The sequence below is a fragment of the Saccostrea echinata genome, unplaced genomic scaffold (genome assembly GCF_033153115.1).
Source record: "Saccostrea echinata isolate AGI-Se365-2 ecotype Australia unplaced genomic scaffold, CSIRO_AGI_Sech_v1 ptg000029l, whole genome shotgun sequence".
NCBI lineage: Eukaryota > Metazoa > Mollusca > Bivalvia > Ostreida > Ostreidae > Saccostrea > Saccostrea echinata.
In genome coordinates, this window is record NW_026889778.1 from 6,468,352 (window position 1) to 6,540,440 (window position 72,089).

Here is a 72,089-nt window from a genome sequence, read left to right on the forward strand (position 1 = left end):
TATACCCCAGTTTGTCAGTTGGAATAAAAAGATCTAAAGGACTATGTTTTAATTTTAATGATGAAAGAATGTTTAAAGAATATAAAAAGATCCATAAATTAACATTCTGATTTTTTGTAATGGTATTGAATTTCTTATTTCTTTAAATGAAATAAGAAGATAACGAACAGTAATCAAGCTCAAAAATTCATTAAGACAATACAAATTGTGAGCAGAGCAAACACGGACCTTAAAAAAATCAAAAGGTAGGATTAGGTGTCATGGAGAAGTAAGCATTCCCTTGAATGATCATGGCCATTCCATGACCACCGGTCACACCCGCCATGTGCTCTTTGTCGTTATCGGGTAAACGGATAAAAAACTGAAAAGAAATCATTTAACTATAGTGCAAGTGACACTGTGATGCACACATACTCTGGCCACTTTGGTATAGACATGAAATAGCCAAAATTGATTTCATTTTTGTTTAAATTTTGTATTAAAGACTTAATTGATAATTATGCCAAACCAAAAAATAAATAATGATTTTGTGCGTCATGTTATGCTTTAATTCACTTCATGCGTAAATAATATGAATCGTCAGTTCATCACTCTTGCCCAGGTACAATGAAAACTTCCATATAGTGGAATTACACTTCGACTGACAAAAACACAACTATACTTGTGAGAGCTTGTAGAATTTTTACTTATATAACGATTTAAAGAAATTCAGAATGGCATGATTTTGGGGCAGTCATCAAATATACATGCTGTACATGTTCTGACGGGATAAAGGATCGAGACACTAAATGCAAGATTGGGATTATACAGTTATCGTCATCTCAGCGATGGTCTAGACTCACAATTAATATATATTACAAGTCTTCACGACTTCATAATTTATATACATGTATATGCTCTAGAACATTAAATACTGTTATTCTTCTCTCTCCTCCATTAACATGCAATAGATAAAGGTCATGAGTTTATTTTCCTCTCTGAAAATTAACCGCACCCCCCCCCCCCCCAAATAAGAATCTTGAATACTAGTAATATAAAGCAGAACAAGGAATTGGTATATACACGGGCGTAAATTTTGAGATGTCGGCTTAAAAATGGTGCTTCCAGAAATTACTGAGAATTTTTTTATATGCATTTTGCCTGAAATGTTGGATTACTAACATACAAAATGACTTAATGTTACTCTTTTATTTAATGTTCATAGGGAAACATGGCTGGAATCAAATACGCCTATCGAGTCAGTATCATGACTAGATACCAACCGTCACAGTTCAAGTCCCGTACGAACCGAAAAGGGGGGAAGCTATTTACATCAAAGACAGAATCCCATTCAGATCTTGTGACGGATTAAACAATTACAATCTTGAGACTATATGGATCACTATTCAACCTCAGCGCCTCCCCTCACGACAGGTTTCGGTGATCTTTATTGAAGGATTCTACCATCCCTCTACCATCCCCCAGATGAAAAAGATGGACCCATGGTATCTCATATCCCAGCAACCTTGGAGAAGATCCTGCAGAAACATCTAGATGCAGGCATAATACTGACAGGTGATCTTAACCAGCTGACACATCATGCCCTCATTAGCAGTTTTAACCAGATAGTGAAAATATACCAAAAAGGAGAAGAAAGACACTTGATAAAATTTTAAACAACTTCAAAATGTACAATATAAGGACCCGATTTCGATTGGAGCTCTCGGAACATCGGACCATGAAACTGTTATTACCATTCTAAGTGAATTTGAAGCACAGAAACCAAATGTTGTGCACAGAACTTCAAGACATGCTACCGTGATCCCCCCGCTCCCCCCCCCCCCAAAAAAAAATGGAGGTCGCAAGAGCACTAGAGGGTGTTAAGTGGGAAGTCTTGTATTCCTTAACAACATGTGAGCAACAATTGGAATTCTCTAATTCAGTCATCAGTGAAATCATGGACATATATGTACTGGTCACTCAAAACCAAGATCATGAGGTCGAATGACAAACCATGGGTGACTCAAGAATTTAAGGTACTTGTATCTAAACGTCAAGCAGCCCAAAGCCAGTGGAAATTAATAACTACATAACCAGCTAAGGAACTCAACAGAAAATCCGAAGCCCTGAGGTCAGACTTCTATAGAAGATCTGTAGACGAGAAACAACAAACAGTAGTGGTGGAAAACAGTTAAATCATTCTTAGGACTTGAAAGTAAAAACGACACTTTTCAGAATCTAGCTAACAGCAGATTTGAAGGAAACACCGCGAAGCTTGCAGATGAAATAAACAACGCATACACATCAGAGCCTATAGCTTTGGAAATTTTGATGTTGGAAACTTAGAATTCAAAAATTGGAATCTAACCAACAATTTAAAAATTGCCCAAGCAGGAAGTTTTCTACTTTTGTTGAAAGGAGATTATGCCCAAAAGATTATGAGCAACAAAGGTGCATGGTCGAACAATAAGCAATGAGAAAGCAAAACGCCAGCGGATTGCCAAAAAAGTGTTCTATACAATATTCTCCAAAATATCATATAAACTTTTTTGAGTCGCTCTGTTTCAAATGAGTCATATATATTTATATAATGTCGCTTTCTTTTTACTGGATCTCCAAACAAGAATTAAAAGTAAATATTAAAGAACCCTACAAAATAAAAGCTCGAGGTAAATACTTCAAGATATGATCATTATTGCTGTGCTGAAAGTGTCAAGGGAGGAAACGGACAAAAAATCGAGGAACTTTGCTGTTTGAAAACGGAATTAATAAGAATAGGCATAAATTCTCTCATTACGATTTTTTGTGCATGGATTTGAACTACTGACCGATATATTATTATTCTTTATTCGTGGTATTTGCTAAACACACACATTTTATTATAATTTTCTAACATTTGTACACAGAAATATCAGTATGGTATGGTACTCTGTACAGGATAAACATAATACATAAACGTGTAGAAGAAATTTGTATGTTATAACGCTTCTATATACATGAGAAATTATAGCACATACATTGTAAACAAATTACATTGTACATGTAGATAAAAATAAATAAATGAACAGCACGAAGAATGGATCACTTTTTTTATTTCTTAAATTTACAAAAACCAAATGCAAATATTTTTTAAAATTACAAAGCTAAGGAAAGGTTGGGAGACGTAGTAATTGGGTGTGTTCCCATCTCGCCTTAACTGTGAAATATAGGTATGAAAATGTTAAAAAGTTTTAAAGCGAATTCGGAATTTGATTATCCCTTTGTAAAAACAACAACTGTAAATTAATTAAATGTTTATTTTACCGATAAGTGAATTACACAATTAAAAAAGAAATATTTTGAATGTAAAATGAAAACAATTACAGTAAAATATGTAAATATTATCATTGGTCTCTAGAGTCATTGTACAATTAAAAACTAAGAAATTTGCAAAAATTATTCATAAAAATGTGAATTATTTTATGGATGTAGTGTCTTAGAAAATAATAAGTATGGATTAAATGTTTCATGTAAATCTTAAAAGTAAACAACAGTTTGTACACAAAATTGAAGGAATGCAAAGTTTCTCTTAATGATATATTTGATGAATCCTTTTCCGATCCAATGGCATCTATTTCCAAATGTTCTTCCAAAAACTGTGAAAATGTGATGTTTTGATTACAAACTGTTCTTTTACTAGCAATTTGACAGGACATGACTTCTATACCAAAACTGGGGAAAATCTGAACTGCAAATCTGCAAATGTTGTCTACGGAATAGAATGTAACATTTGTGGGCTTATTTATGTTGGTGAAACCAAAGGTTCACTTCATAAAAGAATATCAGGTCACAGATTTCAAATAAAAAAGGGGGCCAGCAGCTTCTCTACAAGCACTTTAATTTACCTGATCATTCTATTTTATCAATGAAAGTTAGAATTCTAGAAAAGATTTACCATCATACTAATAGTCCATCAGTGAGTACACCTTTCCGTAGACAATGAGAAGAATACTGGATTAGGAAATTAGGCACAGCCTTTTCATATGGAAGCAATGACAATGTCGATAGTATTGGGAATCTTTCAAGTCCACAGTGTAGCAATGTGAATGTGATGGGACTTTTTAACAATACTCAGAGACGCAGAATTTATTCAAAAACTTCTACATGAGAAGAAGAAAACACTTGCTGTGGCTTTCAACTCGACATTTCGATATATTGACGACATATTATTAATGAACAATAGCTACTTTCATTTATACTCGACTCGATACTAGTATATCCCAGTGAGCTTGAAATAAAAGATATCACAGATTCTGACACATCTGTTTCATATTTAGATACTTTACTAGAAAAAGACGTTAATGGTAACCTAACAACAAGGATTTATGATAAATGTGATGTCTTCAACTTTTCAATCGTCAACTTCCCTTACTTATGTAGCAATATACCCTTATCACCTGCATATGGGGTTTATGTCTCTCAGTTGATTCGATACGCAAGAGCATGCTCTACGTATGATCAATTTCTAAAACGAGGCAAGCTATTGACAAACAAGTTGATGAAACAAGGATATCAATAGTGTCGTTTGATGTGATCATTTTGCAAGTTTTATGGTCGATCCAATGACCTTGTCAGTACATACAACCTATCACTGAGTCAAATGCTGACGGAGGTTGTCCATTCTAATTGTTAGGCCATTATATATACACAGAACTGTCGACGGATTTTTCCGTTTTTTCCCGATCATGACAAGGAGCACACGGCGGGTGTGACCAGTCGACAGGGGATGCTAGCTCTTCCATGGCACCTGATCTCACCTCTAAATTTTGAGGTTCGTGTTTGCTCTGCTCCAAATTTTATCGTTTCATTGGACTTTCGAGATTGAATACTGTTCTTTATCTTCATATTTCATGAACTAAATCTGTATTCCACTGTATTTTTATGCTTAGAGTCTATTGACTTCACTTTTTTCATCTATTTTGTTTTAGGTTCTGGATCATTTTTTGCATAATTTTCATAAAATCACTCATTTTCACTGTGAGCAAATAATTTGAAATCTCTGAAATCTTTGAAATTTTGCTATGCAATGCAAACAATACTTATATGCATAATTATATGTTTACACAAGTTCCCATTCCGCCTTAATAAATCCCAGAAGATACTAAGGCGAAATGGGGATAGCAAATTTTACAGTTAAGGCGAAATGGGAACAAACCAGTAATTGTACTATTTTTCTATTTAAATGGCATAAATGCGGATGTTTTTTTTTTTTTTTAAATAAAAACAATTGTTTTCATTGTTTAAAAAAATAAATAAAAATAGAAAATCCACAAAATGGTACTTGACTTGAACAAAAAGGGTACTGAGAAGGAAAAAAAAAACAACAAGAAAAACAGGACAAAAGAAAGGAGAAATAAAACAAAAATATTTCACGTGCATGACACACGTTTCTTTATCCACAATTGCCCTCGGAAAATGTGTCCTTTGGTTTGGTATATATATCACATTTTCTTACAAAGACTCAAAACCGACGAAGTTTTCTTAGATTTTTAAAAACATTATGATTTAGTCAAATGGAATTTCATCCTTGAAACCTTGAAACGTTTTCTTTGGGGAAAGTTTAATGAATGCATAAAGGACATAATTTTTAAAACTAAAAGGTAATGGGTGGTTTATTGAAAAGGGTCATAAGACAAAGATACTCTACATATGTATCTCTTCGATGACATTCCTCTTTGTTGTAGAAATCTTGCCAATTGAAACAATGTCTAATAATCACACTCTCTGATTTAATACTCCTAAGATGTCAACAGACAAGGTTGATACAACATGGTGATGGTGCTACTATCATGTATATATTTGACTCAGTGAATGATAATTTGAAGCACTGCACACATTTCAATATCTTTATCAATGCATGTATACATGTATTTGTGTCACGTGTGATGCAATAGGGACACATTGTATTAGATGGAGATTAGTCGGTGGTCCCAACCTCGTTAGCAGTCATTTTTCTCCTTAGTTTAGGAAATAATTTCTTTGTTATAAATTAGGACTGAGAATGAAATGTGAAGATTTTTCTCAAAAGTCCATTTAAACAATACAAATTATAGGCAGAGCAAACAAGGACCTTTGAAAACAGAGATGAGATAAAGTGCCATGGAGGTGTAAGCATCCCCTGCCGACCGGTCACATCCACTCTGTTCTCTTTGTCATGGTCAGATAAAAGGAAAATTCGTAGACAATTCAGTGTGTTAATAATGGCCTAACATTTTGCATAAAAACGCCAGTCAACATTACCTAACGGAAGATTGTATTTGCAAACAAGGTCATTGTATCGACCATAGAATTTGCGAAAACCTTAAACGAGACTATTGATATCCAAGTATCATGCTTTTGCGTATCGGACCAACTGGGAGGCATTAAATCCATATGCAGGTGATAATGGTATATCGCTACATTAATAAGGGAAGTTGACGAAAGAAAAGTTGAAGTTATCACATTTATCATGAAGTTTAGTTGTCATTTTGCCACCAGTGTCTTTGTCTAATAAAATAAGAAAATATGAAACAAATGTATCACACTCTGTGGTTTCTTTTATTTTGAGTTCAGTGGGATATATCGAATCAACGTAGGAAGGAAAATGTATACTGCTAATTGATTAAAAGTCATCGGTATATCAAAATGTCGAATGGAATTGTCGTTTTTTGTTGTTTATTTGCTTGACGTCCTTTCAAGAATTTTTCACTGACATTGAGACGCCACCACTTGCAAATTAAGACCTGTACTCAGCACTTACAACCTTTGAGCAGTGAGGGATCTTTTTCGTGCCAGTAACAACTGCGACACGACGGGACATTGGTTTAAACGGTCTCATCCAAAGGACTAGTCTCCGCGTCACACAGTGGATTCGAACCCACGAATTAAGGATCAACTCCTTACTCCGTAACTCTTGAGCAAACGCTCTAACCACTGCGCCACGCGGACGATTTGAAGACCACAACAAGAGACTTCTTCATTTCATGTTAGTGTTTGAGTAAATTCCTTGTCATATGAATTCAAAAACAGATCTGCTAATAACAGGACAAAATTAGTAACCATAGTAACTCCAACAGATTGTTGGAAGACCTGGTCTAAAAAAAACATGCACAAAGATATTCTCAATGAGAAATTCAAGCATTGTTTTAATATAAACCTCGGAGTACTTGTGTAGAATCAGAATTTTTTTTTTTTTTTTTTTTTACAAAATAAGTCTGATTACGATCAATGACAAAATATGCAAACTTTCGAGTTTCATTCCTATTGAAGAAGCAGTTCTCAATGATGTAAAAGAGTCTGGTCTTTAATTCCTCGCTATGATGTCAAAGAGTCTTGTCTTTAATTCATCGTGGAGAATGGTTGTATGAAGTGTTGAAGTCGTACGTTTTGATTTTATTGATTTTGGTAAGACTTTGTTCTTTCAAATTTTCTGAAAGTTCCTTGGAGTGTTTGAGTATCTACATCTGATTAACATCACTTCTCGAAAACGTTGTTGTACAATACTCTTGAAGTTTCTTATTCGGGTGAATTAAAAAAATGACATATTATTGTAAACCTGCTCTAAAATACAAACCATGTGAATAAATTTCTATAGCTCCGCATGTGTCTTTTTATACTATATATAGCTAATTTCCTATTAATTATCTCATTGATATCTTAAGACACAAAAAGTTCTGCCCACAAATGATGCTAAAATGTCAGGAATGCCACACCTTTTTGTGACATTTTGAAAATTTCATGTTTTTTGAGGATCATTTAAAGAAATGAAAATGATTTATATTAGAAATAAAGATTTTCCTAATAAAATGCAATATATTGAGCTTTAAATTTAGACTGTAGTTACTTTTGCTTGATCACGGCTGATGCTTAAATAATGTTACACCATGTCAGGAGTGCGACGGGGAAAAAAAAACGTGAAGATGTCAAAACATAGATTTTAGAAATGTGTATGACAAGTAATTGAAAAATTGTTAAAATGCAAAACAATAACTGGTATACCATTTGAACGTTTAAAATGTTATATGTATCACAAGCAGCATAAACGATTGATTGATTGTATGTTGTTTTACGTCCATTTCAAGAATTTTTCACTCATATAGAGACGTCACCATATACCGGTGAAGGGCTTCAAATTTAGACCTTTACTCGGCACTCAGGGTCATTGAGCAGCGAGGGTTCTTCATTGTGCCAACGCCTATTGTGACACGCGACCACGGTTTTTAAGGTCTTATCCGAAAGACCAGTGACTTTCACTTTTAATGCCGGGCGCTTGGCGAAGGAACAGTCACTTCCTATTTTTAAGTCTTTGGTTTGACGCGTTGCATAAATGAGAGTCACTATAAATCAAGTTCAAGTATCTGTGCATACCCATTTATGTCAGGAGTGCAACCTTTGATGTTTGCTCCACAACTTGGAAAAACACTTATCAATTTCCTTGCCTTTTTTGGAAAATAAAGACACGAGGAACATTTTAACAATATAAATCTATCATTTACAAGATCTATTTGTGTTTCTGATCCACATTTTTACAGACATGAGTGTAACACATTTTAAAAAAGATCCAAGTTGAATGATGCCATGACTTCTATTTATACTACTAAGCATTATTTGACAAATAAGCATCTATTTGAATAAGTTAGTACTAAATTAATAACATTTTATTATTGAAATTTGTCCCTTTTTAACTTTATCAATCAAGATGTGAATTTATCTTTTCTTCTAATATTTTTAAAGAAATTAATAAATAACCCAAACACAGAAAAATTGAAACGAAATTCAGACAATGCCACCGCGACTTTACTGAAACAATGGGAACATGTTCTGATATGAATTATGGTTCACAATTCTATGTGTAAGTCTCAAATTCTCTTCGTCAGGAGTGCATCAAAAATGCTAGAATTATCAATGATCAAATAAGTCTAAATATAAACAAAAATTGATGAGTAGAATGTTTCTGATTGACCTCAATTTCTAATAGTGCTTGTCCAATGAAGTAAAATGATCTATAGAATATACAATTTTTGTTTTTGCTATACTTTAAGCTTACTTTACGACTTTGCCAGAAAATAATTTGTGATATAAACCCAAGTTTAACAATTTTACGGTTTTTAACGATGAAGTATTGGACTCCATTGATAAATAATGCACGATTTCAGTACAACTTGATGTTGCCAGAACGCTATGAATTTTTGCGCTCTGTAGCTTTAATTTTAAATCTTACAGCGGTCAGGAGTGCCAAAAAAAAATTCTAGACGTAAAGATATTTTTAGGATAATTTTTTAATGATAACATCCGTAAACTATTAATTTTTATCGCTAATCACTTAGTATAATGACAATGTATAACTAAACCAGATTTGTTTTAAAAAATTCTCTGGCTAAAGAAGTACATGTTACTTTGCTTTAAATATTACATAGTCAAGGCACAAATCCCCTGACACCAGTCTCTCAATCTTGCACAATCTTGCTGGTAGTCACGACGAAAGGTTTATGGACGTTTTAATTAAAAATAAAAATATCTTCATTGATTATATATTATACATCCTTGTTCAAGAAAATTCTACAACGATTGATGAGACTCGGTTCAAGTAAAAACTGTCGTTTACATATTACATCAAATTAACTAGATATTTTATTCCACGTAGTTCAGTACAGTATAGTTGATTAATGTCCTTTTAATGTACACAGAAAGGCATTGTATGCACTTTGTGCATGAAGCAATTAAAGAGGAAATAAATCTGCTTCCTACATCCTTCCTTTAGAAGAGATTTACTTTCATACGGACAAATATTTCATGTTTGTATACCTCCAGGGGAAATTACAAACATATGTTTTTATTATGCACATTATACCGACCATCTTCCTCGGTGCTATTGTAATCTGCTCTGTTAATATAGGTACTTATTCAACCATAAATCATTAGGCTAATTGAGTTTTTATTATTGTGAATAGATCTAAGTGTAAAATCTTATGTTAGTTTTACTTTTTTATTGAATGTCTGACTTTTTTTAAATACATACCAAGATTCAGAAAGGGGAGGTAAACTTCAGTATCCTTATTCTCAATCAAGAATACTTTGCTTTATCATATTGGCTTTTAAATTTATTTATTTTATAAAATGAAAGGTAATCCTAAGCTCACTCTTTGAAAGTTGTCCCAAAATTCCGTAGACTGAGCTCATATCTTTTACAAAAATTATCATTTCTTTTGAAAATTCTGTTCCATGTGTATAAAGGTGTATTGTTGGTTGATGAAGTAAGAAGTTTTAAAATGATTATTTTAAAAGAAAGGGATGAATTAGAATAATTATTGTAGTATTACTGTTTCCTATCAGCAGGAGGAATATCAAAAACGATAAATGTCACCGGTTTGAATATTTGAGAAAATATACCAATTACCAGAATCAAACACTGTAATTAATCATAAAGATTTTAGATATAGTCAAATATCATACACTTATCATTAGAATATACGAACAAAGTATATTTACAAGTACACGAATCCAATAAAAACAATAATTCAATAGCCTATATTTCTAAGGGATTTTTTTTGTCTCCTTTCCCGAATGAGATTGGAGTTTCAATTTGACAATCTTAATGCGTTTTCTTTCTCATTTTGCTCTTCACAAAAAAATCGCACCATTCAATTTAATACTAAGGAACATTTCTATGTATACCTAACATGTGTGAGCATTTTAATTTTTCTTCGAGTTTCTGTAAGATTGAATAAAAGTTCGAAATATTTGATTGACATTCTAATGCGCCGCCGCCAGTTTTTCAACGTCAGATGTTTAAAACGGTGCATGAAAAACGTTTTCAAATTTATATTGATTGAAGCATTTGCGTACATATTTGAAGAAAGGTCGTTTACTATACCGTATTAGGAATCTTTACTTCTATTCTAGAAATTCTAAGTAAAAAAATCGTTTTCGTAAGATTTTAGATATTACATTTCTATTTTCAAATTACAAACTTTGAATGCTGCACTAAGTTTTTCACAATGAACTAAAATAAACTAATAGAAATCATCTACATGGAAAATGAATTCAAATATCAAACTGTAAGCTTAATGACCGTCTATACACTGCACACTAAGGAGTTTAGATTTTGCGGTATTTTTATTCAGTTGAAATCTACAGTATTTAACAGATTCCAGAATTTCCAACTTTGAACTCGATGTAAATACAACGCGGTTACAGTTTGTTAACTGGACATCAATACTCGTTGATTTATAAACCAATGATATATTGTTTTAATTCATATGTTTTAAAAATTTAATGGTTATAGTATCGATTTCAAATATCTAGGTACATGTATTTACGTCGAGTGAGCGTTGTTGTCCATGGACGTCTTCTTTGTTATTAATATTTTTATGTCTATATATATATATATATATATATATATATATATATATATATATATATATATATATATATATATAACCTCGGACTCGTAATGGGGCCTCACCAAGGCAACAAAACGATTTGAACAGATTTGAATCTGAACTACATGGAAATACTTGCATAATTATGCAAATGGCCAAATGTGGTCCTGCTTAAAGATTTATATACATAAATTTTACAATTTGACACCTTACTGTAAACCGTTTTCTAGCCCTGGTGACTATGATTTGAATAAAATTAAATTTACAATTCATGGGCATTTTGTTTTTATATTACTTTCTTTGGCTCTGATAAATGAAGCCACTCTATTTTTCAAACTTTTAAAAGAAATATTCCTTCAATCTTTATATATAATTAACCAAATATATTCCTAAACCAAGAATGCTTTGTAAAAGTTTGGTTGAAATAGTCCCGATGCTTCTGGAGAGGAAGAGAATGTGAAATACCTACCTAACTACTTACGTATTAAGCTCTGTCGGTAGAGCGCTCTCTCCGTAATCGGGAGGTCGTTAGTTCGAATCTCGGCCGCGACTGACCTAAATGGGTAGCAACTGTTCCTTCGCCATGCGCTCGGCACTTTGAAGTGAAAGCTGCGGGTCCTTCGGATGAGACCTTAAAAACCGAGGCCCCGTGTCACGGCAGGTATTTGCAAGATAAAGATCCCTCACTGCTCAATGACCCTGAGTGCCGAGTAAAGGTCAAAATTGGTATATGGTGACGTCTCTATATGAGTGAAAAATTCTAGAATGGGACGTAAAACTACATACAATCAATCAATCTTACGTATAACATACAGAGACAGGCAACGACTGAAACCATTCAGTATATATCAATTGGTGTACGACCGAAGGATTTAAAAAAAAATGCTAAAAGAGACTACGAGGGGTGATCAAAAAGTTCGCGAACTATCTCTATACATGTATTTACAAAACCACAATTCAGATCGCACACATATAGTCATACACATGTTCTATAAATAGCATATGTTAAATAATGTCTTGCTCCGTGTTTGTGACGTCACAATGTGAAAATGACGTCAATATGTAGGTCACTTGTGACAAAAAATGGTTGACTCGGTCGTACTCGAGCAACGAACGGCTGTAAAGTTTAACGTATATCTTGGAAATTCCTTTGCAGTAGAATATGATAATTTGTACAAGGTTTATGAAGACAAAAGACTTACCAGAAGTTCAATCATTAATTGGATTGATTGTTTAAGTAAAGACAGGGAGACGGTTAAAAATGATGGTTGTTCTGTTGCCCAGCGAAAGCAAGCCGGGGAAAAGATGTGTCCTTAGTTGAGTAATTTGTTATGAAACATCGTCAAGTAACAATTAGGAAAATAGTTGTACATGTATATCTTAACAATAATATAATTATTAAAGCTCTAAAATATCGTTTACTTTAGACTATAAACATATGAGATATGATGAAAAGAAGGCGCCCATCCTTTATCCACATTGGATAAACAACTCTCCCGAGACAGAGGACTCGGGTTTTGATGGGTCACCATACTAATTGTGGGAAGGGATATCCTTATCCATCCATCCTATCGCCGAGATTTGGCCATTTCTGACAGATGGACTGTTTTTGTTATAAAAAATAACTTGCATGGTAAGAAATATAAGACTCGGAAAAATCTTTTAGCTTCTCTGAACAGACTGCTTCAGAGCATGTCACGTGACTGCCTGGATCACGTGATTCGCGCATGGGAAGAACAATGGCAGATGTGCATTAAAAATTGGAGAGGACTACTTAAAAAAAATAATAAACACTGAAACGTTATTTTATTTTTTTTAAAGAAATAATTCAATTAGTTCGCGAACTTTTTGATCACCCCTCGTATTATAAAGGAACCTCCTAAAATAATAGGAATTAAACAAATTAATACATGCTATAGATATATTTTCTGATGGCTTCCTCTTTTGAGTATGTCAGTCCCACTAAACCAGATCTTTAAATCTTGTTTAAAAAAAAAAAAAACAGTTCGAATTTAATGTCATGGAAGAATGTGAAGCGTGTATTTTTTTTATTGACAGTTGAATAGAACAAAATATAACATTGCAAAGAATATTTACAATAATACTAGTAAGTTTTGACATGCATAAATACGTCAGATTAGTATAATGATTGGACTTATCAGAGGCTTATACAGTCATGTACATATAAATGATTTAACCTTTAAAATTAGCCTTCCAGGTTTTCTATAATAGTACTTGCCATTCATTGAAAAATCTTCCAGTTTTCGCTTACTACAATATGTAGAATTTTAGATATATAATAATTAGGTAGGGATGTCAATTTTGTCAATAATTCATATTCGCATATTCAATGAAAGTATTCGAATACATGTACATTCGAATATTCGATAAAATATAAATAAAATCTGGTTTATTTTAAATATGCATCATCCTACTCTCATGAAAGGTTTAGAGTAGGTATACTTATATTGGAAGTGTATGAAGACTTTTGTAGGTGTACGATAAGGAATTCCATCTGATATTTGTGAATGTTTGAAATAAATAATTGATTTAAATGTAGAAAAGTATTAATTTAACAAATGATACATGTGTATTTATAGTAGCTCCAACTGGGGAACCAATCGTCTTACCAAAGGCAAGATAGTCGTATACTGTTCAGATTTCAATACGTGTAATTAATTACAATTATCAGCCTAATAAGAGATATGATTATAATCTTTGATACAATGTTTTTTAAATTATAAACAAATATTTCCATAGACAATTTTCCTAGGTAATTAACTAGTTTTCCGATAATGAATATAAAATTCAGGATATGTACAACCCGAGATAATCAAGTAATTTACATATTTATTCTGAAACTGAGCCCTTTACAATATTAATTACAGACTAATTCTATCGGACATTCATTCGATGATCAATCAAATTTTGATAAGTATACTCTTCACGTCTTTTAAACATTCTAAGAAGGTTTTCATTTTGTTGTCCTGGATTCTAGATCCGATCATATTTATTTAATAAAAACTAGGAAAGTACGTTTAGTATTATACATAAAGCATTACTGAATAATTCTTAAACACCTCACTCAAAACAAAAGTAGAGGTACTGTGAGCACTGAGCTCACTAAATGATACCCCCCCCCCCCCCGCCTCCCATATGATTATAATGGCAAAGTCCATGTTTTGCCCTGAGAGACCCAAAATAAGTGTCAGATCAAAAAGTAAAATAGGAGGTGCACAATGGCACGATGTAACAAAGATTCTGTGAAAGTCTCATTAAATTTCATTCAGTGGTATAAGAGGAGTTGCGGATAAGAGATAGGTACCCCAAAGCGTAACAGACGGACGGACACCCCGATCACTATATACCCTCCCACTTTTCAAGCGGGGGGTACAATAATTTAGTAGATACGTAAGATAAGAAAGTAGTGAAAGAAATCAGGCGATCGAAATTGATCGCTAATAAATTAAACAGGGATAATTCCAGCACTGTTCTAATCAAAATTTATTAATCACAGTACTTCTTTTTATGAAATCTGAAAAAAACACCGAATATTCGAATCTTAAATTCATATTCGAATATCAACTCATCGAATGAATATTTGAATATTCGAATATTCGTTGACATCCCTTAAAATAATTATATACACATATTAGCTTGTGAGTTTTAAACAACTTTGACTATTGTGCTATTCACACCCCATTTGTTGTTTTTAGGTGAAACTTAGACCTTGACATCTTATGTAAATATAATACAAGCAAATAGACAATGGTTGAATGATAACCACAGAGCGATTTCAGTTGTGATTCATTTTTGATTTTCAAAACGTGCATATGTAATATAAAAACATTCAAAATGCAAAAGACAAAAATGTTTTAGAATAATCTTACAGTACAACTTTGTTTAAAAAATACAATTGACAATATTGCCCTCTTAATATTTAAGGATATAATCCCACACATATATACCTCCAAAAACGTGATTTCAATGCAGTCCAACACGGACAATTATGAAGAAAGCAACTGTTACCTAAAAAAAGTTCTCATTTGCATATTCAAATCACACACACACAAATGAATTAAAAGTACAAAATATGACGTACAGCCATAACGAATTGCACAGTTAAAAAATATCAGCAAAAATGACAGTAGCTAATTAAATAACAATTGAATCAAATATTCAAATAATTTAATAAAAAAAACAAGACAAACATTTTTGAAAATGATGTCATTCTGTTAAATGGTAAGCTAGAGGTTAATTAGATAAAACGTAACATATCTGAGATGGTGACCATCTTAAAGGGCATCGCTTTTAGTAAAGAATATTAAGATGTAAGCCTCTTTATCCAAGGACTCTCTTTGTTGATGTTTGAGCCTGACGGGGACAATGTGAGAAAAAGATTTTACACAGAGTTACAATGACCTTGACCACTGACCTAGAAACTTAACTCAAGGACACTGCACACACTCTACCAGTGGACACTCTTATGGGTGAAGTTTAAGTCAGACTGGGCCAAGGAATGTGAAAATATGCCAAGGATAAGGATTTAAATCAGAGGTTTTCCAACCCAGACCTTTCATCTATAAAGATTGATACAAGATCACTGCACACTCTCTACATATTGGCGCTCTATGGGTGAAGTATTAGTCCAACTAGGCCAAAGGGGAGAGAAAATATGCTGTGAACAAGGAATTTACACAGAGAGGTTTTTCAACCCTGACCTTTCATCTAGAAAACCGGTTCAAGGACACTGCACAACCTCTACTAACAGGCACTTTATAGGTGAAGTTTGAGCCTGATTGGGCCAATGGGAGAGAACATATGCTTTAGACAAGGATTTTACGCAGAGAGGTTACTAGTATTCAACTTTGAATTTTGATCGAGAAAATTAGTTCAAGATCACTTCACACCTTCTACCCATAGGGATACTATGGGTAAAGTTTAAGCCAAATAAGGCCAAGGGGAAAGAAAATATGCACCGGACAAGTTTACACAGAGGTTTTCTGACCTTCACCTTATACATGTATATGTAGAAAATTGGTTTATGGTCACGGCACGCCTTCTACCAATGAAAACTCTATGGTAAATTTGTAGCCGAGGAAAAATGCTCCGGAAAAGGATTTTACGCAGAGGAGTTTTTCGACCTTGTCCTTCGATTGGAAAATTGATTCAAGATCCCATGGCACCTGATCCCACCTCTAAATTTTGAGGTCCGTGTTTGCTTTGCTCCAAATTTGTATCGTTTCATTGGACGTTCGAGATTGAATACTGTTCGTTATCTTCATATTTCATCACTGCATTCCCTCTACCCACGGGTACTCTATGGACGAAGTTTGAGCCTGACTGCGACGGAAAGAGATGCATACTCTGGACAAGGATTTTTGATGCAAAAAGGATTTCTGACCTTGACCTTTCATCTAGAAAATTTGTTTAAGGTCACTGCACACCAACTACCCATGGGATTTTTTTCGGGTGAAGTTCGAGTCAGATGAGCTGGGGCGAAACAAAATATTCTCCGGAGAAGGATTTTACAAAAAGTGGTTGTCTGACCTTGACCACATGCTTAGGAAATTGGTTCAAGATCACTGCAACTTTCTAGCTATTAGAACTCTATGGTTAAGTTTGAGCCAGGCAAGACCAAAGGGAGAAGAAAATATACTCCACACAAGGATTTTACACAGAGAGGTTTTACCGATCTTGATCTTTGGTCGAGAAAATTGGTTCAAGGTCAGTGCACACCCTCTTCCTACGGGCAATCTATGGGTGAAGTTTGAGACTGAATGGGCCAAAGGGAGACATAATATTCTCCGGACAAATAAATTCGGAAGGACAGGCAGACTGATCACTATAGGGCACTCACAAAACAGAGTTCTAGTAATGCCTTACGATATTTTGCGAAACATTTTACACACGTGTCCTGAATATCAACAGAGATAGAAATTGGTTGGTTAGCGCTGGGGCAATTTTCGATTGGATAAAGGCATTAGTGTTTCAGATGTATATATTGTTAAACTTGATTTTCTGCGACCCGCTTATTGTCTAGACCAACCACAAGCGTGGATGCTGAGTCAGTGCGGTCCTGCATTATATCACTCACTTCCACATCCGGTTTGAGATTCTGGTCAGTGTCCATAATTTTCTGGTAGCTTTCAGAAGATCTTGCGCTGTCATGACTCTTTCGTTTATGAGATCGAAATGGCAACTTTGATCTGACATTTGAAAGAATAGGCTCTGAAAAAAATATGTTTTGTTGTTGTTAATCTTTTGGTATTTTCAAAACTGCATTTAGATTTAATCAATAAGTGTTATTCTTATGCAACACGAAGTGATATCAAATAAGGCTATCAAAAAAGCATATTCTTAATCATCCCACGGTAGTTCATGAGAATGTATACTTTTTTCTTATTTGCAAAGATTCTTAAGGAAAAATATTTGGAAATATAAATATATAATAGTAAATCTGTTCTATCTGGTCTCTAGCTCGACTTAACTGAGATGGTACTGAGGATGTTCTTTGCAGACTTATCTGTACATCCCCGATTGAACTACATATAGGATAAAAATTCTTGTAAATACTTTTACTTGAACTTTTGGGAACATCACTACGGGATGGTCCGTTTTCCTTCTGAGCTTTGTAGTAACAGTACAGAACAACCAGAGCCACCAGGAAAATAGAAGCGAGGCAAATACTGACAATAACGCCCTCTATATAGATCCACTTTTCTCTTACACTTTTCTTCTCATGATACGTGTACGCTTAATTAAACAAATAAAATGAATAGAACAATATATATGATAACTGGTTAGAGAAAATTGAATTAGTATCTCTAGATTACATGATTACAAGGAAAAAGGAGCATGCAGTACTTAGTGGTACTGTAAAAAGCAAATGGTGGACCGGTTATTGTGAACAGCAAATAGTTATCTCTGAATGAAGCGTCTCAAGGACGAGGATGATAAAAACATGAAGCAGAAACCTGTTCTTTGAGGATTTTGTAAGAGAAGATGTGTTGAAAATCGGAAACCAGATTTCATATTTGGATTGAAGTATTTTTATTTGTTACCAGTAACTTTCATGAAGCGGGAGAAATAGAGAAGATAGCAAGGAAGCTGATACACTTATGCATTACGATTTACAATATTATAATATCTTACAGATTTTGGCTTCTCTCTCTTTTGTTTTGTCTCTCTTGGTGACGCACTGTGGCGTGACGTCAATTTCAAACTTGTAATGGTTTTCTGTTGTCCGGGGATACCGATTGCTCTCCGTCAGGAGGACGTATAAAACGTCAGCCGATGGACACCAAGCGTCGGGGAAAGGCGATCGGCAATCGAAGCTCTGAAATTAACAGTAAGCACATTAGCCTTAATAATGAAGAAGGGGATTTTTTTTACATAATGTAATTAGTGAAAACTAAGTACGAATAAGTATGAGGCGGACATTTATTCAAAATAGCTAGGTAATAACATCACATATACAGTACATTTATACATGACTGTATTAGCTGAATATCGGTGAAACATATGGGTATATGTTGTGGACCCGTGGACTAAAATGTTGCCCATATTAAAGCTGAAGGCGATTGGCTAATTTTTGTCATTCAATAACCTTTTGTTATATCCTCCATTAACATATAGATGTAACCAACAGCTATTAAAACGCACAAATACATATATTCTATTTAATTCTGTTTAACAAAATCATTGGCAAAGGCATACATCTATTACATTAAATGTTAGGCTATTCTTTAACAATAATTTTCTTCTTCATTATCAAAAGCTGACAGATAAGAATCATTTTTAAATGGATTACTTTTGCGGACTAATTTGGGTACTTCCGTCACACCGGAAAAACGACATCTAACTAGATGCGACGCATTTGGGTCAATAACGATAGCTAATGTCATACCCAGTCCAATATCAAAATAACTGGACCATCTCTCTGAAAATCCTATTTATGGTTAAGTTCTCTGTAGTATTTCTTTATTGATGTAATAGTCATTCATATTGATTACTTTTAAGAATATATATTGAACCTAAAATAAACAAAAATATATTCTTCAGTCAATATATCTTTAAGAATAATTAATTTCTAGCAATATCCAACAGAGTAATCAAGTTGATGAAACAAGAATTTCAGCAGTCTCGTTTAAAGTCATCATTTCGTAAATTTTATCGTCGATACAATGACCTTGTCAGCAAATACAATCTTTCATTAAGGTCAAGATCTAGTAAATGAAAGGTGCCTACAGATTTCTCAAATTTGAGAAATATTCCTTTAATGATGCTTTATAACTTTAGCTTGGTCAAATAAGGTGTTTCGGGGCATAATTTGTAGATGAACAAGGTGAAAAATCATATTTTAAACTGTCATTTTCAATGAAAAAATTAAGAAAACCAGACATGAATACGGGAGTTTTTTCCATATCAGACAAAGGAAATGTATCCAGATTGCCTACAGTCTCTTAGAAAACGATAATTTGTATGTTCTTGGCCTCTTCTTTAAAATAATATTAAATTGAATATAGGTATCGGAATTACTTTTCACATGATTTCAAATTGAATTCCATGAAAATACTTTATTTTCTACATAATTCTATTAGAGCCGTAAAGTACGGGAAAAAGAAAGTAAAATTGATTATGACGTCATAATGGATCTAGCACCAAAAAGTTAGTTTAAAGTCATTTACTAGATCTTGACCTTAAGTCAAATGCTTACTGACTTTTTTCATACTAATTTTTAGGCCATTATTTACAAGCTGAATTTTCGACGGATTTTTCTGTTATTTCCCGATCATGACAAGGAGCACATGGCGGGTGTGACTGGTTGGCAGGGGATGCTCACTCCTCCATGGCACCTGCTCCGACCTCTGATGTCTTAGAGGTCCGTGTTTGCTTTGCTCCTATTTTGAATGTTTAATGGACTTTTAAGCTCGAATGCTGTTCGTTATCTCCACATATTACACAGTAAAAATGTTAACTATCTTATAATTTAAAAAAAATTATTTGCGTACCGAAGCTAACAACCACACTTTATTTAAGAAATGAATTTAATTTTTGAAGATTCATGAGGACATGAACTACGACGCTTCACGACGTCATATTTCATGAAGCGCGTTAGCGTTTCATGATAAATATGCCGGCGTGAAGCGTTGTAGTTCATGTACCTCATGAATTTTCAAAAATTAAATTCATTTCTTATATTTACATTATTTTTCTGATGAGTCACCATAAATGACGCTATTCAACTATCATTTTTTAAGCAAAACAGTTTGCACTATAGTTTTGACGTCGAGTGCGGTATTATGGCGTAACAATGGAGATATTCATGCTCATCCATGGTAGTTCATGAGAAAATGAACAGTCTTCTAATTTGCAAAGAATCTTAAGGGAAAATATTTGGAAATGTAAATATTTAAGAAATGAATATAATTTTTGAAGATTCATGAGGACATGAACTACGACGCTTCACGCCGGCATATTTCATGAAGCGCGTTAGCGCTTCATGATAAATATGCCGGCGTGAAGCGTTGTAGTTCATGTACCTCATGAATCTTCAAAAATTAAATTCATTTCTTATATTTACATTATTTTTTTGATGAGTTTCCACAAGTTACGCCATTCAACTGTCATTTTTGAAGCAAAACAGTTTGCACTATAGTTTTGACCTCAAGTACGATATTATGTCGTCACAATGGAGATATTCTTGCTCATCTCATGGTAGTTCATGAGAAAATGAACAATCATCTAATTTGCAAAGAATCTTAAGGAAAAATACTCGGAAATGTAAATATTAAAGTATAAACAACTCAATCGCCCGCACTCAGTGATGTTTTTTTTTTATCCTGACCACCATTATTGAAATGTTTCTTTTACCTGCTGGCCATCGAAAATAGAGAATGAGATTTGCGTACCGTGTGTCAAAATGAGTCACCTACGTTGGAATTTGATCATATAATTTTTAACATCACTGACCCAAAATATATTCTTACCTTAGGATTTTCGACTTTTGATTTGTCGAATACTACAGGTACGAACAGCATTTTCATGTCGCAAGTCTGAAGCTGAGAGATTGTCATCTTAATGCAAATTTTCCCGCACTTTAAACTGCTATGGTTATCAGTGCGAAAAGTCACTGCGCATGTGCCACCATGAAGTCTTCCGCTTGCCACTAAGCTGATCTCGTTTTCAGACGAGATGTTGTATATCCCTCCACAGTTTCTATCCTCTGAAGTATCTAGGTGTACTATTAGCATAGACACAAACTTAATTATTGAAGTGAAGAGAGGAAAGAAAAAAATTCAAACCTCTATGTGTATTTGCCTTTGAATTATAGCGTTTCTAAGAGATTCTTTATGTCATCACAATGCAAAGAAAAAATGGTTGAATTTGCATGATAATTGTATTCTGAAGGTGAAATATCAGAATGCTTGATTTTTATTTATTTTTACAATTGCTGTGAAATAAATTCAGACTCACTAATTGTTTTATTCAGGGTGACCACAGGTACAAATAGAAGACACAAAATCTTGACAGCAAAGTCAGCATTGTAGCGCGGATAAGTCATCGCCGTAATTTGTACAGTAGGTGCCAGAAATCTAGAAAAATAGAAGTTGCATGTTAACAAGACAGTGGAATCATCGTTGCTCGTAGGGAACCAATGTTCATGGATCTCGTGGGTCATTATTTACCACGAATTTAGAGTTCCCGAATCGTAACATTGTCAACATGGCGCTTCAGTAAATCTGATTATACGCGAATTATCTACGAAATTACGTCCCCATGAATTTTGATTGCCCATGAAAATGACCCCTCGAATGAAAATAATATCGCATTAGTATATGGTTTATAAATTTGTCTTAATATAATCCTGAAATTATTTTTACAGAGATGAATGTATATTTATGTATTATTGTTAATGGGTGTAAATTTCTTATAAAAGCGCTGAATTCATTTGCTTCATTTGATCAACCAGATTCTTCCAAAGTTTCAAAAATTTCATCAACATCTAATGTATTTTTGCTTGTGAATTCCATTTTACCTCAAAAGAGAACGTTGACATGAGAGTTTTCTAAACACATGGATAAGGCTATCAGAAATTTTTTTTTTCTTGACCTAATTATTCCAAGGATTAGATAAAAATTAATGAACAATAAATACAAGACCACGCCTGATTTCTGTCTTTTTTTCTGCTGAAGAAAACAGAATCTGAATTGGTTCTGGAGGAATGAGCGTTTAATTTTTTGTGCAAGATAGGAAAGGTTTATCAAACACTTCCCAACTTAATGTATTAATTGAAGGTACAGTAATTTATCAACAAAATATATCCCGCAACTATCTTTCACAAGCACAACTCACTTTGAACATGCATTTTTTAAAATGATTTTTAAGATACCAATTCTTAGTCTGTGAAAACATCCAAACTATATTTTATAGCTATTTTTCATGAAACAATACCATCATTATTGCCCTGGTTTTCAGTATGTGATACAAGTGATCAAAAATAGAGGCGAATACTTGATATTTCCGCATGCATCCATTTTCTTAATTTCCCTTCAGAATACTTACATCGGTACAAGATGATTTATAGTTAGTAAATAATTCATCTGATAACTCAGTTACGATTCAGCTGCTACGTGCAATATCTCTACATGTACTTGCATTTTATATGTTGTGATGCAACGATGAGAGGTTTCTATCAAAACATGTATTGATTTGATGTTTTAATGTACATGGACTACAAATACACTGTGTAATAGTGTTTTCTCTTACAAGGGAAGTGTGAAGATATAACATACACTGCAGATAGAGCTAAAGCATTATTGATTCCGTTATTCGTAAGAGCTACTTATTTAGATACAACTCAATGCATCGATTGTGCAGAGTTATGTAAAAGTCGTATCGGCATCTACTGCACCATTTCTGTGGAACATGTGACACAAACTACGTGTAACTCGTAATGTTAAAAATTCATTTTACGTCACTAACACTTAGATTTAGTTAGAAATTATGAACGGTAAAAAATAATTTAAATGGTTCTTAATATATTATTAAGAGCTTGACGACAATTCTGCTGTAAAGGATCATAATTCCCATCACGTCAAGGAACACTCTAGATGAAAGCTAGCTAGTGAAAAAGCATCGTACATTCTCATAATGTATTCAGTTGCTTGTGAAAACGCTCTACAACAGAAAACTGTAAAGACGTTTGAATTATATAGGTTATAGATGATACGCAAGCATTAAAATTTTAAAAATTTCATTGCAAAAATGAATTACAGATTTGAAATCAATATTCATTGAAGAAGTGTGCATGGATAAATAAAATAACATACCTTTTTTCCCAGGCTCTCTGTAACTGAGAGCACACAGAAACACAGCCTCTGAGTAAAACTCCTGGCCCCGATCTCCAGCCTGCAGGCCACGGATCAATAGACCTTGAGTCTCTGGGGAAGATTATTCCGAGTTCATGGCAATTGTATGATATAGTAAACGATACGGACCGCGAAACTAACACACACTCTTGAGAAAATACAGCCTAGTACATGCCTCCATTTAGGAACATTTTTCTTCTGTAAATAAACTGAATGTATCATTTTGTAACGCTGAGATATTGTAAATGTTTTAAGAAAGAGTATTTTTATAAAATCCAGTCAGTGGTATTTTAATAAAATGTTTATATCATTGCATTGCATACTAGTATTTGTGAGCATGAATTATTTACAATTGACATGGATGTCAGTATCTTTCAGTTTTATTTAACAGTTTACATTTACTGGTGGAATATATAAACTATATAGGTATTATAAGGCAGGTAAGCTGTCGAAACCTAAACCAAGGTTTTGGCCCACCTACTGCACAGGTAAGGAAATAATACTACCTAGATACTTATTTATACCTTATCAATGAAAAAGGTAAATATAACGAACAGTGATCGATCTCAAAAAGTTCAATCTCGATCTCAAGAGTTTCAGTGCAGCTAAAATTCTTTTAGAGTTCCTTCTTATAATTGATAAAATAAATAAAGTACAATTTCATTGCTTCATCATGATCTGAATTCAAAAGAAGTCTATGTAAATAAGCTTGTAATACTTGTATATTCAATTGAAAATATCAAATATTACTTATCTAATATACACTTTTTTATCATAGTCACGTATTTTGTTAAGATGAAAGGAATTGATATTTGATTTGTAGAGGATGTGTAGAAATATATAAATAATACATACCCTTTTCCGTATCACATCCTGTATCAGCCCGAGAAACCAATATCAGCCAGATGGCCGAGGACCCGAAGGCTGATATTGGTCGAACGCTGATACAGGATGTCTTGTGGATAATATACTGTATTACATACTTAGTAATAAAAAATACAGCACACCTCAACTTGAGAAAAATACAAATAAATAATCATGCACTGACTACTGATAATTAATATTGAGCTTATTGTATCAAAGACCAGTAATTTAAAATTAGGAGAATCTGAACAATAAAAAAAATATGTGCATTATCCCAAGTACTGCTTTAAAGGTTTAATTTACTAGGGGTGTAATATTAATCCGTATCAGCCCCACAGATACATATCAGCCCTAGGCCTTCAGGGCTGATACGGCGCATATCGCATGTGCAAAAAATCCTTTATTTGTTACTAAATATGTAATAAATGACCTTAATGTATGAAGATTGTGATAAGGGTACCACTCTGCTTTCGGATTTTTTTTTCAAATCATACATTAAATTTAGCTACAAGGATTGTGTCTTGGTAAGTCTCCTCTCCCACCTCGATCTAACTTCAAGTAAACCTCAAATCGCTGTGATGTGCCTTAAATAAAAAAGGCCACGACGGTCTTTTAAAATTAGAATCATATATATATCTTACACCTGTTTATAAAAAGCCTATTCTTAATACTTGAAGCATGTACATATACCACTGTGTGTACTAAATTAAATGCCCTAATTTGAATGCGCATTTCGTAAAACAAAGGGAGGCATTTTGACTTGGATCTTTTAAAACATGGCCGCCTGGTATATTCTGTGCAAGTTTGCCGTTTTGATCTACCTGACAGGTATCCAATAGTGTTCTCTTTGATTCCGATTATTATTCCATTAAAAAGTAATAACCATTCATTACCATTGCAATTTAATTTGCATCAATTCATACAAATGATTTCAAAAATGATCGCACAATATGAATTCAATTTTAATTACTTTGAATTGTAAATGGAATCTTCCCTATAAGTTCCATATAAAAATTATATTTGTAAATATATGTGTTACTTAGAATATTTTTTCTCATGTTTCTAGGAAATGTCGATGCAGCGTGTACTTATACACAATCGGGTTACGGATCACAAACCTACATCTGTAATGAGGGATATGTAACTACATACTATAGACTGTAAGAATTTTATCATTTTCTTCATTAACCTTTCTTTATAAGAATTATCTTTTTTTCATATCTTTGACCCCTCTCCCTCCTTCCCTGACGTACATTTCAAAATAACCTCATGCCAAAAACATGGCTTAACGATACTGTTCTTAGAATATTAAACGATACTGTTGGTTGATAACATCTGTTATATAAAATTATCAGACTACAGTGTGTTCTAGTCCATAATCACTTGCGTTTATTATTATTATCATCACAAAACCATAGCTAGTATGAGTATATTGATTAGTATTGTAAACAATGCTTTAAAAATCTTGGACTTGGACAACTAAAGTTTAGAAGCAAATTGAAAAAATTGTGATCTCCCTCTTTCAGTATCTTATTGGTGGGATGCTTGTAACTATTTTGTCCGTGTCCTGTCTTGCCCGTCCAACAATATTTAAATGAATAAACGTCATCGATTAATTTTGTTGATAAATATAAAGTATAGTATACATTCGTTATCCATAGTTAAGAGTTTTTCATCATAGTTTAACAAATCGTGAAAATATACATTCATCAAATAAACTATATTTTACATTCCTTAATGATAGATTTCGGCCATAATCCCTAATTGTTTGTCATTTATATTCCTAAACTGCTATAATTAACGACCATTAACGATAAGACATAAAGTATGATTCACAAGTGTTAATCATATTTAAGAATCTTAAATGGGGTATATGGGGATAACGAACAGTCTTCAAGCTCAAAGGTCCGTTAAACAATTTAATTAGCAGAGAAAACACGGACCTTCAAACATCGGAGGTGGGATCAGGTGCCATTCTCTGGCGTGTGCTCCATGTCATGATCGGAAAATAACGGAAAAATCCGTAGACAATTCAGTGTGTAAATAATGGCTTAACAATGAGTTTATCATAACGCTTAATTGTTAGATTACCATTAAGTCTTTTTCTTGTGAAATATCCAAATATGAAACAGATGTGTTAGACTCTGTGGTATCTTTTATTTCAAGCTCACTGTGATATATCGTATGATATGAATGTGATTTCCAAATGAATGGAAATAACTATTGTTAATAGATAATTCGTCGTCGGTATCTCAATGTCGAGTTGAAGGCCATAGCATTTGTGTTTTTTTTTTCTCATGTATAAGGTATTTTGAACAAAATCTGCTTCATGTGAATACAAAAAATATGTTTGCTAATAACGGGCCGCAATTGGTACCCATAGAAATTCCAACAGATTGTTGGAAGACCTGGTCTCCAAAAACACCTAGAAGTTGTCAATCAGAATCTTGAGCATCTTTTTAATATCATATTTAGTGTACTTGTGTGTACAATCAGAATGTTTTTCACAAAATAATTTTGCAAATGACCGATGACAACTTAAGTAGATTTCCGAGTTTCATTTTTATTGACAAAGCAGCTGTCAATGATGTCAAAAAGCCTGAACTTTAATTTATCGTGAAGAGCGGTAGTTTATGAAGTATAAACGTCGTGAGTGTTGATGTTATTTATTTTCGTAAAATTTTGTGATTTTAAGTTTTCCAAAAATTCCCCGATTTTTTTAGAATCCACATTTGATTTACACCACTTCTAAATTATATTATTGCACATTGTTGAAGCTTCTCTTTCACTGTTGTTAAAATTTTTCTTTCACTGCTGTTAATATTTTAAACTATAAGTCGCACTCGTAAACTATTGATAAAAGTTGATAAATATATATTCATGTGGTTTATGAATCTAAACATCTTTTAACTATAGTATTCAATTCGAAATCTCGTGGAACCAATCTCGAGAGGCAATACAAAATGTGGGTTGGCATAAGTTCTGTATAAAAAATTAAATGAAATACAAATCCTGCATCATATAAGCGGAATTCTCTGGATCATCTCAAATAAATCAAACTTTCAGCAACTTGTTTGATACATGAAATGTTCAGCCATTTTTGTCTGATCTACTGATCTACGATGCAATAGGCTGATAAGACGAATAAATGATAAGAAATTAATTTTAACCAATAATTGTCCTGTCATTTTTTCCATTTCCTATTAAATTTGCTTTAAAATATTTTATGTCATCAAGTAATATATTTTTAACAACCAATGAAAATAATCGTTGCAGCTGTATCTAGGCTTATCCCTATGTAGGAGTTACGAACAAAGATGTTGTTAACCGTAGTTTTGATCGTAAACTAGGGTTTAGAGTCGTGAAATATAGTTTCACAGAAAATTGTGCATCTCCGATACAAAATCAGAGATTCTGTCGTAAAACTGTGTTTCTCAAATGTAAAAACAACATAATATTTATCACAATACGGCAGCAGAAATATCTGTAAACTTTACCTAACAACCGTAAACTATACTTGACATTCGTTAACTATAGTTTAGAGTCTGTAAACTTTACCTAACAACCGTAAACTATACTTGACATTCGTTAACTATAGTTTAGAGTAGTAAACTATTGTTAACAAGTCGTGAAACCTTTTTTATTAGATAAGGTATGCTTTGCAATCACATATGAGTTTTTTTCTTCACTTTTTAGTATAGTTTACACTTGTGAAACATAGATTAAGGCAGTTATTATGATTTAGAAATGTGAAATTTAGATTAACGTCGTTAACTATAGTTTAAGGTCCATAAACAATAGATTACAGTCGATAATTCTAATTTTTCAATGAAATATGGAGATAGCAAACAGTAATCGAGCTCAAAAGTCCATTGAAACAATACAAATCGGGAGCAGAGCAAACACAAACCTCTAGAAACGTCAGAGGTGGGATCAGGTGCCATTGAAGAGTAAGCGTCCCCTTTCAATCGGTCACACTCACTATATGCTCAGTGACATGATCAGGCAAAGGGAAAAATCTGTAGATAATTCAGTGTTTAAATAATGGCCTAACAATTAGTATGAATTAGTACCAATTAGATTGTCAGCATTCGACTTAATGATAGATTGTATTTGCAGACAAGGTCATTGTATCGACTATACAACTTGCAACTGTGAAAATATGTTTAGTTCATTTTTTAATGTTATGAGAGTAATGCACTTGTAAAAAAAAATACGAAAGCCCTGTCTCTTCTGGTGTCAAAGTTACGGACTACATGTAAGTTAGAGTTTTGATAAGGAGGTAAAACTTCTAGGTCAAGGTCATGAAATCAAAAAAAGTTCTTTCTGAAAGGTGTTTTTACAGATAATATTAAAAAGAAAGCCCTATCTCCTCTCAAATTTCAAAATTTCAACTGAAATTAAAAGTTATTACCAATGTAAAAAAAAATGAAAAGTAGGTCAATCTGAAACAAACAGGACGCTGAAAACCTTGAAAAAGTGCAACTAGCTGCCACAAGAAGATCGTCATAGGTTTTTCTTTCTATTATCACTTTACTCTTAAACTGATTGGAAAACTTCAAAATCCAGTTAATCCGCTATATCGCAAACATAACGTAACGACTACGCTTAAAATTCAAAAAGTGGGCGTTTTTGAATATTTTTAAAAGTGATGTCCCAAACAAGCATGTAAATGTATCCAAAAAAAAAAAAAAAAAAAAAAAAAAAACAACAACAAAAAAACAGATTATTGTTCCAAGATGTAGAAAAACTTCAAAAAGTCTTTCGTACCAGATGCTATGAAGAAGTGGAATCTTATAAAAGCAGAAGTGAAAAAAGCCATCTCAAACAAATATTTAAGCTTAAAAGTCAGAAATCTACCAACGTATGTACTTTTCATTAAGTAAATTCTATATACAAACATAATCTATACTAAACTAAGACACTACTGTCTGACGACTTAAATATGATCTATATTAACGCAGTATTATCAACAGTTCATTTTGTTCATGTAAATACGAAGACTTTTATCATTTCTTTTTTGCTTGTATAGATTATTAAAATGCTAGAAAAAATCTTTGTAATTGTCTGTTTACATGTATGTTTGATGAATTGGTCACTAATATCACTAATAATACAAATCTGTCCTCATGGGGGTGATGTAAATGTGCCTTTACGGATTAAAAACAATATTATTGCTGCTGTCCATAAATTTATTGATGGAATTTGTAGATTTTTAATTCCTGAGTTATCTTATAGAAATCCACTTATATTACTTGTAAACCTCAATGACTTATTTTGAATGACATATTGGAACTAATACTTGCAAGAACTTTTTTCCAGTCCTTTTGATTTATTCAATAAAATGTGATAAATAACACTAGTTTTATTTTTAATTATTTTAAATAAATTTTATCTAATGATATTTCCAGGTCTGCGGGTGCCATAGCAGGCGCGGTGATTGGTTCTCTAACATGCTTCGCCCTCATCATTTACTGTATTGCATTCTGTTGTTGGAGATTCAGGAAAAGTTCCGAAGGGACAAAGACACCGGGTACCATCGTACAGAATCCATCCAATGTTAGCGTAGTGTCTGGTGGAGCAGGTATAGCAATTATTTATATAATAAGCACTTAGAAGTGCGATAGGGGGAACTTTTACTCATCACAGTATGACACAGACGTCCAGTGGATCATTATCTTATATATCTAAGCCATAGTAAACCCAATATCATACAGAACTCGTGTAACGCATTTTGGTAAGTAAGTAAGTAAATTATTTATTATAGTGACATGTGTATTATACAGTAATACAGTATATTTTACAACAATATACTTAGTTTTTTACACCCGGCCCAAAGGACCTATATGTCACTGTTAATTTTTTAACAATATACATATATACAGGCACATAAATGAAGATAAATTATATTAGAATGTTCTTTTTGAGAAGTTCTGACGGGTTTTAAAAGCATCGAATATAAAGTTTGCAGAATGTCTGGGAAATTTACATAAAATATCCGAAAAGAACGGTATAATAAGTCCAAATATAAATCAACAAAACGGAATGGTTGTCATCGGCAATTATAGTATGGAGTCTTACAAGCACTAAAAAATGATTGCCTTGCAACAATCAATTTCTGAACTGAGAGATGATTTAAGTTGCTCGTACATGTATCTGAACAACCCCTTCAAAACTACAATAGATTGAATATACCAACAGTGAACCTAAAGGAAAAATTGATGTATGAATATTCACTCAAAATTTCCCCCCTTTTTATACTCACACAGGTAAAACTGCATACAATTAACGTAAGAAGGTTATTAAATTGACAACGATATACATTCTATTTTCACAGAGGACCATTATTCTTATACTTGTTTACAGGGGATCATTGAAAATTTAAATGAAGATCAAAGGAAAAGTGATCCAAATGCTATTTTCCCAGGCTATAAAGACATGAAAATACAATATGACATTTCAATACAGTATTTCATTACAGTAGGAAAACGCTCTAACTAGCTTTCACTTTCGTCGAAAGATTCTGTGTTGGAACCACATAAGTTGTTTTCACTAATTAGTCATAAACATAACTGTAACAGTTGTAGTGTTCTATCTTTAAAAAATAGTCAATTTGGATTACAGACACTTGAGGCATGGATCTCTCCCCCCTTTCCATTTTTTTTTTGAATTTTTTAATCTAGGATCGACGGTCTTCTTTCTATTTAAATATTCCAAATATGCATTGCATGATATCGATAATGTAATCTTTTCGTTTCTATGAGCAATCTTTAAATATCTCTTCTTCGCCTTATCAATCGAAAACGAGATTTTTACAGAAAGTTCATAATTTAGCGTCTTTCCCAGATGCCTGGCTGTGACATCTTTTCTCTACATTTTAATTTTCTCTCCTTTTCAAGAACTGGAAAGAAAATGTCATTGAATGTGTTAGGGAGTTTGCAATAAATTTAACTGATATATGTTTTTAAACATTCTATTAAACATGACGTGATGCAATGCTGCACTGACTTTACTTTTACAGCGGCACATTCTAATCCTGTGATGCAGATTCCAAATCAACAGAGTTATCCAATGACAACCCATGACGGTTCCCATACACTGCGCATGCACACCGGATATGATCAGTGATTGGATATTAAGTTTGCTTGATGCAATGTTTGACGAAAAATTGCATGAAATTAGGTATTTTAATATATATTGCATTTTTAAAGATTGTGTTAAATTGGCTTCTGCATTTGAATCTTGTTTATATGAAATTCCTTCAATTTAAATATTTTAGAATGAATGCGTTATCCCGATGTGTGTTTTATCTTTGAATTTGCAAGAGAAATAAATTTTATATATTATGTATGTTGCTTTTATTCCTGCAATGATATTTTCCACTGTAAACTATGATAAGTTGATAGGGAACACACTATGTATTTTTTATGTATTTGAAACATAATATTGATGAGTTTATATAAATTGAATTCTCATTTTTAGATGTCGTTGGTTCTATAACAGCACTGGCCGTGTCGACAAATTGAACACCGTGCGTTAGCGCGGCATGATAATTTGTCGACACGGACAGGTGATGTTATAAGATCGACGATATCCAAAAATAAAAATTCAGTGCGTATATTTGCAATCTCTAATTTTCTCTCTTCATAAATTCTAATTTCATCAATCTTTATTATGAATTTAGCGCTTTTCAGATCTGGTGTAATTAATAGACGTAAGCGCCTTTTATGACGTAGAAAGTTAAATAACGCAAATGACTATTGCGATGGAAGAAAAGACAAATTGATTTTAAACTTACATTTGTTGTGTTATTACGATAATTCAATAGGGTAATATTTTTAAATTAAATTAAGTCAAAGTAATATACATTTTGGTGTTCCTAAAGTATTGAAAATGCATATAGTCCCTACTATGTATTCTACCGCGAGTGACAAGGTTGTGTTATAGGATATTGAATGCTGTAGATTTCCAAAGGATTTCATATTAAAAATTACACATAATGTAAATGTTTTGTGATGTGCAATTTTGTTTTGTTAATGACATAACTTTCAATTTTTGTTATCCATCTCTTGATCATTCCTTTTTTCAGAGGCTTTAAATTTTCCAAAAAAAAATGTCTTTATTTTGACACCTTCTCATAAAAGAATTCTCCGCTCCAAATCCCTCCAAATTGGTATTATTTTTGGAACAGGGGTGCTTGAAACGTTAGTGCTCAATCTACATGCAATACTGGAATTTTCTTTAGTACAGTACTTTAATACTGGATCGAATGAAACCCCTTCTATGTTGCATAGACTGGCGTTCCATACAGACTGTACAAACATAGAGTTTTGTTTCTCTGCTGAGATGTGTTTCCTCAGCGTTCATGGCATACGTTTTAAGTTGAAAATCAGCAGAGAAAAATAAAATTATCTCAACTGAAATTTGAGTGTTAAATATGACGTTCGAGGCCCCGGTGCCTGGAGCTAAGCAAACTTTAATCTTCACTGCGGTTGACATAGATATCTTAGTCTGATGAGCAGTAAGCCTTTTATTCTTGAGAATATCTGTTGATATAAGAAAAGATTGATTGTAACACATATAAGGGCGATGCTCTCGCAAGCTCCTAGGTTGTACGTGATATAGGACAGCGATTCTCTTTTTAATGAGAGTAGCATTTTTTATGCCCCCGTAATCGAAGATTCAAGGGCATATAGTTTTGCCCTGTCTGTCTTTTTGTCTGTTTGTCTGCAAGTACTTTAACAATGCCCATAACTTTGATTGGTTGGATCTATGGCTTTCATATTTCACATGTATATTCCTTGTGACAAGACCTCCATCATATTTGACATTGACCTTGGAGTTTGACCCAGTTTTGGAAAATTTTACCCAACATTAACCTTGGCCATTACTTTTGAACAGTTGGTGCTAGGGCTTTCTTACTTCACATATGTAATACTTGTGACAAGGCCTTCCTTTGGATACCAAGAACTTTGACTCTTTGACCTTGACCTCGGAGTATTACCTTCTTTTGGCAAACTTTAACCTTGGCCATAACTTTTGAATAGTTGAAGCTAGGGCTTTCATACTTCAAAAATGTAATACTTGTGACAAGTCCTTACTTTGTATACGAACAACTTTGACCTTTTGACCTTGGAGTTTAACCTTGGCCATGATTTTTAAATGTTGGTGCTAGGGCTTTCATATTTCACCTGTGTATTTCTTGTGAGAAGGCCTTTCCTTGGGCACCATTAATTTTTGACCATTTGATCATGACCTTGATGTTTGACTCATTTTGAAAAACTTTAACCTTTTCCATATCTTTTCAATGGCTGCTGCTAGGGTTTTCATATTTCACAGGTATATTTCTCGAGATAAGACCTTACTTTGGGTACTAACATATTTGATTTGCGTTTGAGAAAAGTCAAAGTTCCCTATAAGTTGACATACGGGGGCATCAGTGTCTCACAAACACATCTTGTTTCTGTTTAAAACATGAAATGCTCCTTTGAGCGAAATTTAACCATTATACGCTTATTCTTGAAAAGTAAGTTCTTTATTTTTCTTTTCTGACATGCTCCATTTTTAAAAGCATTGTCAGATCATAGATGACAAACAATATCATTTCTGTGAATGTGTAGCATAACAAGATCACACGCGGATGCAGGAATTTTCGTTGGAAGGATGAATTTTTTTCATTGAAATTACCATTTTGAAAAGGAACATTTAGTATAAATTGGATTAACAGACGCGGAATTGAAGACCAGTTTCTCTTGAATGCAGTTGTTCTGATGAACCTGATTGTATTTGCATTTTAAAATCCTATGTCTATTGGAAAGTAAAACAATTCAAATAACTAACTTTTTCTGTCTTTGTTTTATCTTTCAAAAAATCTATACAAAATTATGCCATTGAAACTTTATTAAAAAATTAAGCATTATCTACTGTAAAATAAGAAATTAAGGTACGTTCACACACTGCTTGAAAAAATAGCTTTACAAAACTTTACTTGCAAAGTAAATCTCATTAAAGGTGCTCCAAAAAGCAAGGTCATCTTTGTATTAACTTTACAAAAAGTAAAGGTGAAAAGTTAACCTTTACTTAAAAGAAAAGGTAATTAAATTTAACCTTTCACCTTTAATGCTGCATTAAAGTTGATATATATATATATATATATATATATATATATATATATATATATATATGAAACTTTCTTAAATCCTTATTTAAATACTGGCCTTTGCTTAATACACTCGTACTTAAGATTTCAACAAATGGTTTTTGACTTTTAAAATAAATAGGTATCTGATGTGTCTTTTGTGTTACCCACACCTCAATCTTACTAAAAATACACAAATTTTCAAGCGTTATATCAATTTCCAGTTTATTTAGTATTAGAGATTGTCATCTACAAAATATAAAAATTTATACTATTTTTGTATACTGTAGATGGACAATCAAAAATGTAAAAATGGTATCAGTTATCAGACTATAGATATAATAAACTTTAAAATTCCCTATGACTTAACCTTTAACTCATCTGATTTGCTGATATCTGATAGATGGAGAACTCTTTTTTTATTTGCTTCTTGTGTAGATGTATTGAAACCTTTTCTGTTATAATTTCTGCTTCATAAATATCTACCAAAAACAGTTACAAACATTACAAGATTACATCTTTTACTTGAACAGGCAATAAAATGACAGAGAATAAAATTAAAAAAGGTTAAAATACAATACAATATTATTTATCCTTTATGGTGCATGTACATGTGTTAAAACTTTGCAGTTTAAATGGAACTAAAAATGCCATACTCAGTTATTACTCAAGATCACTGACGAGAAACTACACAACATAAATCAGGCAAAGTACAAGTATTTCCAACTAAAACTATTAAAGGCTATCTAATGAGTATTTATGTACAGGTTAATAATGTTGACATCTTGTAAGCATAATGGTGCAATTTACATTATTTACACAAAATTGCTTAAACACCTATTAGAATATAGGTTCAGATGTAGTTTTGCAAGATGCATAAGTAAATGCATGTGTCCAGCGTCACGCAGTGAGCCTGTTTGAGCTTGACTTTATACTTTGGACTAAATTTTATGTGTATTGCGTCTGTGGTAGGAGATTATGTTTGCATATGTGTCCATCTTCACACGCTTTGGAAAATATGTAATTGGTTGTGGTACATGCTTGTGTGTTTGCATATGTGTCCAGCTTCACACATTTTCATGTATGTGCTCGACTTCACACGCCTTGGAAAATATGTAACTGGTGTTGTGGTAGATGCTTGTGTGTTTGCATATGTGTCCAGCTTCACACATTTTCATGTATGTGCTCGACTTCACACGCCTAGGAAAATATGTAATTGGTTGTGATAGATGCTTGTGTGTTTGCATATGTGTCCAGCTTAACACATTTTCATGTATGTGCTCGACTTCACACGCCTTGGAAAATATGTAACTGGTGTTGTGGTAGATGCTTGTGTGTTTGCATATGTGTCCAGCTTCACACATTTTCATGTATGTGCTCGACTTCACACGCCTTGGAAAATATGTAATTGGTTGTGATAGATGCTTGTGTGTTTGCATATGTGTCCAGCTTAACACATTTTCATGTATGTGCTCGATTTCAAACGCCCTGGAAAATATGTAACTGTGGTTGTGGTAAATGCTGGAGTGTATGCATATGTGTCATGCTTCGCACAGAGAGAAAAGTTTTGTGTGCTCTTTTCTAGAAGATAATGATTATTTAAATATACTCCGAATACATCCTCTAAAGAAATGGATAATCATAATGAGTTACATACTAAGTTCCTCAGTGCACAATATACACAATTTTACTGAAAATTAAACTTGTGCAAAAACCTCTCTTGCTGAATGACTTTCATTATTATAAATGCTTGAATGTTCATCTATATATATTCTTGATCATGATGGCATCCATATTTGATTCCCCTCTCTGTCATCTTTTCTTGGTCACCAATTAATTCAACAGTAGGCTGGGTACTCAGATCTCTCAGGTGTTGGACAAAAGAAGTGCTAATAATAAACATAATCTTTAAAATTATAGAGAATAACATCCATTTCTTTTCCAGGTTTGCATTAATAAGTTATCTTTTGAAATTAAAGCACTTCTGCAATAACCTTGAAAACTTGCCAAGATACGTTAAATGTCTGTAGCATGCTTTAACTACTTTAATCTTATTTTTGGAAGTTTAGAATAATAGAAAAACAAGTTCAAAAATAAAATGTAAAAGATCTTTATAATAAAGATTCATTTACACAATGTGATAACACATTGAAGTCAATTCCTCACCTGACTCTCATAATTTATCTTCATAATGGAGTTGATTCTATGATGATCACTTTCAACCATTTAAAAGAACTTCTTCATCTCAAACTATCTGAAGGTCATCCATCTACCCAACTGCCACTCACCTAAAGTGTACCGAAACTTCTGACCTGTATAATATCAAAATTCAAGATTAAAATTTAAAAAAAATCTCTTCACCACACTGGTCTCTTTAAAAAATGTGAGAAAATAATTTAAATACTTTTCTGAAGATGAAATAATGTAGTGAGTATCTAACAATGTTTAAAAATATTTTGATCACTGTACAGTGATAATGTATGAAAAAAGTCATGTCCCTTGTATTTGAAAAAAATTCCATTCTTAAGGACATTACCCAACATGGAAATAATGCACATTTGTCTCTGGCACAACCAAACCACAAGAGACCTTTCCATACTTAGCACCATGCATTAGCTCTCCACTCTTTGTTTCTACAAAAGATGAATTATGAAAAGGTAATTTTTTGACAGCTAAGTCGGATTAATTATTTTCCAATCATTGATGAACAAAATATTTGATTTCCTTAATAATGAGGGACAGATTATTCATGTTTATCTTAAATGAACAAAGTTTGACCCCCCCCCCCCATTACAAAAAGGAAAAAATAAACTGACTCAGAAACTCTTATTTCAGTGAGGTAAAGTGAATAATGGCATCAGACAAGGAAAGATTATTAATCATTCTTTTCAGTTGAGATGAGATTATATTGGGTACATACCTCTAATTATTTTTAGAATCGGTAGGAGAAGAAAGTAGTGCAGAAAAAATTACAAGTTCTTTAATTTGCAGACCTGAGTAAAAAAAAACTGTGATAAGGTATTAAACTGAGCCTCATACTTGTTGATAAGGAGTATGTTCCCTTGCAAAAAAGCTTGGCAGATGTAATTTATCAAGAAGATCAGCAGAATTATTTTATGTATTATAACACCAGTGAGAAGTCTTGAAATCCCCTACTTTCACTTTCATTTTCAGAGGTTAACGCAGACAGACGCATTTTGCCGGAAAACGAATCTGACATGCCACCTCGAGATTTTAACCAAGGAAAGACAACTTGATGTGCTTTGATTTGAGGGATCACTCAATGCTGAACGAAAATTAGGGACATTGCTATGTGAAGAAATGTTAACATTGCCGCCTATGGGAAAACAATTAGTGGGCTGTACCCAATATGTGAAGCCTATTGGTAAGAGAAAATTCTCATAGATCTTTACTTTGTTTTGAATTCGGTGTTTACTATCATTTCCAATTGTTTAAATTTATGAAAGAAGCAAATTTTAATTTGTTTATACATATTTTGAAACAAATCGATTTGTTAATACCCCCCCCTTTTAGGAACAGACAGCTTATGCGCATATCTCCCATTGTGTACACATGTAGCATGTAAATTAAATGTATCGATTCTATACAATTTATTAATTCCGAGCCATTAATAGATATTTAGAAAAGGAACAATTATTTTAGAAGTACATCCACCACTATTGTTTATCATCAATACACAAAAGTTCAGAAATGAGGTCGGAATCAGTATTCAGTGAAGTTCAAGGTCAAAGTGAAAGTAGAATGGCAGTAAGTTATCAACACTGCTTAGTGCAGCTATGCTACCTAATGCAGAGTCTTGCAGTATGTAGGTGATATGCATTTGTCATTTTATGAAAGAGGTAAAGAAAAAAGAGGTTTCCATGCTTTATTACAATATTTGTAAATGAAAACTTTTATTTTCATGGAATAGAATTACATGAACGAGGACATACATGTGCATTTTTTCAAAGAAGTCGGTCAGGCTACAGTTGTGTAGAAGTTAAGCAGTGTGTGTGTGAACATGCACACTAACATTTTTTTTTTATATTTTATTAACTGGATTACATGTATTTGTCTAATGTATAATTATTGTCAGTTACATGCTTTTTACCTGTATTATTAATTTACATGTAATTTAACAATGCTGAGACTAATCAGTGCAAATTCATAATTTTCAATTGATATCAAATTAAGGGCATCAGGGAATGTTGTAGGATTGTGTGTGTTTGATGTCTGTCTGTGAATGTTTTAGGTGCTTTTTGATGCTGATTAATTATTGCACCATTTTTTAAATTGATTTTTTTTTAGGTTCATGGTGATACAGGTTAACTTTGAGGTTCATGCAGATGGTGTTTAAAACTATCAGTCAGGAAAAACAAACTCATTTGAACACAGCTTGAGTCTTCATATATAAAATGATGGCAGTGCTTTTAATATGTAAGTTGAATTTTCTAAAGCTTCTTTGTGTGTATGTGTGTGTGTGCGGGAGGAGGGGGGGGGGGTGTTAAAGCTTAGTAAATGTAGATTTTAAATGAATATTTGAGCAATGAAAGTGAACATCAAACTACTCTGTGCATGTATGCTATATGTTTTACAGCTAATATGTTTTAAAGAGAATTTCAAAACAGTTACATTCATAGTGTTGTGTATGATAAAATATTAAGATTAAAAAATATAAGAGTTGAAATTTCTTTAATATTTGTCAGTCAGAATGAGCGACTTGTAAGGAAATTCAAAACTTTCAAAGTTCTCTTTCATTTTCCTACAAATTACAAAATGGTTACCATGGAAACAAAACATTTTCTGTAGACTATTTATTTGATCTGCTCATGCAAGTATTTTTGTTATTTTATAGTTATAATGAATATTTTAGTTCTAATTTCAACTTTAATTAAAAGTACGGGAAAAGTAACACTACATGTGTAATAAGCAATCCATTATTATGATGTCATTATGACGTCATAGATGAGTGACCTTGCATTGGCGTAAAAATTGCTTTGAAACAGATGAATGTTTACAAGAATATAAGGGCTCATAACTTCTTTATTCCTATACCAATTTTCCTGAATGATGCATCAATGGACAGGAAATAATCAGTACTTTCTATTTTTACTACTTTCGGGGTATTTGTAAACTTAATTTTTTTGTCAATCATGGAGAAACAATGAATTCAAGGGTGAGGGATATAAAATTTTGTGCAAAAATGCATTGATTTTTTAAAATAAGAGAAATGGACCCGTATGAGTGCTTGATTATGATTTTGCTTGATGTATTTAAAATTATGAAAGAGAATAAAAATGGTAAAAGTACATTAATAGGCTAACCGATGACTTAAAATCTGGGTGCAGTTGTGGCTAGATGGAAGCATTTTAAAAGAATTTCGCATATAGAACTGTGCATGCTGTAAAATCTTTATTAATGATTGAATTTTCCTGAAATTTGGCATAATGTCACTACATAGTCTGTAGTATGACTTATGATGTTAAATGTTGTAAAATCCAGAAAATTCTTTTCATATTGGGTACATACCTCTAATTATTTTTAGAATCGGTAGGAGAAGAAAGTAGTGCAGAAAAAATTACAAGTTCTTTAATTTGCAGACCTGAGTAAAAAAAAACTGTGATAAGGTATTAAACTGAGCCTCATACTTGTTGATAAGGAGTATGTTCCCTTGCAAAAAAGCTTGGCAGATGTAATTTATCAAGAAGATCAGCAGAATTATTTTATGTATTATAACACCAGTGAGAAGTCTTGAAATCCCCTACTTTCACTTTCATTTTCAGAGGTTAACGCAGACAGACGCATTTTGCCGGAAAACGAATCTGACATGCCACCTCGAGATTTTAACCAAGGAAAGACAACTTGATGTGCTTTGATTTGAGGGATCACTCAATGCTGAACGAAAATTAGGGACATTGCTATGTGAAGAAATGTTAACATTGCCGCCTATGGGAAAACAATTAGTGGGCTGTACCCATATCTTTTAAACATTTTTGAGGTTAATATATTTTAACCCCCCCCCCCTCCCCCGCATGAAACAAAAAATAGTCGCCCCTTTATTTAGCTTTCCTAAATCAATAACAAAATTTTTATTATGATTTTTTCCATTTTAATTTATTATATCCAGACACTGATATCACCACTATATAGTAGATGCAACAACTTGAGAGGTGACCCCTCTTCTTCCCTCCCTCCCCTAGATGTTTCGTCTAAATGTTAAACGACTGTTGTTCAATATCTTGAAAGACAGAAAACAGTTATACACAAAAAATAAGCACATTTTCATTACCTTGCAGTCAGTGTCGAGTGACACACGTAAAAAAACATCTCGCAATCTCTTTTTTTATTCTTGGCGGAATTTTTGTTGCCTCGTAGACTGGTTCCCATACATTGCAAATGCCCTGAATAAGTCCTACGCTTATTAGTTTTGTTTATAAGAGGTAATATCAGTAATATATCCCGTTCATTTGACAACCTTTACTTTAAAATACTGAAATATATTTTATCATATATACAGATGTTTTCCACCTCAGTATTGTGTAATCCTCTTCATCCAAGTCTTCTCGAATACAAAACGAACGATCTACTTTTAACAGTAACCCAAATATGGCACTGTGTATTCCAACGAATAGCCAATCATTTCAAATCAAGTTGAGCGGGTCTCATCGGTATTTTCTGGGTATTTTTGACGAAAATATGCAACCAGTGATCAGTTGAATTGATACCTTTTCATCTACCAGAAGATTTAAGGATCTTATTGCTTGGAAAACTGTTCGAGCTCCCGGGCTGGCATGCACTGCAGGTTTGTTTACGTTTTCCATCTGTTTTCAGCATATATTGTGAAACATTGAAACTGATGAAAGTCAGGGAAAACTACGCTAAATATGTGTTTTTAGATAAGTAACTTGATAAACTGGGGATAATGTTCCATTTTTTTTTCTGTAAATGATCATGGATTAAACAAGACCAAGGAAAACAATTCTAGGTCACAATTTCAGAATGTTTAGCTGTTTACATTAGTGCTAGGAAAAAAAATGTAGAAGCCAGGGTATGGCAATGTTTTTAATAGAGTACAAGTTAGGTTATATTTTATAGATATTATTTTGTATTCTAAACCATGTCTATTTTCAAAAACAGGTACAGTGAAATCAATTATGCAGGTTCTTGAAGAAAGTCATGGATGACAACAATGTATGATTTACCAGACCAAGGGATCCCAATGTTTTTTTGACGGTACTTGTACATATTAGTTTTTAAAAAATCAATAAATAATATCATAAAAATGTTACTTAAACAATTATTTAAATTATCAATTGCTTGACTTTTTCAGGAGTCAGTATAATTATACATTTCTGTTTTCAAAAAATGTGTTATTACTTTTTCCAGGCTCCAGCTACTCAGCTTACTGTGAGAGAGTTAACACCTTATTGACATATCTTTCATGAAGGAGAAACACTTGAGAAGAGTTCAAGAATTTAATTTTATAGATGGCAAGTGTTGCTTAGAGCTAAAGTATTCTTTAATTGTGAAGAAAACAAACATAAGGGTGTTTGGCAATTCATAACTATTAACTGTGATTGCATTGTGTATTTTTAAAATCATTCTTTGGTATGCTTCAAACTCAAAAGTATTTATGAAAACATTGACTATATTTATCCAGATGTATGAAATGTTTATCAAAGTATAAATTCCATTTTAGCATGTTATCTTCAAAATGAGGGACCTGTCAACTTTTACAATTCCAAGATCAGGAAATAATTCATGAGCGGCAACATGCTACTGGGAGAAAGGTACATATATCCTAAACCATAACTTGAATATCATACTATAGCTCTATAAGCAGCAACTATTGGTCTTTTTGTTACCTGATGACTAAGAAGGAAAATGGAGTTAATTATATGTGTTCAGTAATTATTCATAGATACTGATGCCAGTTCTTTTTCACAAATTATCTTGCAAGTAAGACAAACATTTTCTCAATTCTGCAAAAGTATCTTGGCTACAGAAGGTCACGAGAAATCTTATTTTACTCCTACATTAGTATATTTTGTAAATAATCCTTTCAAAAGAAATATTAGGTGATGATAAACAAAGAAATTACAGAGTTATTAAATTTCAATCTTAGGGGTAAGATAAAGGCTAGTGGCCCAGTCCATTTATATCATAAAATAAGTTAATAGCAACATGTTCATCAGTTTGTATCTGTCTTATTTAATAAGATTAACATAGTCTTTTTGGTAAAAATAAAGGCTGACATTAATGGTTCAAAATATTTTCTTTTTGAGGTTAAAGGTCATGTATGAAATTTTTATCTACATGTATTAATATGGTTGCATCTCATTTCAATTTTCATTAGTCATGATACTGTGAATACTGATATCACAGTTTATTTGAATTTATAACACAGATGCCTATGAAAATATTCATGTCACTGAAAATATATATATTTTTTTTCTTTTAAGGAAAACAGTAGAAGACTGCCTGCATGAGAATAAAAGTTTTGGACTCTGAAAAGGAATATGTGACAAAATATATATTTGGACAGTTGTTGATTTCCACAGAAACGCATGTCGAGTGACATAAAAGTGGAGCACAGTTGCATGTCAATTCAAATCTTTAAATTCAAGGATGAACAATTGGTTCTTTATAAAACAAAATGACATGTTTGAAAAGGATTTTAGTGCAATGTACTCTGTCCTGGATACTTATCTATGTGTATGGGATTTGCAGGATAGACTATGTACAACAGATACTGTCAAGAAATTTGATGTTGTTGATTATATGTTTGTATAAAAATGTTTAGTATAGTAATAAACAAAGTTTAAGTCAGTCTGTTGTTACTTTGTATATTAAGTATGATGTCCAGACTTCTTTTGCAGTTTCAATTTGGAAGAAAAAGCTTATTTATCATATACACAAGCTTTATTCAAAAGAATGGAAAACAGTAATTAACTTTTGTGGCTATTAAAGATGGTATTTAATTAAATTTAATATTTGTAATTATCAGATTTAATGTACCCCAAATACTGTGTTTAATGTTTGTAAATATTAACTTTACTTTTTTGTAAAGTCAAGACAATGTGGGACATTACATCATATTTAAGTGCATGTAAAGTTAATGTAAAGGTTACCTTTTCCAACTTTGACTTTTTTCAGAAAAGCCAATTAAAGGCATTGTAAATAATAAATTTACATTATCTTTACTTGTTTTGTAAAGCCAAATTTTCATGCAGTGACAAATACGAGAACATTGGCGCAAAATTAGCACACCGGAAATTTTTTTCCCCCAAAAAAGAAATCTGCTCTTTTGATATCCGACATTCAATAAATTTTAAGGTTATGATTAGCTCTCAAAGTGTTTTACTTGAGAAAGACACTGATGGCAACAACTAAACTTTTTCATGAACGTGATGACTTCAATTCTTCTATCCTTAGCTTCCCTTATTCATACAGCAATATACAATCATCACCTGCATGTGGTGTTCATGCCTCCAAGTTGAGTCGTTATACCAATCTATGTACAAAGAATTTATGAAACGAGGCAGCTACTGACCAATAAGTTGATGATACATGGGTATCAATAAAATTTCGTTTCAAGGCAACATTGTGCAAATTCTAAAGTGGATTCAATGACCGTGTTTCTAACTACTATCTGTCTTTAGGTCGAATGTTGACTTACCTTTTAAATGCAAATTGTTAGGCCATTTTTTCATACTCAATTTTCTATGTTTACCCGATCTTGACAAGGGGCTTTCAATTGATGTGTCTAGTCAACTTGGAATGGTTACTCCCTCCTGATCGCATCTCTTGCATTTTAAGAGAGGTCCTTGTCTGTCCTGCTCACAATTTGTAATCTTTAATAGGGCTTTTGAACATAAACACTGTTCGTTATCTTTACATTTCATTGACCTTTATAATACAATCTACACAACACAGAGTACATGTATAACTCAAAAAGAGAGTATCGATTACTTACTTGATTCGCACATTTAACATGATATGCACTTTATAAATTTACTCGTGATCAACGATGGAAATCAATCAAATAATATTTTTTAACTCTTTATCTTAGATAGAAGCTCTTACTTAATGTTAGAATTGAAATATTTGTACTTTTTTCGCGAAAAATGATGAATTAAAAGATGTTAAAATACTACAATAAGTATAGTTTGATTTTCCTCCAATATTTATGAATGAATTTTACCTGTATGTCATACATTTCACATAATTCCTTTCTTGTAATCTGAATCTTATGTAAGTTTTGTTTCCTTATCTATTCCCCACAATGTTATCACCAAAATACCGTTTATTTTATTTAATTTATTTAAAAGTAAATCATCAGAATGAACACATACCAAGTCTTTCTTAGGTGAATTATATCAAATCTAGGTTTTTAATCTAACTTACGTAATATGTGCATGCCTTTTCTTCCGTGTAGATTATATAAACAGTAAGAGGTTATTTCAAGCAAAATTGAGAAAGTGAAAAACATGATGGAATTTACATTGAAACTGGGTATTTTGCTTTTGCTTATAGTATATAGTAAGTATAGGTTATGTTGTTGATATTTTTTTTTAATTATTAAGTTTCTCTTTAGTACCCGTAACACTGGTTATTTCTCAAATGGATTTTAAAGTTTTGGCGAAAAACTTTTATTCAAATTATAAATCTTTCTGATACATACAAGAATAAGGTAGCAAATTTCCACATTCTTTAGGAAACTGAAATGTTAATGTTGATGTAAATCTATTTAAAAAAAAAAAAATCTATAGAGGTGAGTAAAAGAAACATACAAACCTTAAGAAAGAGAAACATTTACTTTTAATCATTATTTAAAGCATAAAAACATATCATGGTTTATTACATTCTGTTTTTGGAATGCAAGTTGCGTATTATGTAAATAAGTGAATCTAAGATAAATGTAAACACCATTCAGATTATCTAACAAATAATAATAATAATAATAATAATAATAATAATAATAATAAAACATTATCGAAGTTAAGAGATTGTGTGTCAGAGAGCAATCGATGTTCCTTTCTGATATTAATAAGACAAATAGAAAAATGTGAAATGTTGTGTCATTCGTCTTCCAGAGAATGTTGCAGGTTCCTGTTACATGTATTATTACTATGATGGCTATAGGGACATTCCAATGTGCAGCTACTACAAGTAAGATGATTGATTGATTGTATGTTGTTTTACGTCCCATTCGAGAATTTTTCACTCATATAGAGACGTCACCATATACCAGTGAAGGGCTTCAAATTTAGACCTTTACTCAGCACTCAGGGCCATTGAGCAGTGAGGGTTCTTTATCTTGCCAACGCCTGTCGTGACACGCGGGACCTCAGTTTCTAAGGTCTCATCCGAAGGACCCGCAACTTTCACTTCAAAGTGCCGAGCTCTTGGCGAAGTAACAGTTGCCACCTATTTTTTATCGACTTAGGTCAGTGGCGGCCAAGATTCGAACTCACGACCTTCCGATCACGGAGCGAGCGCTCTACCGACTGAGCTACCGTGACGGTCTACAAGTAAGAGATTGCTGAACAAATTTTCATCAAACTTATGCCTGTTCACACGATTGCGCATTAAATATTTGATTCACAGTAAATTAATGAGAAGTAAAATGATGCAAATTAAACTAATGCGAACTAAACTGCGTTCACACGGTAGTAAATGCAAAAGATTTACATTTTCAAATATTTTCCCGTAAGATTCCTTGCAAATTAGAAAAAGTTTACGTTCTCGTGATCTACCGTGCGATGAGTATAGGAATATTTCCATTGTGATGTTATTGAAGTCAAAAAATAGTGGATTTTTTTCTTTTTTTCAAAAAATGATCGTTGAAAGACAAAAATATGTGTCAAGTCATTAGAAAAATAATGTAAATATAAAAAATGAATTTGATTTCTGAGAATTCATGAGGTACTTGAACTACAACGCTTCACACCTGCATATTTATCATCTCTTAAGTAAACTAAAGCAAATTAAAGGTGCTTAGACACAGATTTGAAGTTAATATTTTCTCAAATTTTCTGTATAATATCTCGACTTATATAATGCAATAGCATTTCACACGAAAATATAATTAAAAACTTACTTTATCTGGAAATTATTTGAACTACGAATTCCTGGACGCGTTTGATTAACACATTCTTGCACTTTCACAAATTTTATCTTTATCCTTAATATTTAAGAAAAGAAGCGATTTTGTTGTGTATTAATGAAAAACATTACATCTATAATCCAGAAAATTCAGAGTAGAAATGTGCGAAAGCAAACCCCCTCACGAATATCGTCAGCCCGTGCTCAGTGTTGTGTACAGAGTTTAACAAATTGAATACACCCGTGGAACGTAAACTGTTTTTGTAAACAGGGCACGAGCTCTGTTATTGTTAATGTTTACGATTCACCGGGTGTGTTCAATTGTTAAAGTCTGCACACACCACTGAGCACGGACTGACAATACTGTGAGTGGGGTTTGCTTTCGAACATTTCTACTCTGAATTTTCTGGATTATAGTTTTAATATTTTTCATTAGTACACAACAAAATTGCCACTTTTCTTAAGTATTAAGAATAAAATTAAAATTTGTGAAAGTGCAAGGATGTGTCAATCAAACGCGTCCAGAAATTCGAAGTTTCAATAACTTCGAGATGAAATAAGATTTTTATTATATTTTAGTATGAAATGCTATAGCAACATATACGTCATGAAATTATACAGAAAATTTGAGAAAATATCAACATCAGATCTGTGTCCAAGCACCTTTAAAATTTTAATTCTGTATACATGTAGTAAGGCTATATATAATGACGTCATTTGTTTTTCACTTAAAATAGAATAAGTGCTGATATCTTATTACCGACATATGGCACGTGGCTTAATTTTGCTATTACGTAAATTGCGTCAGAATTTAATTCCAATTAGCTTTGCTTAGCGGGAGCTTATGCAAAATAATTTGATTCGCAGTAAATTAATTCGAATTAGAATAATTAGCATTGAATTCTCCTGTGAACGAGGTTCAAATTTAATTCGCAGTAACTTACGTTTAATTCGAATCAAACTCTCCGTGTGAACAGGGCATAATAAGAAAAAAGCAGAAATTACCTAGAATATATTTGAAAAATATTCATTGTTATCAATACGCGGGTATGTTAAGGCTACCCCCAGATATTTAACGGACTTACTCAATATGATTTCACAGTAACGTGAACCTAAATAGATAAGGATTTCTTAACATTTATATTAAAAGATTTACTTTTTTGCTCTTAACAACTACAACCAAAGCGATATTTATCTTGGAAATACAAGATTTATGTGAGAGGGCAAGTACGTTATTAGTCCCCTACCGGTGAAACCGGAGGGGACTATAGGTTTCCTCTGAGTCTGTCCGTCCGTCTGTCTGTCTGTCTAGCTGTCCCTCTGTCTGTCTGTCAGCCTGTCCCACTTGGTTTTCCACACTCTTTTTTCTAAACGCTTGCAGATATTAAGCTGATTTTTGGTATGTGAGTGTATCTTGATGAGTTACAGATCAAGTTCGCATTTCGTTCCGCTTCAATGATTTTTGGCGGAATCACAGCCTTTTCAAATTTTCAGGGTTTTCCGCACTTTTTTCTAAACACTTGCAGAAATTGAGCTGATTTTTGACATGTGACTTTACCTTGATGAGTTATAGATCAAGTTCGCATTTCGTTCCGCTTCATTGATTTTTGACGGAATTATGGCATTTTCAATTTTTAAAGGGAACCAGATTACACTTGCCGGTAGGGGACTAGTATTGCTTATGCAATAATCTCAGAATGCTTGTTTATGTGCATTTCTATTGTTTCTCATCTGATAGCCGATTTATATTCACCCTCTTTAAATATCTATTCATTCAAGAAACACATTTATATAAATTGTGATTATTCTCTTTAATGTAAAATTACCCCTTTTTAACAGAAGTCAAAATTTTTTTTCCCAGAAAGTAGCTTAAAGAAGCCTGGACACAGATTTAAAGTTAATATTTTCTCAAATTTTCTGCATAATATCGTGACTTATACGTTACCATAGCATTTCAAACGGAAATAAAATAAAAGCTTGTTCAGAAACTTCTTTTATCTGGAAATTATTGAAACTACGAATTCCGGGACGTGTTTGATTGACACATCCTTGCACTTTCACAAAGTAAACTTTATCCTTAATACTTAAGAAAAGTAGAAATTCTGTTATGTATTAATGAAAAATATTAAGGTATTCAATGTATAATGAAAGGATATTGAACAATTTTGAATCATTTTAAATTAGTTAAACATGTATTGCTAAATAACGATGAAAGTGAAATGAACCAAATTCACATGAGTGTAACATATAAGAAGCCGGCCATTTTGCACCTTAAATGTTTTTGAAGAGTTATCTGCCCTTGATGAAAAGAAGAAAATTTTAATTTTGTCAAAATATCTGTGGTAAATTTTTAATTTTATTTAAGATTTTAATAAAGAGAGACTTTTTGCATATTTTCACCAAGAGATTTGTATGAAGTTCACATTACTTTTTACAATGTCTTAATAACACATGCGTTGTCCATAGATTTCAATGTAAAATTCAAGGAGCAATTGATTGGACAATTATCAAAATTTTGTAAATTCATTTAGTGGAGTATTTTTATTTGATAAGAACTTCAAAATGCTACCAAATTTAAAAATATCGGACCATTTTTTTATTAGCTACAAAATATGGTAGTTATACATTGAATACCTTCGCGGGTGTGTTAAGGCTAAACCCAGATATATCCTACTTGCCTTTACAATATGACGTCATAGTAAGCTGTATGGCGTGAACGTTAGAAATAATGATTTTTTAATATCTATATTTAAAGTTTAATTTCAGGTCCAAGAAATGAATGGATCATTCAAAACATAATATAAACTAAATCTTGTCGTTTTCGGTGGTATAAATGGCTAATTATTTAGCACGGGGGTTAAATACCAAACCCATGACGTCATAACTACTGATCAAATATTAAAGATGACGAGAATTCATGTAAACAAATATATGAAACGGGAGTTTTAAAGCATATACCATGAATGTTATGTGTGATTCATGAGAAATTAAAGATTAAGAATCAGGTGCGCTGATATATTCTTGTCATGTTTTCTTATAATGAACACAGGCGGTGCTTTGAAATCTCGATCAGCCTTTCCTCTGTCGTTCTATAACAACAAAGATGCAAAAGTTCAACACTACGCCGCATATTTTGAAACATAATTTTTGTTTGTATCGAAAGCTCGTATTCTATAGAATTTGGAATGTGCTGCTAGAATCGTGTGGTTAACATGAATTGATAACTATTCCTTGATCGTATGTATAATCTAAAAATTTTGGTAAGGTTTCATGCGAAACTTTGGAAAAATTTTTTCTGTGTCGGGAGAGTAGGATTCTAGTAGCACTTTTCATGGCCCAGTGATGTTTTACATAATTATTTTCACTAAAAGAAATGAATTATCTCCGGGGTAGTTAGAACTTTTCACATTTTCATTAAGGCAGTTTTTCTATTTATAGACGTCACGTGATGACGTTGTAGTGGAGTGCTTCTTTTATCCTAAGACTCAATGACGCCTATACAATGGATAATAATAGTAAATGTTTTATCTATGGCTTTTCCGATTTATCAATGTTACATTTTACGACAAAAGTCTAAATTCGCCGAAATATGACCTGGGTACTGCCTTAACATACCTGCGTTAAAACTATAATAAAAAAAATTCAGAGTAGAAATGTGAGAAAGCAAAACCAACTCACCAGTATTGTCAGTCCGTGCTCTATGATTTGTGCAGAGTTGAACAAATTGAACCCACCTAGTGAAACGGCTCATGCCCTGTTTACAGAAAAAAATGTTTGAAATGATGTAGAGAATAATATGGTTGTCACTGAATTCTAAGAATATTCACAGAAGTTCAATTCAAAATGTAAACATTGCAACTGTGTCCAGGCCCCTTTAAATGGTAAGAAATATAAATAATAGGGAATCAAAGTTTTACGAAGGAATATATATGGAAACATATTTTAGAACCCTAAACTCATAAACAGCATTACCATGATGATTGATAATAACTTGCAAACAACCACATGTATTGTAGATTCATGCTTATTCAAATCATGTCCCATTAGTATGGTTGAGGCACGCCTTGGGGATAGATATTTAACATTGGAATATTTTTGAAAAAGAGTTACTAGGCCATGTCTTATCTCAATGATATGCAAACATCCCCAGTTAAATTTTAGTTACCTTCAAGTCAAAATGAAAATATTCCTATGTTATGTGCATCTAATTGGTTTCCCTTCAAATTTAAGGAAACTAGGGATAAGGGTTTGGGTCATATTTAAAATAATAAAAGTAGACAGAGTAAGATATTTTAAAAGCATCTTCTCCAGAGAATACAATGCCATGTTATTGAATCTCATACTAAGTATTTAAGTCCATGACTCCTTGTCCTTAGGGTTGAGCCACAATATGGGTCAGAATTATTCTTGGAGATATAGATGGAATAAATCATTAAAGAATCTTTTTCTGAAGAACAGCATTGCCAAGTGTTTAAACCAAACGTTATTTTATTTGTGAATGAGAAGATCAAATTACAAGACGACATAAAATCACCATTAATGACCGGTCGACAGGGGATGCTTACTCCTCCATAGCACCTGATCCCATCTCTGATGTGTTTAGAGGTCCGTGTTGTTTAAATGAACTTTTGAGCCTGATTACTGTTCGTTATTTTCATATTTCATGCAAAATTATCATCACACCTGGAATAATTAGTTTTATTGTTTTATGTTTAGACCATATTTAACCAAACTAAGTATCTCCTATGGATCTGTGTTGGGAATCGATATTCTCTGTCTCAAAGACAAGTATCATGGCGCAGTTATTGTTACAACGGTCCCAAGAACAAGTAAAGTACAAGACTTAGCATTCCTGCTTAAATAAGGAGAAAAAATATTGAATTTCTTCGTATGCGAGAAAATAATCTCATTTTGAAAGTCAAAACTACGATATCTCAGTAATATTTAATGAGATTTGAAATACTGTCATCCTTGGCCTGCAGCTAGGTCAATGGTATTGGTCAGTGGTCCATTGATGGGGATATGTTTTTGTCAGAAGGAAAAAAATATATGTACACATATTTTGTTTTTGGATTTTTTTTCAAACCTCTAAGTAGTTCACTATTTGTTTTGAAGTTTTATTATTTATCATATCAATTACATTTTCTTTCCCAAACAGACCCTGTATTTGATCAATTCACAGATCAGCGGAGTCAGGATCCAACAATGGAGGATGTACCTGGCTCTCGAAATCCTTACATAATGATGGGACCAACACGTAATGGAATGTCACAGGGACAGGCATCCAGATATGGGCGTTTACAGTCCATAAGTTCAGGTGCTCGGGTATTCCCATAGGTACCCCCCCCCCCCCCCCAAGGAGAATAGTTCCATTTGAACTTTTCAGCATCATTTTAAATCTACATAATTTATATGTGATGAGACATAAAATTTACATTTTTTAAAAAATTAATAACGTTGTATTATAATAATTTTTATACACGTGAAACTAGATATAAATGCGATTTTACATATTTTAATAGTACATGCGATATAGAATTTTATTTAGAATACTAAAACTTAGTTTTGAAAGGGGAATTTTACTTAGGTGTCAAATACGTATTATATGCAAAATGCAATCCAGCTAGGATTTAAATTTCATTTTTGTCTGTATGAAATTAATAGATGAAATATCATTATTAAGGTAGGATTAAAGTAGGTCACTGCTCGAGTGACAACATCAATAGCGGAAAATACCTAATTATCAATAACAGAATGATTGTAAACCTTTTCTTATGATATTGCATTAGCAGCAGTGGAGTGTGAATTTGATTCCATGTCTAAAAAGTTTTGATTTTCAAATAATTGATGGACATACACATACAATACATCTACTATACATGCATTATTTACAATAATTACTCATTTACTAATTTCATGATAATATTGATGTACTTTTTTCATAAATGGAGACTCTTACTATGTGTCAAAACAAACATATAAAGTCATTAAGCTATCTGTTAATATATTAATGAAAGTGACACTAATTATTAATATTTAACATGAACGCAGGTAAAAATTGATAGATTTTGAAAGCTACTTTGCTTTAATGTTGTGTTTAAATTAGTCAAATATTTTTTTTCAGTTGAGATAACATGATGAAATTAGGGGGTTGCCGTCTTTTGGAGTTTCTGGTCAGAAACGTAACCAGTCAAGATGTGAATTTTTGGGATTTTGCATTACATAAGATATTATTGCAATGATTTCAATGGAAAAACATTACTTTTTACCAAAAAATTGTGAAGTAGGGGCCTTCCTATTACATTTGGTATATATAAACATAATATATAAATGTATATGAAGTTAACGAACAGTATTCAGCTCAAAAGTCCATCAAACAATGCAAAATAGGGGCAGAGCAAACATGGACCTCCAAACATCAGAGGTGGGATCAGGTGCCATGGAGGAATGAGCATCCCCTGCCGACCGGTCACACCCGCCGTGTGCTCCTTGTCATGATCGTCATGCATATAAAAACATAGACATGTAGACAAAGACATAATTTACAAATGTCATTTAAGTTTACATAATCTTAATAAAAGTGTGTTAATCTCTGATCATGTATTTATCCTTTTTTTGGCATTTTTGTGTTTTTACGACAAAATGTCACGATGCGTAAAGTTGTGATTTAAATTATTTTCCATCAAAAAGTATGTCTTCTGTATACATTGCATTGAATGTCATATGGTAAAGAAATATTGTTTAAAAACTTGAAAAAAATAGTTACGTTGAGCAGTGATAGTTTTTTTTTTTTTTTTTTTTTTTTTTTTTTGAATTGACATTTTCTGAATTTGTGCAAATAAACATCACATGAAAGTCAAATGTTGGTTGATGTAGACATGTGTATCCATACTGGGATAAACATATACTGCTCCTTTTTGGTAAATTTCAGTTTCCAGAGATGTACTGCTTTAAAATTTTATGGATAACTCTGCTTTATATCCCTGTGCTAACTAAGAAATGGATTTTGTTTTGTTTTTTAATTATAAAGCAATTGCATTGGGCATTCATTAAATATGCGAATCTTACATTTTTAGAAGGTAATGAGCTAATTTGGTTCTATTCCCTATTTTTTTTTTACAATACGTTAAGCAATTTATGTGCAGTAGTTCAGGTTTCATTTACGTTTCTTAAATTAATACATTTCTATCCCGATTTAAAATGCCCACTTTATATTTTTTAATCGTTTCGCAAACAACTTTCTTTGTTTTTGTTCATATATGTTCTTGTTCATCTTGTTCATATATAAAGCCGAATCGGTGAGAGACAACTTGCCGAGCTAGCTAGCTATATTTTCCTATTATATCCGTCTGTGTTTTGTCCCTAACATATGCTTCTTTAAATTAGATTATTTGTGTTTGGGAACATGATATTAGATTTATAGACTTAAATCCATAGGTGTTTGTTAATATCATTGTTATATTGGTTTAAGGATTTGTACAATTAATTTCATTTATATTTCAGATGACCAATATTTCCAAGGTATAATTTGATGCAGAGTTCTAACTCAGAGCGTGGTCACCCTAACAAAAAAATACTATAGTAAACTATAGCTAACTATAGTTTACTATAGCATACCAAAGTAAAAACTTTGGAACTTTGATTTACTATAGTGAAAACTTTGGAATTTTGATTTACTATAGTGAAAACTTTGGAACTTTGATTTACTACTGTGAAAACTTTGGAACTTTGATTTACTATAGTAAAAACTTTGGAACTTTGATTTACTATAGTGAAAACTTTGGAACTTTGATTTACTATAGTAAAAAATTTGGAACTTTGATTAAGTACGATAAACCCCGTGGAATTATGTTTTTGATTCCCATTCTTTACATTTTATGATATTTCAAGTTTAAGATTCATAAAAGCTTTAGAGAACATTTTAAAAACCCGACCCCTCCCCTAAAAGAATAATGTACAAGATATGAATTTTAATGTAAAGGTTGTCGCCTGCGCCGATAAATAAGCAATATTTATTTCATTGTATTTAATTTTAATGTTATGCAGATGTTACGTAAGTCTTATTTATGGAGAAAAAATAATATATTATGAAAAAATTTTGTCAGTTAGAATCAAAATATCTGCTTATCAACATCAGTCCTCATGGATTTTTTTTCTTAAATTCATAAATGTAAATATTGCATTTGAATTAACTTCTTTGTGTATTTAAATAAAGATGTACAACAAAAACCAGGCCCAACCAATCCCATATCCAGCCCTCCCCTAAAACGGCTAAATAATCCAAAAAAAAAAAAATACATAAGTTGTTAAACTAATGAAAAAACTTTGAAACTTTGATTAAGTATAGGGAAAACTTTGAAACTTTAATTAACCATAGTGAAAACTTTGGAACTTTGATTTACTATTGTGAAAACTTTGGAACTTTGATTTACTATAGTAAAAACTTTGGAACTTTGATTTACTATAGTAAAAACTTTGGAACTTTGATTTACTATAGTGAAAACTTTGGAACTTTGATTTACTATAGTTAACTATAGTAAACTATAGTTAACTATAGTTTACTATAGTATTTTTTTGTTAGGGCATGCACCAAAATTAATAATAAAATTTACAAAAATATAGATATTTAAAAAAAATATGAACACAACGCGAAGTATAGGCTTTATGGCCACCAGACCTGCTACATACAAATATGCTGTTCCAAGCAAATATGATGTTCCAAGCAAACAGGATTTAGTTAGGAGGCTCCTACATATCTTACAATGTTTTACCATATTCTAACATCGTAAACATATAAGTTACACTCTTTTATTACATTTTCAACAGTGAAATACTGTGATTTATTTATTGAATAAAAGTGATATTCTCTCACATTGTGAAAGAATACCAAAATGATATTCTCTCACAGTGTGAAAGGATATCAAAGTAAGTAAAAAATAATTTCTGGCCTGTCATAAGATAGAGATAGTAATTAAACATCATAATAGAGCTAAAACTGCAATTTTCTTTCCGAATATGTCGTTAAAATCCATGCTTTGTAATGTTTTCAATCTCACAACTGCTAAGCTATGACGTCTCAACCGCTCAACTATGACGTCAAGCCTAGCTATGACACTGTGTTAAGAAAAGACAGAGGCAAAGGGAAAATCAAAGAAAATGTAATAAACAGAAAATTTAATGTTTTGTAGATGAATATGGAATTTATTTCACTCGTGAGACAGGATTTTTGATATTTTCACTCGTGCTTCGCACTCGTGAAAATATAAAAAAATCCTGTCCCACTCGTGAAATAAATTCCATATTCATCTACAAAACATTGAATATCCTCTGTGTACATGTATGTATACGAGGGGTTATCAAAAGGTTCGTGGACTAGCGCCATAAAATTAAAACCGTGTTAGGTACATCAATGAATTTTAACACATTTAGTTAGCATCTTCTTTTCTATCTATAGAATAAACCATAAATCATTAGTTTTATCTTTTAATAAATTGTTAATGTCTTTGAGCGTAATGGTATGTCCAGGCGGCGCAACTTCAAATATGACGTTTTTTCTACCTGATTGTAACTGAGAAAAACTCTCTCGATATGAGCATTTGTCATAAAAATCTCGTTAATTCAAGAGTGCGGTAGGACACAATTGTTCCGTACAAAATGCAATTTTTACCCCATACATGTAAGTTCTATGAAATTTTATCTTCTTTTTTTTATGGAGTGTCCAAACAATTAGGGGCTTGAAAATGACTTCAAAAGGGGGAGGGGTTTCTTTTTCCAACGTTCTATAACGTTTCGCACCTGGAAAAACTGGTATAGACCCAGGAAATGTTTAAATGGACTACAGACAAATAAAATGCATCCAGAGTACTTTTTTAAAATGCCCAAAAAAAAATTCAGAGAGATGAAAGATGCACAGTTAATGTCGATTTGTAGTCAGGGTGTCAAAAGTTAGTCAAGTCGAAAAGTGGCGTTCTTATGTGTTTTAGAAATTGAAATCCGATAAGGTAAGTATTCTGGCATAATCAAGTGAGGATCTCTCCCTATGTATAGATCCATTTACAATATCATATGCATTGAAAGCAGCTGTTTATGACATTGTAAAGTCATATAAACAAAACGGGCTTAAGTCCTTACTTAACTCCAGGTATTCTCATCAAGATAAGTGTATGATGTAGGGAGAGCGGACATTGAGAAACAATGACGTTGTCGGGCGTCATGAAATTGAACAGCGACAGTGCCGGGTGATCATATAATGTCTTTTTTATTTTAGAATAATTTGGAAGATTATCAACATATCAAGCTTAAATTTTCAACATTTCTTAAACTTTTGTTTTTTATATTCCTTATAAATTTTGTAAACATAGACTACATAGTATTAATTTTATAGCATCAGTCCACGAACTTTTCGATAACCCCTCGTACTTATGTTCATTATTTATTATCTAGATTTCACTCATATGGTGACGTCTCATATGATGAATAAATCTCTTAATAGAGTAAAACAACAAACTATCAATAAATCTACTGAATATTTTTTTTGATGACGTGAACTAGCCTCTGTTAGAAGATTTCCCCTACTTTTACCAATGTAAAACTTTGACCTCCTACTGTGGCTACATTCTAATACGTTTTAGAGATTGTGTTTCGAGCAAATTTAAATATTAATTACATGCATATGAGATTAAATATATAAATATTAACATTTTAACCCCCTATCTTTGTTAGATTTTTAAAAAGTTTCCATGTCATACTTTGACCCACTGTTGTGGATTCATCTAGTCTAGTTTCATCCTAGTCTAAGTAGAAATAGCGTTTTGCCTTTTCTGAAGTGACGAATCCGATATTTTTCTGTAAACAGTCAGTACCACATTAAGTATGAATTTAATTACATTAATGTTAATTGTGACATCTTTTTACAAGTGCCAAACTATATTCACACTATGTTATCAACAAACCACTATTAATTAAAAGACAAACTCTCTAATAAAAATAAATAAATAAATAAACAATTTCAAGCACAGACATTATTGAAATATTTATAATCCTCACTCAGGCAGCATTGAAATATACATCTAGATAGTGGAAGGATTTTATCAGAAAGGGTCGATACTAGACCACACGGGTATTTTCTGATAAGGGATTTAAATCACCGCCATATTCAAACAGCATACAAGGAAGTGTCAGAAAGTGTGAATAACATGGTGGAATACAACAAATATATACTCCGTATTTTGTTTTTGTTAACATTGCATAGTGAGTACATATATATTTTTTCCCCAAGTTTAATACACTATATGCGTCTCTGTCAGTGTTGCCAGCAGTACTTATTTTTAATATGGGTATTGATTTTTAGATAAGGACCCTGGAACTTTTCATTTCTATTTATATCATTTAAAATGTATAGCAAAACTGGCTCTCCGAAATAAATATAACTGATTTCTTTTAGTTTGAAAAATCCTTAAAGTATTCTCCGAAATATCGGTATATATTTGAAAAAAAAAAAAATCCAGAGTTGGCTCAATAGTGCTGGCAAACAAATCTTTTGCTTGTTGTTTTTTTCTATCTCCCTGTGAGATTCATTTACTAAAATGCATAGATTCCACTGAACACGCAGATGAACAAAAATGGTACATTTGTAAGCAGGTGGTTACATGTTTCTATTGGTTAAAGCTACAATAGCAAGAAGGTATGTTAAAGGGTATTCAGTGTCGCATGTTACTTGGTATGTTATCTTATTTACCTTTAACTGTAAATTTGGTTAATGTATAACATGTTGTATCCATCGTCTTGCAGAGAACGTGGAAGCTTCCTGCTATTACTACTACAATGGATATAGAGACATCCAATATTGCTACTACAGGTAAGAATTTATAAATTCTATAGGACAGAGAACAGTTTACAAATACATATCATTATGTAACAGACTACATAAAATACTAGTAAGCAATTGTAAGAATGATAAAATATTTAAGTAAGGAATGAATAATGTACGAGAGAGAGAGAGAGAGAGAGAGAGAAATGCCAAAAAATTCCTTCTCAATCATATATTAAAAAGACAGAAATCACATTGGAAATAAAATGAAGAATGTTGCTATCATTTCTAATATCTATACTTGTTTATGTATGTAAGAAATGAACAAATATAAAATGTTCAATTGGTATTGCACTTGGAAAAATCTTTGTCGCATTATTTTTAGTCCATATTTAATTATACTTGGTGCTTCCTACGGATCTTTGATCGGGCTCGGTATTCTTGTAAGCCTTATCGTCTGCTGTTGTTGTATCCATAAGAAAAACAGGGAATGGAATGACGGAACATTCATTGTTCAAGCTGTGCCAGGAACAAGTAAAGTATTACTCTATGATGATCTTCCTGATTAGATCAGTAGCTACAGTGTAATGGGTTTCGTGAGTTTCTTAAGGTTTCCAAAAGAATATCAAATGCATTCTAGACAGTCACTTCTCTTAACCAGCAAGGTATATCAGAATGAAATAAGATAACGAACAGTATTCAATCTCGAAAGTCCAATGAAACGATACAAATCTGGAGCAGAGCAAACACGGACCTCAAAATTTAGAGGTGCCATGGAGGAGTGAGCATCCCCTGCTGACCGGTCACATCCACCGTGTGCTCCTTGTCATGATCGGGGGGAAAACGGAAAAACCGTAGACAGTTCAGTGTATAAATAATGGCCTAACAATTAGTATGAAAAACTTCAGTCAGCATTTGACTCAGTAATAGGTTGTATGTGCTGACAAGGTCATTGTATCAACCATAAAACTTGCGAAATGATGACTTCAAATGAGACTGTTGATATCCTTATTTCATCAACTTGTTTGTAAATAGCTTGTCTTGTTTTAAAAATTGTTCATACGTAGAGCATGCTCTTGCTTATCGAATCATCCGAGAGACATAAACCCCATGTGCAGGTGATAAAGGTATATTGCTACATAAGTAAGGGAAGTTAATGATTGAGAAGTTGAAGTCGTCATGTTTATCATAAAGCTTGGTTGTTAGGTTACCATTAACGTCTTTTTCTAGTAAAATATCTAAATATGAAACAGATGTGTCAGACTCTGTGGTATCTTTTATTTCAAGCTAACTGGGATATATCGAGTCGACATATGAATGGTAGTAACTATTGTTAATTGATCATACGTCGTCGATATATCGAAATGTCGAGTTGAAGGCCACAGCAAGTGTTTTCTTTTTCTCATTTAGAAGTTTTTAAATAAATTCTGCTTCATATGAATACAAAATAGGTCTGCTAATAAAGGGATGCAATTTGTACCCATAGGAATTCCAACAGAATATGACGTCAAGTCACTGTAAGTTAAAGCTATCATGATGTGGAATGTGTTAAAAACTTACTCCATGTTTTAAAAGCATGTAAAATTTAAAACTTTATTATTTAATAATTAAATGTTTAAGTTGTAATCTTAAGCTTAATGATTCTGTTAAATTATTAAATAATTAAAACACTACTTTGTTTCATTACCCTTGATTAAAATTTAGCCTGTTGAATACAATAACAATATGTTGACTTTGACATTTTCCTTGTTTCTGTCCGTATTAGAGGTAGAAATTGATATATGTGCATAAAAATGACTGGCGGAGACAAACAATAAATTATGACACAGTGGAAAAATACCTCAAATGTGCGGGTAAGATAAATATACTATTGATGTGATATTTTGTATATGAGTATTACTATGACTTTTCCTAAGCAACTTTCACTTACTCTAAGATAAGATGAGTCCATTTATATGACAAAATATAATTAATAATTGTGTTAATCACCTGCGCCAATGCTATTGATGTATAGCACTTGAAAATAAACACGTCATGTGATATCCTAACAAATGTGTTCTCATATGGCTGAAAGAACACGGAATCAATCGGTAGTAATCTGACAGTTACCAGAGTGTATAAATAGTGACTCATGAGGTTTTGCCCTAATTTGTTCAGTTTATCGATTGACTATTTGAATGAAGTAATAAGGACTAGGTTCTAGAACTTTATTTGGAAACAACAGAATACATATATTTAGTTAAACCCCACAGTCCTGGGGCCAAACTCCGTAATGTCTTAGTGAAATATGTCATTATGTCTCGGTTAGAAAGTGTCTCTGGGACTTAAAGTATGATAAATGTGTCTTGCAAACCTTTATTCCGAAGCATGCGCAATTTCACTTGTAGAAATATATTACATATAGATGAAATCCCTCGCAAGCACAGGGAATTAAATTTTGCCTCTGATAACGGAGCAATATTAATTTTAATAATATATTTCACATCTTATACTTTCTACTTTCATTTATTATTTATTTGATTGGTGAGAAGTAAGCATTTCTGATTGGTTGAAAAATGTCGTTGATGTCTCCATAAATAAAATTTAAAAAAATTACCCGGGACTACATTTTTTTTTATGTACATAATGACTGACTACATATTTCCCCTTCCAGAGTTTTTTGTAACAGAAAAATGAAATATTTTTACACTTTTTTCCTGAATTTCGAAACTCTGATACGTCAATGGGTTATTTTCTACTTTTGTTTCTTTTGAAATTATTCCCTTTCGCTAAAAATAGATTTTTCGTGACAATGACATTACGGGAAAGAAAATAAGAAATCATTATACAGATGTTAAATGCTTGCGTTTGAGAAAACTGGTATGAGCACTTTGAAGAAATGTTTTTATGTTGCCAAAGAGGGGAAATGTCGTGCATCTGTTTCATTCTCTGGAAATGCATGTATGGGAAAAACGACACTGAGCGAGGATGGAACCCTTTTAGTGTAAAACAATCGACAAGAGACTGTACAAGATTTTACAGCCAGGTGTTATGCATGGACAGGTTGTGATACGTTTATATGTTGGGTTTGAAATTCAAATGAAGGGATTAAAATGAAATCCAAAATATCGGTGTCCTAGAAAGAGTTGTCAGGGTTATTTGGAGTAGCTTCCCAAATGAAGGGATTCAAATGAAATCTAAACTTTCGGTGACCTAGAAAGAGTTGTCAGGGTTATTTGGAGTAGCTTCCCTTTTCATTAACGAATCTCAAAATATATGCTTACCGTGGAAAATTCGAAGTACATACATACCAATTGAGATATAACAGAAAATAATAACACAATTAGTAGGTCATTTTTGTGTTATTGTTAGAAATACATGTATCTGGTTATGATATGACGTTGTTTGTTCGTTTGTTCGTTATGTATTGCTCCGCGTATGAATATTTTGTTCAAAATATTTTTCGTCGTAAATTAACATACTTTGTCATGGTCATTTGCAAAATTATTTTGTTGAAAAACATTCTTATTGTACACACAAGTACTGAAGTTGATATTAAAAAATGCTTAAGGGGGGCCGATTGGGGTTTTCATTGCGCAATACTTCGCGCAGCATGGTAAAATAAAGCATATTCACTCTTTTAAAGCAACTATTTTTACTTAGTTTATAAAAATTAACAAATGTATGAAATCTAAGGTTAAAGAATCTAATTAGGTTTTTAAATAACTGATTTTTAAACGATTTTTCAAATGATGGGAAGATAGACGTCGTAATAGCGTGTTTTTGACGTTATGAATAACCGAAGTTCTTAAAGCGGGGTCATTAATTATGTCATGAAATAAAAAGTATAAAATAGATGCTCTTGAAATTTTAAACATAGGAAATTGAGCATCTTACAATCATTTTTATTATTTTTTATGTAAATCTGTGGTATCTGTCATATTTTGTTGTACTCCATAAAAACAGGAAAATATAATGATTTTTGACATTTTGAGATGCCCCCTCTCGAAACCAGACGGTAGAATTTTGTGTTTCTTACATAAAATCTACAATATAGTATTATCATTCAAATAATTTAATTTGAGCAAAAAGTCTATAGTAGCATTTGTATAATTTGCTCCGAAGTCCGAAAAAATGGTATTTTCCTATATAATCCTGTAGTAAATGTACCTGTATTTTGAGATGGTCCCTAAAAATAACCAGACGGTAGATGTTCCCTTAACTTGGCACATAAACTGAAGTCAATGTAAGATACATATGGTATAAAATTAAAGAGTTTCTCTATAGTAGTTTTCACACAATAAAACCCCAGTCGGCTCCCTAAAGTTTCTGATTGACATTATCTATGTAGTTTTTGGAGATCAAGTCTTCCAACAATCTGTTGGAATTTCCATGGGCACCAATTGCGCCCCGTTATTAGCAGACCAATTTTTGTATTTATATGAAGCAGAATTTATTCAAAAACTTCTACATGAGAAGAAGAAAACGCTTGCTGTTGCCCTCAAGTCGATATTTAGAGATATGGACAACATATTTTCAATTAACAATAGGTACTTTCATTCATATATCGATTCGATATATCCTAATGAAGTTGAAATATTAGACACCACAGAGTATAAAACTTGCTTCATATTTGGATATTTTACTAGAAAAAGACGTTACAACGAAGCTTTATGAAAGACATGATGACTTCAACTTTTCTATCGTCAATTTCTCTTACTTATATAGCAATATGAAAATACTCATCACCTGCATATAGGGTTTATATCTCCCAGTTGATTTGATACACAAGAGCGCATGCTCTACGTATGATCAATTTTTAGTACGAGACAAGCTATTAATCAACACATGGCACCTGGCTCCGGGGCCATAAAACTTAGATGAGCTCACTTTTGATCTCAGTCTCACTTTTGCCAAAGAAATTAATAGTAGAAAAGTGAGACTGAGATCAAAGGTGAGCTCATCTAAGTTTTATGGCCCCGGAGCCTGATCCCACCTCTGATGTTTGGAGGTCAGTGTTTGCTCTGCTCCTATTCTGTATTGTATAATGGACTTTTGAGCTTGAATACTGTTCGTAATCTCCATATATTTCATTGATGAAACAAGGATATCAACAGTGTCATTCCGCAAGTTCTTTAATTTGGTCGCTACAATGATCTTGTCAGCAAATACAATCTATCATTAAGTCAAATGCTAACTGACGTTCTTTCATACTAATTGTTAGACCATTATTTACACAGTGAAATTTCTATGGATTTTGCCATTTACCCGATCATGATAAGGAGCACAGGGCGGGTGTGACCGGTCGATAGGGGATGCTTACTCCTCAGTGGCACATGATCCCGCCTCTGATGTTTTTGGAAGTCCGTGTTTGCTCTGCTCCTGATTTGTATTGTTTAAATGGACTATGAGTTTGAATACTGTTTGTAATCTCCATATTTCATACACAAGATACGATGCCATACACGGATTATGGAATATAATAGAACTGTCATGAATATCTTTATATATACTGATATTACCCTTAATCATGCATGTATTTATTTATTTATTTCAATTTTAATAACAGCAAAACACAAGTAAGTAATTAACATTCAATTTAATGTGTCTTCCCATTTCGAGAAGACTTATTAGTTATGGCGTGAATGTCTGTCAATTTTTTTGTCTCTGGAAACCTTGATTGAAATGGTTTAGAACTTCGGTGTTTTTTTTTTTTTTTGGTTGATTAATCAATTATATGACATGATCTATAGTCAAAATCCTAATTGAAGGACATCACTTGAATATGTAAAATCGTGAAGTCTTGACGTAATTTTCACACCCTTGATTTGGATTACCTACCGGGGGATGATGATTAAACTCCTCTAGGTCAATCCACAATGTAGTGTTTGACAAATGAATACATGTATTTTGTAAGATGGGACACGTTTTTGTTCAACCTCCCTTCAAAATAAGTGAAATATAGTCTGTTTTGGAAAAAAAAAACCATGACATTTCCAGGCCTTGTTAATTCATTCTATTCAGTTTTATTTTTAATTCAGCTATTTTATTTTTCGTCAAACAGATAACCCAGGTGCTTTTCCATCTGGAAATTACCCGATCCAGCAACCTTTGATGGCTAGTGCACAGGGCATTCAAAACCCTTATATCATGATGGGACAGACACATTATGGAAGTTCCCAAAGGCAAGAAACAGTACCTGTAAATTTCCAAACAACAAGTTTGGGTGCTGGAGCAAATCCTGCAGGGACAGTCCAGCCAGAGAGCAAATAAAAAGAAAATGCGAATAACTTATTTAATATTTAGTTAGATTTTATTCTTTTGAAGATGAGAGGTATCCCGATAGAGATTTGTTTATTAAATAGTGCAGTATAGCAATATATGCCTTCGAATTCATGTAAAAGGTGTAGGGTGTATGTAAAATTGCACAACAACACACACACACACCCTCACACACACACACACACACACACCCACGCACACACACCCTCACACACACACACACACACACACACACACACACACACCCTCACACACACACCCTCACACACACACACACACACACACACACACACACACACACACACACACATATATATATATATATATATATATATATATATATATATATATATATATATATATATATATATATATATATATATATATATATATATATATATATATATATATATATATATATATAGATATATAGGTACATATATATAGAGAGAGAGAGAGAGAGAGAGAGAGAGAGAGAGAGAGAGAGAGAGAGAGAGAGAGAGAGAGAGAGAGATATCCAAGAATAATAACAGAGGTCGGTGATTATTATGAAAAATATTCAAACACAGAAGGAGTAAAACATAAGCGCTTTCATTTCTTCTTCATGATGTATTCATGGTAATGTTTATTGTTACGTCATAATAATTTTGACATGTCTCCGAATGACGTCATATATTCCCGTACTTTTGGCAAAATAATACAATAACAAAGAAATAAATGTGACTCAGTAAAATACTCTATGTGTATAAAATACATTTCTTTTACATTAAACTCTTTAATTTAGGTTTGTTTGTGTTTTTGTATATTTTTTAACGTCCCTATCGAGAATTTGTCACTCATATGAAGACGCCACCACTTAATATAAGGAATGTTTTTAAGTTTTGTGTGAGTTATTGGTGTGTAAATCACACAGACCTGTCACGTAGGTATCACAGGATTAGTATTTACTATTTATTATACTTTCATGTTAAATACTAAAATCTGATTGGTTTAGACGCATTTAACAATCCGTAATGTTACCTTCAGCGTTAGCAACACACTTGACAACGGGTAACATTACGAAAATGTCACATGCGTTCAAATCATGCGCGTACGGTTCACCGTAGAATTCTCAAAACGTCGGTTGTGCGTTTGAAAGAAGCCGAATAAACGACGTCAATAAAAGCTTGCGTCCGATGTAGCTTACTTGAAAACAACAAACGACAGACGAAACATCCTTGCGAGTGCAAACTTTAGATAATAAAGGACTTTTTGAGTAGCAAACAAACAATAAAGAGGTTGGTAAATCTTTTCCGAAGCTTTCTTATTGAGAAAATAGAAGCGGGGAGTTTGAAAGCTTTCTATATGTGAACTTAACGACGATCTCCGAATTTTTTTTATGACATCCGAAATCAATTAGACATTCAGTATAATAAAATAAATAGTGCATGTCTTTGAGGGTAACAGTTGAAATTGACACCCCTCGGAAAACCATTGTCAACCTCCGCTGACGCGTCGGTTGACAATGGTTTTCCTTGGGGTGTCAATTTCAACTGTTACCCTCAAAAACGTGCACTATTTATATAATGTTACTATGTATGATAATTTGCGCATGCGTCATCTCATTCATTCATTCATTCATGGTTTGTAAGTTCATGACCTCTGATGTCATACGGTGAGTATGGGATGTGTATGGGTGTGTTTGACTGGTTTTTACCAGTCATTGCGCATGGCTGGCGCGAATTTTATTAACCTTTGCATGCAGTAATATTATTTTAAATCACTTTACATGCTTTATGAAAACCCTCTGATATAGACGGACGTTACGAGGACTGTCATTGTCCGTAACATAGCCTCAAAAAATTTTAGGAGCTTAAAATTCTGTCTACATGGTAAGATATTTTAATTAAACTATTTTATAATTTCAGTAAATTAATTTATGAATTAAATATTTGATATAAATTTCATTTAAATATTTAATGTGTGAATGGACGGAACGTAAGTTTTCATATTTATTGTAGATCGCCATGTCATTGATGATATAACATAAATACTTCATCAAATACCATCATGTTGATGGAAGATAAATAAATTACATTGAAGAGTTGTCCGGAGTTTTCTCTTATCCAAAAACTGTTAATTAAAAAAGTTAACACCCATGACATAGGCATATTTCATGAAGCGCTAGCGCTTCATGAAAAATATGCCTACGCGCAAGTCTGTGTGATTTACACACCAATAATTCACACTAAACTTAAAAAACATTCCTTATATTTACATTTTACAAGTTTAAAAGCACCAATAATCTATTCAATATTTGAATTTCTTGTTGCCCTATATCGTTACATTTTTTTACGTCTCTGTAGCCGCATTGAGACGTCACTTTAGCGCGAGTTTCACCGTGTATATTTCTACGCGTGAGTATACACAAAAATGACTTTCAAATCAATTTCACAGTTGGCTTAGTAGAAAAATACAGCAAATTTTGTCCTATACTCGGCACTTACGGCCATTGAGCAGTGAGGGATCTTTTTCGTGCCAGCACCTACTGCAACACGGGACCTCGGTTTATACGGTCTCATCCGAAGGACCGGTCTCCACGTCCCACTGTGTGATTCGAACCCGCGACGTAAGGATCAACTCCTAACTTCGCGACTCTAGGACAGACGCTCTAACCACTGCGCCACGCGGGCTACTAATTTAGGTTTGAAAGTTCTTATAAAAAGTTTTTCTTTATCTCCGCTTTCGATTGCATTAGAGTTGTACAATTTATAAAATGGAAAGACGGTAAAAGTTTTAATTCCGCATAAGTCTAGGTGTTCACTGACTTTAAGTTTACAATATTCACGTTAATTTGTTGTTTATGGACTCGAATCCTTTTCCGCAAAATACTTTCCGCCTCTCCGATATATAATTCCCCGCAACCAGAACATGTTATAACGTATATGACATTTATAGTTAGGCATGTTATTTTATTATTAACGGTAAACTATTAAAATGTAAAACTACTGTTAAAAAACTTTAAAAAATTAAAATACTGTGCTTCTTGTATGTATGGACAGGGTACCACAATGCGGATCCTGGTATTTGGTCACATGAAATTCTGTCGTTTCTTGAAAAAAGAACTTAGTGAGAATTCGTCTAAGATTCTTCGGCTGCCTTCTACTGTTAATGAATTTTCGATTTTTAAATATACATAGTTTCATCGGTTTTCAAAACGTCGTTTAGGTGATAAACAATTGGTGCAACGTTTTTATTTTGGGGATTATGTGTCGTTATTAATGGTAGGATCTTGGAATTTGTCCTGTTTTGTTGCACAAGGTTGAGGAGGTCCTTTCTGTCTAATTCTTAGATATTCTTTCAATTCCTGTGATCTTTGTATCCTGATTGATTTATTATTAACGATGGTGTATATTCTTCTAGCTAAATTAAAAGGTATAGCTCTTTTTATATGTCGTGGATGGCACGAATTAAAATGAAGATACTGGTGCGTATCTGTAGGTTTGTGTAACAGATATCTGTCAAAATGACGTCGTTTTCCATAATTAACAAAATATCCTGAAATGGAATGCTATCTGTACTTTCTTCCACTGTGAATCTTATATCAGGATGAAGTTCGTTGCTGAATTTCCATACAATAAAACAATTGTCAAGATATCTTTTCCAGTTATTAGTAATATAATACTTTACCTCTTCGTTGAATTGTTCTCCCACTTTCTGATACATTTTCTCTTAAGTATCCTAATGTTAAATTGGCATACATGTATGTCGGAGCCAATTTCGTGCCCATATCCATTCCTTTCATTTGTTTTAAATGTTTTCTATTAACGTGAAAGTATTATTTGTCAGCAGGCAAGGCAATGGAGAATAAGGTAGCGCCAACATATGCAACCTTAACTTTAGGCTACCTAGAAGTCATCATTTCGCAATTTCCTAGAAACGATTCTAAAAAGTGAACTTATCACGGTTTGGAGAGAGGAAATTGCTAACCTGATAGAAGCAACTGGAAAATTTTTCTCGACGACTGCTTCTTTAAATGGCACGACGATATAGATAATTTAACCCAATTTCACAGAATACTAAATGGGTTAATACCAATATTCAATTCACTTTAGAGACGAATAAAGAAAAAAATCCATTTTTTGACGTGTTGGTGAAAAAACAGAACACATGGATAACCACAGATATTTATGATAAAGTCACAAATACACATTAGTATTTATACTTTGGTTCATGGCATCCAAACAATACCAAGAGAGCGATAATCTACAACCTGGCTAGAAGAGTTTGTGCTATAGTAAGTGAGAAAAATACAAGGATTTTACGCGTAGAAGAGTCAAAGCGTTTCTTGTAAAACGTGAATACCCAAAAACGACTAGTGGACAATGGCATAAAAAATGTAAAATCATATGACAGAGCACAATTAGTTACGGCACGTGACAACCAGGAAGAAAAACAAATAATCCCTTTTTTCCATACCCATAATCCACGAAATCAAAACTTAACACCAGTGGTGAAGCAATGAAGCAATGAAACAGGATACTTAAGGATGATGAAGACACAAAAGCAATTTACGGAAATGCTCAATTTATAAACAATAAACGTCAGGCTAAAACATGAAGAGAATTCGTTCCACATACGATTTCAAGGAAAGGAACTGTTCCGTTGCCAAATGCAATTACCCGAGATTCGGCACTTGCAGGCATATTAGGAGGGAACCAGAAACGGTTTCCAGGGACGACATTTCAATGTCAATGCAGATACGTCTTGCGAAGCAAAGAATGTAATCTATGTTATAACTTGCACCACAAGCACCACACTGAGAGCTTGGACACGGGTCCACAAACAGCAAATAAATAATCCGGAATGTAGACAAATTCAATGAAGTGAACATTTATATGTATGCGGGAAAAGACAATTTACTGATTTCCCTTTTATAAGAAGATGGTTACACTGTAGAAACCACATCCAATGAAAAGAAAAAGGGAAACGCTTTTGTGATACCAAGATTTTATTCTTTTATAGGTTTATTGTGTCATACAACATTTATAATGGTATAATAATAATAATGATAATCATAATGACAGTGTGCTGTACAAATGAAAAAAAAAGACAGTACTTTCAAATGTAAATTCACATGATTGTTATGATGTATTAATTAAAAATGAACAAAAATTAATATACAGAATTATGACAGACAGTTGGCATTTTCATTATAAAGATTTATAATATATTACTCATAATTAATTGACACTAATGAATTAATATATATAAGGTATATGCTTAAAATAAACCTTACCCCAAATAGGGCAAAATGCACAAATGGTCAAGGTCACAATGTGTGTTGGCCACAGTGACACAACCTAATAAAAATCAATATATCTATGTTATCCCTTTTTATACTTATAAATAATAACACAAATATATCTTATGTAATACATTTGTACTTCTTCATACTATCATAAGCATGACTAGAATTAAAATAAATAGCCAAAAGAATATGAAAACTTTTATCAACAAATACATGGCTTAAACCTATTCTACTTAAATAAATATTTTCTGACTTTGTAAATTGTAAAATAATCCTATCAAAACATTACTATTATGAATAAAGATATATTAAAAATATAATCTTACAGTTTGTATTTACTATTACAGACAATGAATTTCAACAGTTGTACAGACCTGTTTCATACTAGCGCGAAACATTTCGTGCAAAATCATAAACTATAAAATCACGTGATCACAGGAAGTGAAGTTGAAATTATCAAAATATTAAACAATTCATTTAACTTAAAACTTATATGCATGTTTTGTATAACTATTTGACAAATGATAATTACAAGAAGTATTTAAAATGATAATCTTGAATTCATTAGCTTAACAGAAGTTCTGTTACTAAAAATAGATGTGGAAATTACCCGCAATGACAAACAGTGTATGAAAACAAAGAAAGGTAACTCGGTAACTCTAATGTAAAAATCACCACATCACACTTTATAACTACCTTAAAACCAAAGCTTAATAGCAAGTATATAAACTGAATACAGTATACAAAGTTATCAACGATCATCACACTGTATACAGAGTTATTTTGTATATATTACAATATATATATATATATATATATATATATATATATATATATATATATATATATATATATATATATATATATATATATATATATATATATATATATATATATATATATAATAGTGTTGTACTTTGCATGCACTATGCCTAAATAGTACTCGACACATAGTGCACTATGTGTCAAACCCTGACTACTATTAAGGCATAGTGCATGCAAAATAAAACACTACTATTATTATTATGCTGACTGTTGTATAAAAACAAAAGTATTTTCTCCATTTCCAATGTTTTATCACCTTTTACACCATGTTAGTACACCCCTATTATGATGTCATGTTGTGCTACATGTACGTCATAATCTTTTTTTCTTTAATTATGTTTCATGCATTAGGTATAATGTACAGATAGTTTCAGATAATTTTAGTTGAGTAAAGGGGAAAATTGCAAGAAACTATTTTAGAAAAAATTATTTTGTTTATTTTTTTCTTTTTAAGTGTGAAATATTTGAAACTAACTATATATATATTATAATACAGTGTTTTAGATAACGGCGTCTGTGGCGTAATCGGTAGCGCGTCGGACTGATAATCTTAGGGACCTGAATTCGATCCCCGGCGTGGGTGCTGTTGGATTTTCTTCAGAGAATGAAGCCGTGCACTATTTCAGCATAGTATTCTTACGCTATATAAATCCTTAAAACACTATGCAAAAATAATGAGGTATTGATTATATAAAGACACTCTAACAGGAAGCATAATAAATATATATTTTTCCTGCAACTACCCCTTGCATTGACCTAATAAAGGTAACCTAATAAACCAAGGCGTTATTCGGTCAATGCCCTAATAAAGCCTCGTGCATGTCTTCCGACGTTCTAAAGGCATTGTGACGTCATGTATATTGCAATGTTTACGCCATGGCGTCTTAGTTTCAACTCGGCAGAGATGTACCTACATTATGTAAATCGGTTAAAAATAGCTCGTTTTGGAGGTCATATAAAAATATGTTGCAGGATAAACAAAATACATGGATACTGTCTTGAAATATAAGCGATATTTGGGTTTGGGTCGAAAACGTGATAG

General features: G+C 32.6%; 3 protein-coding genes and 2 long non-coding RNA genes across 6 annotated transcripts; 3 read left to right on the forward strand and 2 right to left on the reverse strand.

Annotated features, from left to right (window-relative positions):
* Positions 1-14,525: 14,525 nt before the first annotated feature.
* LOC133194413 (uncharacterized) lies at positions 14,526-21,966 on the reverse strand. The gene is made up of 5 exons (XM_061330376.1): positions 21,858-21,966; positions 21,371-21,624; positions 18,534-18,717; positions 17,955-18,134; positions 14,526-17,609 (listed from the first exon to the last, which is right to left on the reverse strand). The coding sequence occupies exons 1-5, from the start codon at positions 21,943-21,945 to the stop codon at positions 17,386-17,388; spliced, it is 930 nt and encodes a 309-aa protein (XP_061186360.1). The 5' UTR covers positions 21,946-21,966; the 3' UTR covers positions 14,526-17,385.
* A 3,426-nt stretch (positions 21,967-25,392) lies between these two features.
* On the forward strand, positions 25,393-31,835 carry LOC133194897 (uncharacterized). The gene is made up of 4 exons (XM_061330797.1): positions 25,393-25,444; positions 25,683-25,776; positions 30,028-30,200; positions 31,638-31,835. Exons 1-4 carry the CDS (start codon positions 25,393-25,395, stop codon positions 31,742-31,744), a joined length of 426 nt encoding a protein of 141 aa, XP_061186781.1. The 3' UTR covers positions 31,745-31,835.
* Positions 31,836-34,962: 3,127 nt separating this feature from the next.
* On the reverse strand, positions 34,963-37,059 carry LOC133194414 (uncharacterized). The gene is made up of 2 exons (XR_009722077.1): positions 36,921-37,059; positions 34,963-36,643 (listed from the first exon to the last, which is right to left on the reverse strand). It is a non-coding gene; the product is annotated as an uncharacterized LOC133194414 (long non-coding RNA).
* Positions 37,060-41,244: 4,185 nt separating this feature from the next.
* On the forward strand, positions 41,245-43,550 carry LOC133194415 (uncharacterized). 2 transcript variants are annotated; one of them, XR_009722079.1, is made up of 5 exons: positions 41,245-41,556; positions 41,892-41,993; positions 42,141-42,248; positions 42,454-42,544; positions 43,217-43,550. It is a non-coding gene; the product is annotated as an uncharacterized LOC133194415 (long non-coding RNA). The 2 variants fall into 2 exon arrangements; XR_009722078.1 differs by having other exon boundaries at positions 41,248-41,556; positions 41,892-41,987.
* Positions 43,551-58,057: 14,507 nt separating this feature from the next.
* Positions 58,058-64,929, forward strand: LOC133194418 (uncharacterized). The gene is made up of 4 exons (XM_061330379.1): positions 58,058-58,112; positions 58,653-58,719; positions 59,057-59,205; positions 64,715-64,929. Exons 1-4 carry the CDS (start codon positions 58,058-58,060, stop codon positions 64,921-64,923), a joined length of 480 nt encoding a protein of 159 aa, XP_061186363.1. The 3' UTR covers positions 64,924-64,929.
* The last annotated feature ends 7,160 nt before the right edge of the window (positions 64,930-72,089 follow it).

Excerpts from the sequence above, each read along its gene's own strand:
- LOC133194413 (XM_061330376.1), bottom strand. The coding sequence starts at position 21,945 with ATGACTTATCCGCGCTACAATGCTGACTTTGCTGTCAAGATTTTGTGT. Across the intron at positions 18,718-21,370 it reads CAAAAGTCGAAAATCCTAAG|AGCTTCGATTGCCGATCGCC; the intron begins GTAAGAATATAT and ends TGTTAATTTCAG. Across the intron at positions 18,135-18,533 it reads AGAGAGAGAAGCCAAAATCT|CGTACACGTATCATGAGAAG; the intron begins GTAAGATATTAT and ends TGTTTAATTAAG.
- LOC133194897 (XM_061330797.1), top strand. The coding sequence starts at position 25,393 with ATGGCCGCCTGGTATATTCTGTGCAAGTTTGCCGTTTTGATCTACCTG. Across the intron at positions 25,445-25,682 it reads CGTTTTGATCTACCTGACAG|GAAATGTCGATGCAGCGTGT; the intron begins GTATCCAATAGT and ends TCATGTTTCTAG. Across the intron at positions 25,777-30,027 it reads GTAACTACATACTATAGACT|GTCTGCGGGTGCCATAGCAG; the intron begins GTAAGAATTTTA and ends TGATATTTCCAG.
- LOC133194418 (XM_061330379.1), top strand. The coding sequence starts at position 58,058 with ATGGTGGAATACAACAAATATATACTCCGTATTTTGTTTTTGTTAACA. Across the intron at positions 58,113-58,652 it reads GTTTTTGTTAACATTGCATA|AGAACGTGGAAGCTTCCTGC; the intron begins GTGAGTACATAT and ends ATCGTCTTGCAG. Across the intron at positions 59,206-64,714 it reads TCAAGCTGTGCCAGGAACAA|ATAACCCAGGTGCTTTTCCA; the intron begins GTAAAGTATTAC and ends TTCGTCAAACAG.